Consider the following 71155-nt stretch of genomic DNA (forward strand, 5'->3'; position numbering starts at 1 on the left):
CGATTGGTGTAATTTTAAAATTCTGGTGAGGGACGAGCCTAGGTCCGAGTGTGAAAACACCTCCCATCCCTGGGCAGGACACCGGCCCAGAGGGCTCTGCTGTACCCTTGTCGTGCTGACCTTGTGTTTCCGTATTCAGTTGCGTTCCCTGCAAGCTGTTGGTTCTACACTTCCAAACAATTCTCCAGGAACCTTCCTGTCCATCTCAAAAACTTATTACAAGTGGCCTCTTCCTCCCCTTGCCCTTCAGAGGCCAGCAACCAGTCACCCCGAATCATCCAGGGATCACCTGGTTCCAGCCCCATCCCTCGCAGTGAGGGGCATCTGTGGTCCCTAGGCCTTTGGACACCTGCATTCCCCCACTGTTCCTTGTCACCTGATTTGTTTTCTTCCTGTGTCCTCTCTCGGTATCCAGTTGACCCTGTGTTCCCCTCTCCTGTGTTCTTAGACCCGCTCCCTCATCCTCCCTGCTGTCCATGGAGTGGACAGCTCACAGCAGATGCTGAGATGCCCCGGGATGTGTGGGATCCTGCACCATCTCTCATCCCGCTGTCTCTCTGACTCCTGATCTGACTCTCAGAGCCCCTCGCCGTGAGTTCCCCTCCTCTAGCCACAAGCTCTCCAGGCCTTTGGTCTTTGGTCTCTCAGAAGGTCCTTTGTGCACACATCACTCACACAAGTCAATGTTTTAATTGTTCTATACTTTAACTCAAATACAGTCTTGCATGCCCACATATAATTATCTATAAGCTCACTGGGCACATGGAAGGTTAAGTATCACACAGACATACACACACACACACATACACACATTCACACACACACACACACACAGTACTCTGAAATCCACCTCCAAGGACAATGCATTAGTGTATAATTAGTTTATATTCCCAGAAGCCCCAAGTGTCACTGTCTCAGACTCATTCACACAGAATGTTTTCAAACTTCTGCCTCAGCCAAGGGACACGAGGGTCCCCCATGGTTTTCCATCTCATCTCTTCAGAGAGAAACCAATTTTCCTTTTCTCTGGTGTGAACCATCCTTCCACTCTTCAGTTACTAATCTGAGAGCTAGTCTTCTATAGTAAGCAAGTGACTTTTGTGTCTAGCAAACAGATCACAATCATTTCCCCCAGCTTTGCTTCTCTCCCAGTGTCCTCAGTCTTTTCAAAGTTTTTAGGGCTTGCAGCTTCCATGTATTGGAGAAGTCACCCACATTGGTATATGTGCTTTGAATCTTCAAGAAAGTGTCCCATCACCCTTCATTCCCATGTAGAAGTGACCCGGCCCTTGTTCTATGAGATTTGTTAACACACAGCCTTCTCCACTCCCATCCAGGGTCCATTTTTCCTCAGAACACACAGGTCTAGAGTCCCCACACATCCAAAGATGCTCTCATTGCTTCCATTGAAGTAGCCCACCTCCAAGCTAGGATCTGACACATCTTTCAGGGAAACTCCCTTCCCATCTCTTAGTCTCCCAGCTGTCAAGGTTGGTCAGAAGCCCAGACACCCTCCTGCAACTCCATCCCAAACTACTGGTCCTATCCTGTCCCTCCTCAATGTTTCTGAGTCCAGTCCACCTGATCCTGTTGGGTTGAAGGCAAGGGGTGTATGCCATAAATGTTTATCAACACACAATGTGTGTTGTGATGGGTGGCATTGCCAACTGACAGAATCTAGAATAGCCTGGAATATAGACTTGGGGCAGTTATGATGACATCAACCGATACAGAAAGGACCCATTGTAACTGTAGGCAGGATCTAGGCTTAATAACCGGGGAAAGCAAGCTGAGCATAGGCCTGTAACATCTGCTTAGGGATGCCATGTGACCAGCTCATCCGCCCTCCTGCCATGGTGACTTCCTTGCCTGGATGAACTGTCATTGGGACTTCTAGCCTGAAACAAATGCCTTCTCTCTTAGGCTGCTTTTCTCGACGTGTTTTATTATCCCAGCAACACTGAGAGCAGCAACACAGCCTTTTGTGAAGACTGCCTTGGTTTTCATTATTACAACTTGCAAAACACATCGCATGTAACCACACAACACTACCCCTTGGCCCTGCTGTGCCGACGGTGTGTGGGGGGTTGCTGAGTTTCTGAGCAGAACACTAAGTCTGAAATAAGACTTGCCCAAGAATCCCCTTCTCCAGAGGTGGAGCAACTGAGGAAAACGCCAGCTTGAAATGAAATACAGACAGACTTAAGGATCGCTTCCCTAAGTCTCTTGAATTGAGGAATAGCATCTTTCCCGAGGGCCTCTTCTAAGGAACAGAAAGTCACAGCAGAAATACACGCAACCAAGACCCCCAAAGGCATTTACTTTCTGATGGATCTCAACCAGAGCAGGTAGACAGGTGAAGGTGATTGTCTGTAGTGGGTCACACACGTGATCACAGAGAGGGAGTGACCAGAGATCGTAATCCTAAAATGTGTGGCTGCAGGCTAGTACCATTCCTCGCTAGGAAATACCCTGCTGGGTTTATTAGTGAGCGTATCAGAAGAGGGGCAAAGGTGAGGAATGCAGGGGAGAAAGGCTGCTTCTACACAGCGTGCAAGGAGCAACACGGGGCAGGTCTGGCCAGGCATAGGGCAGTCTTCTCCCTTTGTTAAAACAGGAGCACGTGGGTGGGAGTGTTTACGTGTTTACTGGTGTTCTCTGATGTTTCCATAAGCTTCCTGCCATCTGGGGGATGGATCAGGTGGACAGCTTCACTCTGTGCTAGAAGCAGCTGTCACGAGATTCCAGGAATGGGCGATGTTCTTGTCACCTTCAAGGTCACTGTGGCACATCAGTAGGCCCCTCGTCCCTTCAGGTGAGAAGATGGCAGATCCACATGGCGAGATGTCTGGCAAAAGCAACACGAACTTTCTTCAGGTCTGAAAGGCAGAGAAAGTTCAGTTGCTTTCCTTGGTCCCTGCTCAGAGGAACAAAGGGCACATGTGCAGGGACCTCTGTGATGTTATCCACAACCCACAGAACAGTGACATCGGAGAACTGACCGCCCTCTCCTTGGACAATGGCAGATATGAGAGGTCACACTGGGTTTCCAGCCTGGGATCCTAGTGTGGTGCCACCCCACCCCATCACTGTGATCCATCTTTGTACCTCTAGGGACCATTTGCTGCTGGCTGTTTCTCTTAGTTTTCTATTGAGAGATCAATGTCGTGCATCCCGTGACAGGGTGGATGCCTCGGGCACAGCTGCCCGTGGACAGTTATGACTGACAGCTCCTTCAAGCCATGGTCTACTGAGGGCTGACCCACATGGCTGCTCTAGGCATCAGGAAATCATAGGGCAACACCACAACATAGATATTATGATTTCAAATACTTAGATTAGTCTTGTGACCACAAAGAATGGGGACTTTCTGGTGGTGGTCGGGTGCATGTGTGTGTACACTCTTTTTAAGACTTTATTGTTTTATTTAATTGTGTGTGTGAGTACACGTGCACACATATGCACAGGCATGCATGTGAACATATATGAATTGAGTCCAAGTGCCTACAGAAGCCCAAAAGTAGAGTTAAATACTCCTAGAACTAGACTTATAGGGGGGTCATGATCTTCCCAACTTGGGTACTGAGAATCAAACTGGGGTCAATTTCTTAACTTCTGAGACAGCTCTCCAACCCCACATGTGACGCTTGATATTACCAATGTGAAATTTAACTCCAAAGGCTCCCCATGCAGAGACTCTTCGGGTTGCTCTGGTTCCAGTGACATTCAGAAAGCAGACCTGCAGCACAAGAGAAGGTGGGGGTTGGAGCCATGCCAGGCAGGCTCCACGGGCCTCTCTCTCTCTCTCTTTCTGGCCAGCAGTATGTCTCAAGTTACACTGTTGGGTGGCTGGAATTTCAATGTCGCTGCCCTATGTCAGGATGAACTCTGCTGATAATAAAGTGGAAGATGAAAAAACAAAACAAAAACAAATAAACAAGCAAAGAAAACTAGTCAGTTGTTGAAGAGCTGGACACCTGACAGAAAGGTCCAAAGCAGACCTGCAAGCTGGGGGCCCAAGGTGGGTTGGCCGGAGCTGAGCTGTTCTGTTAACTCTGTGAGTTCTCCCTCTGCGGGAACAGCGATGTTAGCAAAGGTTGGGCAGGGGACCATAAGCCTCGGGGATGCTGGGGATGCTGTCACTTCCTTGACTCTCCAGAGAGTACCCTCCTCTCTCCCAGCTGGGGCCTCTGCTCACTTCCCCAGCTCAGCTTCTGTGAGCACACCCCCTTACTATATGTCCTGCTCCAGAAGGGCATACATGATGTGACTGGCATGTGCCTTCCCTGAAACCCTTAATTCTTGAGGAAAGAGATGGAGTCTTCCACACCATAATTTGGGGGCATTTGGGGAAGAAACGGGGGTGCACCTGTGACCCCAGCACTGGAGACATGCCAACAAGGGCATCAGGAGCTCAAAGTCCTCTTTGCCCATCTACTGAGTTGGAGGCCTGCCTCGGCTGTATAAAACCCTGTCTCAAAACCCCCAAAACAACAACAGAGGCATTGGTGAGGAACACACCCTTGTGGTTTGTTCTGAGGAGCGGGGGCACTGGGAACTCCACCCCCACAACCTTTGTTCCTGCCTCACAGGAAACAGCTGGCACTCAGAACAGTGCCTTCCCACTTTGGGATCTCATTCCGGAATAGCCAGCTTTCCTGTATTCTCTTGAACAACTCTTTTCCTCATAGACATATTTTTGAAAAAGCTTCCTGCACCTTTGAGTTATTGATATGGGTGTCCTTTGAGTATCAGAAGGAACTGACTTTCACAGACTGACTTGCATACAATCTATTATACCCTTGAAGCCATGGGGTACACCTAATAGAAATTTAATAGTAATAGGAGTTTTTATCTCCTGCCACATGTCTTAAAATCTTATGACCTACTAAAGGCTGATATATTAATTTTTCTAAACTAGAGTTAATCCAGTCAATTGGTTTCTACTGTGATCTCATGACTTCACTAAAATATGTTTGTACATATGCATACAAAATAAAAAGGAAAAAATACTTTTTATAGACTTTCTATAAAATATACAGTCTACAAAATATAAAATATAGACTGTCCTAGTCGTTAGGGACAGCTATGGTTGAAAATGTCTAACAGCAGGAAAGAAAGCTGGCCGCAAGTCAGTTTGAACTATTTTAGAATTTACACTACATTGAGACCCCAAATGGGATAAAAGCGAGTGATGGGCTTAACTGGGCGGAAGTAGGAATAGGGGTGTTCCTGCGCTGCGTTTCTCTGAATTGGTGTCTTTTCCTAGGCAAAGAGCAATTGCTTTTTTTCTGGGAGGAAGCCACCCTCATCAAGTTTTTCCCCCATCCTTGACTCTCCAGAGTGTGGGAGCCTTTGATGCAAGAGACCAGAAGATTCCTGCCTGTTCCTCTTTGGGGCTGGAGCCATCTCCACCATCGTGACTGTGGAGAAGGAAGCTGGGCAGGGATGGCTCAGATCTTGAATAAAGTGGTTTGGTACTCCTGAGAACAAGGTGGGTGTTGGCACCAGAAGATAGGACAAGTCTTTAAGGGAAGGCGCATGGACTGTCGAGGAGAGGGTAGCCCACTGAGATTTCTCTGCAGGACATTGGATCCCCTGGAGTTAGAGTTATGGGTGGTTGTGAACCATCCTAGGTCTTGGAAACCACCTCCAGTCCTCTAGAAGAGCAGCAAGTGCTCTTAACCATTGAGCAATCTCTCCAGCAGCACAACATAAAACAGAATCTTTGTGTGTGTGTGTGCGTGTGTGTGTGTGTGTGTGTGTGTGATGTGTGTGATGTGCGTGAGAGAGGCAGGGGAAGGGAGGAGAGAACACGGGTGGACACGTGCTACATGTATATGGAAGGGTTTTAGTCCCTGTCTTCTACTTTGTCTGAAGCAGGGTCTCTTGCTTAATGGACCCGCAGCTCCCTATGGCTTCTCGCATCTCTACCTTCCGTCTTACCCTGGAGCGCTGGGATTACAGATGCATGCTACCAAGTATGGCTTTTATGTGGCTCCTTGGGGATCTGAACTCCTTGATTCTAAACTATATTTTTAAATAAATGTATTAATTTATATGTGCAAAATGTAAGTACTCCAGTGGGGCACATGGGGAGAGGTTTTGAGATGGCTACAGACCCATCACATTGCCCAAGAGTACTTCAGAGCAGTGGGCCACTAAAGGCTTACCTTTAGCCAGGAGTCTCCTGGGAATGGTGCTGGAACACAAGGTCCTGTCACACAGATTTCTGTCTTCCTGGTTCCGCTGCTTACACAGCAGTCTGCGGACAGGGACATGCTTCACAGATGGAGGCACAACTACACTCCCGTGGGATGGTGACGACTGCCTGGATTGTGAACTGGGTGAGTGTCTACGAGGGGTTGGTGTTTTCAGGCAGAAGGGACAGCCTGTGAGTTTCCTGTCCCAGCAGTGGTAAGGCTAGAGGGACAGATGGCAAAGGTGAGTGTGTCTTAGGAAGGCTGACGCTGCTGAGGGGGCAGCAGATACAGGGAAACTGGGTTCCTACTGTGGAACTCTGCTCAGGGGACAATAGATGGGAAACTGGGATTCCCCCCCTGTGGAGCTCTGCTTAGGGGGCAGTAGATGCGGGAAGCTGTGTTCCCTTCTGTGGAACTCTGCTCAGGGGGCAGTAGATGCGGCAAGTTGGGTTCCCTCCTGTGGAACTCTGCTTAGGGGGCAGTAGATGCGGGAAGCTGGGTTCCCTCCTGTGGAACTCTGCTCAAGGGGCAGTAGATACAGGAAAACTCTGCTGGGAACCTCTTTCTCTCCCTTTTGGTTGTCACTCCTGGCTCCTGCCAGGCTCTCAGCCCATGAGATTAACTCTGGCTTTCACTTTCTTGTTCTCTCCACCCCTGAGTCCTTCCAGGAAACCCATAGAGTAGCTGCTTATCTCCTCCTACACTTCCAATGCCACTACATGGATAATCTTGACAGACAGGCGGAAGCCATGAGCCAGGAGGGCCCAGATGTAGCGAAGGCAGCCTGGTGCTTATCCTCAGTCAGTCCATGGGGGAAACAAATATAGGAGGCAGCTGGCTCTGCGCAGGGAGGAAGACACAGTGTATCCCCATGGCTACCCTTCACCCGTTGGCAGTCTTGACCCCTCCTCCCTCAAGTTCATCATCTTTCTGGGCTAAATGGTTAGTCTTTAGGGGAAGTCAGGCAACAGAATCACCTCATTTGTAAACCTTTGAATCTATATATGCTCCATAATGTCAAAACTACTCCATAATTTGAGGGAGGAAATTATAAATATGGCTTTAAAAAATGTTTGACTATAGCATAGCATATTTTTGCCACTGACTTTGAAAGTTGGTACATAGAATTTTGGTTAAGGGTTGGTGAGATGGCTCGTGCCCACAAGCCCAATAACATGTCCTAGAGTCCACAGGAGAAGGAGACCTCCCAAAAGATGTCCTGTGGCCTCCATGTCAATGCTGTAGGGTCTCTCTCTCTCTCTCTCTCTCTCTCTCTCTCTCTCTCTCTCTCTCTCTGTGTGTGTGTGTGTGTCCACACACATACATCTCTGTGTTTGTGTACCTTCACTCTTGCATGTGTACACACACACACACACACACACACACACACACATGAATAAATGAACAAATGAACAAATAACATTTTGAAAAAGAAATATGGTCAAAGTTCTGATGTCTTGCAAAGCTAATGAACACATATAAATTTGAAAGAAAAGTTTGAAACATTGTTTCTAATGTTGATGAAACAGCCATTAAAGCTAGCCTCAACAAGGGGCAAGTGGGACCTTTGAAAACCGAAAGCCATGGGAGGTCGAGGGCTTGTCTCTGTTGTTTGTTCAGTAATAACTTCCAGGAGAAGGTTTTGCTGTAATCAGAGGCCCATCCCCCCCCCCCCCCCGTGACCCTATGGCCCATCCCCTCTGACCCCATGGCTCACCCCCTTGGTGACTTCCCTTTCTGACTTCCTGGAGATTAATATTTCCCTATTGATTTAGCACAGTGTGTGTGTGTGGAGGGGGGGGGAGTGTTTAGAATCCAAAATATCCCAAAGAGTTATCACAAATATTGTCATGTGATCTAGGCACCATGCCAAATTTTTAATATTATTACCAACATCAGAGAGGTAATTTTTTAACATGACATTTATCCAGGATTCTCTTAAAAACCCAACTCTGGAACCATCTGGAATAAACTGTGGTAGGCTTTGTCAACAGGAGTGGACACAACCCTGATGACAATGTGGGGAAAGAATGGATTTAAATTAAAGCCTCAAGAATCTGGGTAAAAAATACCCTTAGGTGGTTAGACACCAGAGCTGTTTCCAATTCATCAGTGAGCAGGGAAACCAAGTCGCAGGAAGAAGCGCGTGGCATCGCATGCATCTGTGTTCAAAAGGCAGAAAAGGCAGAGTGCAGAGCATTCGCCTGGTCATGCTCTGCCCGGGAGGTGATGGTGACTGCTGATCTGGTGATTCTACAGAATGCTGCCTGCACTGCTCCACCGCACAGTGGCTCTTCCTCTTCCCGCTGAACTTCGTGGATGCTTCCGGGGTACTCATCTAAACTCTTCCCTTCATGTCCCAACTGACCTGAGCACAGACAGCCTGGCATTATCAGTGAGTAAATTGTGCAAGGCAGAGTGTCTCTTCTACCCCAGGGGCACAGAGAAAGTGAAGTCTAGGATTGGCATTTGTGGCTAGCCACATGCCTCCTTGGATGAATTCCTGTTTCCATCAGAAACAAGAAAATCTTGTGGAGAGATAACAACTGTTGAGATCCTTGAGTGTCTGATGGGAATATCTTTAAAATTCTAGAAAATCTAGGGCCAGCGAGATGGTCCGGTGAGCAAAGGCACTTGCAACCAAACCTGATGACCTGAGTTTGTTGTCTGAACCCACACAGTGTCAGGAGAGAACTGACTTGTGCAAGTGTCCTCTGACCTTCACACCCAATGAATGAATTTACGAATGAATGAATGAATGAGTGTAAAAATAAAGAAAATCTTACAAAGTCTCATAGTCCAGCTTTGAGGTCTGCTGCATAGCTGCATAGACAGCTGCATGGTCGCCTAGCTACATGGCTGCAAAGACACATCAGGTGTTCACCAACTACATCCTGGCTGACTGTTCATGGCTTCAGTGTTGCTCTAATTAGAACAGGGATTGGCTGGGCTAGAACATCATTCTAAATTATGACAGCATTATGTCAACAGGAAATGGCCAATTAACATCATGCTGACCTTATCTGCCTCCTTATCTGCCTTCTAATCTTTGTTAGATTAGAACATGGACTCCCACATCTGGGAGCGCCTAACGACAATGATGTCATCCACCGCATCTCTCCTTCTCCCTTAACACCTCTTCCTGCACATCACTGGGAATCTCAGGGAGAAGACACCCGGTATCCCCACGACTCCCTTCACCGTCCAGGAGGACAACACTGTCTGTGTGGCCTACAGAAAAGATTCCTTCATGGATGCACAAGGTAAATGACCACACCCACGTGGGACAGAGGCAGGAGGATCCTGACAGCATCCTGTTCCATCCCATCTCAGCCAACAGACTGACCAGGCTGGGGCGGGACTTGGGAGAGCATCCTGAGGGTGACAGTGCTGAAAGGAGCGCCAAACAGAAGCTAGGCCATGTGACTCTCCTGGCATTCCTGTTGTCCTGTAGCACAAGGGAAACCGGGGAAAGAGAACGGGAGATCTATCCAGACCATGGCCGCAGCCTTCTCTCAATCTGTAACTATAGCTGAATGAAAGAGGAAAAATCCCTGGAACGTTGGTCTTAACTGACCTTTCACTGGTGGCTCAGCACTGCAGTGTAGAGGACCAATCAGTGTGGGCCAAGCTCAAAGTGACTCAGGCTTCCAAGGTTTTTGCATCTCCACGTTCTTCACATCCATATCCATATGTGTCTGACACACGTTTTAAGACAAATTTTAGAAAGAAGCAAAGAAAAATGGATTACCTTGGAGGAGGAATTTCCAGGCTTCAACTTGCAAATCATGTTCTTCCATGTTCTTTCTGGTACCACACAGTCCCTCCACCGACCACAGGTCTGGGCAGCCGACACGCTGAGCCTTCAGTGCAGGGTGGACAGCAGCAGTTGGGGATCTTCCTCCATGGGTTTGTTTGGATCATAAGAGGAAATCTGGGTACTTTTCCCTCCAGGAGACCAAAGGGCAGGGCGGGCACTGCAGCCAGAGCAACAATCGGGGGCAATGGAAAATCCCAGCTCCCAGACTATGAGTGACTGACTTCCCAGAGCGGCTCCTTTGCTCCTGGTCCCCTTTGTTTACGCAGTCATGTGCATTAGAAGACTTTTAGGCTTGTGGCACGGGACTCACGGTGGAGTTTTCCCCTCTGAGGTATGCAAGTCTACCTTCGAAACAATGGAGCTGAATTAAAATATCTCCTACGGCCAGAGTCGCTGCTTTCTCGACAATGCTAGCAAAGCCGATGCTGCATCTCATTGTACCGCCCGCTTCTCCAGTGACTGCCACAGCTGCTCCTCAAAATGAAGGTCCTTTCTTCAAGGAAATTGCAGAACAATATTTTATAATTATCCAACGCTGACTTCAAATGAACTGCATTGTAACTTTCCCAAGGAATTCGAGACCGTTGTTATGAAGGCATCGAAAAGAAGGGGAAGTGGTGAAGACCGGCCTTTGAAGTCCTTTGGGATTTAATTGCCCATCAGGCCACGGAGAGTCTTGGCACATGACCGTTTAATAATAGGAAACTCAGTCTTGCGACAGGAAGGAAGGTGTAATTCATCAGCGCTACCCACCATTTACATGGCCGTCCACCCAGATTTCTGGGGAAAAGTGCAGAACGCGCACTTTTAAGTAATTTATGAGCCTTTGAGTGGTGTTAAAGCGACCGAGTCCTGGCAGTAAGAGAGATGTTTGTGGACAAGTGTGCTTAATACTTTTAAAAACTTGAGCCATAACTATGTTTGCCTGCTACCCAATTATTAGAGTCACTGGGGTGATTTCCGTTTCCTTTTTTTTCTTTAAAGAAAAATTAGGAATTCTGATAAGTGGAGGAATACCTTAAAGTGTTTAATAACAAGAATACTGCTTTATATCCAAACAAAACCAATTTTCTGACAGGTCTCATTTGATCCCCACGAGACTCAATTTAAACATATCAATGAATTGTCACACTTTCCCACGGGCCTTGAGGCACGCTTGCCATAAAGAAATACAGTCACCATCTTTTTCTCAAAGTTTGATCTAAACAGATCAGGCTCTGGGGCCTTGGGGTTTGTGGAAAGAGGGGACCCTGGACTGAGCCCTTCTCCCCCTCCTTTGAGTCCCCTAGAGTTTATGGGGACCCTGTAGCTGGCTGGTGCCCGTGTCCCCTCTGATGACCTCTAAAGCCAAGAGCATCACTCCCGTCTGGACAGAGGTTTCCAGGTGTGGGATGCCGAAACAAAACAGGAGAACGACGGTGTTCAACCTTCAAACACATTAGGACCATGTCGCTAACATCCAAGTCCGCAGACTTGTGCACACAGGGGGCCCTCCCTCATTCTCCATCACATGTCATATGTGCTATATGCATGCCTAGGTGCACACACAGAGCATCAAGACCCTTGTCTTGTGACTGTGCTGTGTAATAGTCACCCTCAAACTCCAAAAACCTCAGCATGCGAGCATAAGACATTCATTTGGTGCTGTGCCAGTTATACAACTGACATCGTAAACACACATTATCAGCTTACCATTTTAACGGATGGAGAGATGAGCTACAATGCAACAGGTCAGTAATTCCCTCAAGGTCATGGCGTTGGGAAATGTGAGCCTACTGAACTCTGATGATCCTTGCAATCCCCGAATTCCCGCACGCGGAGCACAGGTCAGACCCTGCTGGAACAGCCTGTAACAAGCTTCCGCGCTGAACTGACACTGAGCAAAGTCCTCCTCACCGAGTACACACATCATCAGATGCAAAGAACATAACCCTGCTCCGTTGGTTGCTTCCTGAGCAGGTATTCATTCGGTTACTTGCAGAGCTCCATTTGAATACGTGCAAGCAGGCAACTTCCTAGGGAGGAGAGTATGTTGGTTGATAGAGTCCTTCTGTTCTGATTTGATACGACTTTTGTGATGGCCTTACAAGATAAGAAATGCTGAGACAATAGCTCAGTGGGACAAGTGGTTGCCACACAAGTCTGAGAACCTGAGTTCGGATACCCAGGACACACATAAAAAGCTGGGTGCACTAAGCAATAGAGAGGGTGCCTGAACTGGCCTTGCCCTGGAGTCACACTGATGATTATCTTAAATATCGCCATAGAACCTTCGTCCAATCCCAGATGGGAACAGAGGCAGAGACCCACATCGGAGCACTGGACTGAGCTCCCAAGGTCCAGTTGAAGAGTGGAAGGAGTGAGAGTATGAGCAAGGAAGCCAATGAGGGGCTCACCCACTGAGACAGTGTGCCTGATCTAATGGGAGCTCACCAACTCCAACTGGACTGGAAATGAACGAGCATGGGATCAAACTAGTCCCTCTGAATGTGGTTGACAGTTGGGGCAGACTGAGGGGCCACTGACAATGGCACTGGGATTTGTCTCTACTGCATGTACTGGCTTTTGGGGATCCTATTCTCTTTGGATGTATATCTTGCTCAACATGGTTGTAGTGAGGAGGGCCTTAGACTTCCCACAGGGCAGGGTGTCTTGCCCTCTCTTAAGACTGGAGAGGGGTGTGTGGAGGGAGTGGGAGGCAAGTGGGAGGAGGGGATGAAGTGGGAATTTGGATTGGTATTTTTTAAAGTAATAAAATAAAATAAGCTGGGTGCAGAGCTCCATACCTGTAATTCCAGGTCTGGAAGGTGCAGACAGGAAGATTGTGAGCCTTATCTGCTGCATAGTCTAGCTGCTCAGTGAGCTCTAGGCTTATCGAGAGAATCTATCTCAAAAATAAATTTTAAAAAAGAGTAAGTGGAGGACAATTGAGGAAGATACTCAATGCTTATCTCTGGAACATTTGTGTATGATTGTGTATGAGCACATGTGTGTGTATGCATGCGTGGCAGTGTATTTTTGGAGAAGCTTGCCCGAGGTAAACAAAACAAAATGGTGGCTTTAAGTTACCTTTGCTAGACACACTGTATTATTTGCCAGACTGTAGAGATGGCTATCACAGAGGAGCCTTCGAGATAAGCAATGATTGAGTCTAGGTGTGAGCACAATTATTCAACAATAAATTTCCCATTGGAGTCTAATGCCCATCTACGTTGTCCTTCAATGTCACTGGGAAAGTATAATTTAATTGTTAACATAATTTAGCATCTATGCAGGAGTTTCAGCATCTCTGATAGAAGGATCTACTTGCTGTGATAAACACTGCACAGCCAACCATACGGGGCTGTGCCTGCATCGAGCAGTTTGCTGAGGGAGTCGTAAGCGCAGCCTGCCCCATGCATTCAAGTCACTTACTTTATGCAGGTTTGTGCCAGGCAGCTGGCTGCACCTCAGGAAATCTGTTCCATCTGATCCCAGATTTCAGGGTCGGTCTGGGGACACAACTGTCTGTGCAAATCAGTCAAATACATGCTTTTCTCGTTGCATTCTCAAGTGACAAGCTGCCTATATGCAACATATTTGCAAAGTTGCATCTACCATAATGCAAGAGTAGGAAGGCATACTCCTGCTTGGGTTAGGATCCCGGCAACTAAGAGTGAGTGACATCATCTCCAATGTAGCCCTTCAATGCATTCATATAAAACCTGTTATTAGAGCGTCTGCCACATAGAAGGGTGTTGAAAGAAGGGACTAGTCCTAATATTTTAAGCCCCATCCTTTATTCGTCTGAATCCATTTACTCCAAATGGCCTACAAGAGATAGCAATTTCCCTGCAGGAACCCACTTGCTCTGGCAATGCTTTAGTGGGATGTGACTTTGCAAAAGCTCATTGTTATCTGTTTTCTATGTCCTGCTTCCTGTTGGAATTGGTGCTCATCAGTACCCGCCCAAAATGTGTATAGGTTTCGGAGCTGCAGGGATATTCCTAATGTTTTTGCCGAGCTTAAAAAAAATAATCGATGCTTCCAGAGAGTCTGCTGTGAAGTGTGACTGTCTGACTTGTCCCTAGAGGTAACCGAGAGGCACACACACACCACACTGACTTCAAAGCAAACAATGGCCTTTTAACAATAATTATTAATTAATTAATAGATAACAACCTTTGAAAGGGTGCCAAGCAAACTTTTCAGCAGCATTTTCCACATTAAAAAAAAAATCTATAAACCTTTCTTATTTTGACAAAAATAGCCACCTCCAGCTTGACCCTCATAACATTTGCTTCAGATTAATTTCTTTTTTTAACTCAAATGTTTTGTTGCTAAATCCCATTTATGGCTGAGTACCTCATTTTGAATAAAAATAGAGCTCCATCTTTTTGGGGGGGGGCATAGCCTCCAAAATACTTGGCAGATTCAGAAAATGTGTTTGGAAGTCACGGAAACAAGCCACTCCCATTCATTCTTATTGATTGTCCCGTATGTGCTAGAGTGTGCACCCTCCCCACTCTGTTCTTCTTCTTGCCCATCTGTTTATAGCATGGCCATTCCCGAGACCCGACGAGGCTAAGGCATGCTTGCACATGGCAGTAACCCCATCTTCTCTCTATGGCTGGATGCAAAGGTCCAGTTCTTCCAGCAAGGTCACATGTGCCACTGTGCACACACGAGCTGGTTTGTCATCTTTTGCGACTGCAATTTTTATTACATGGGCTTTTGGACAGTGTCACACACTTGCATAGGGAGGGTGACCTGGTAACTCTCCCCACACCCTTTCTTACCTGGTTACCTATACTGTTTCTCACATTTGTGCCTTCGTTTTGCTTTGCTTTGGGACCCGTTCATTTTAACATTGGCCACCTGTGTGATCGACTGCAACTCTGGGCATGCGACTGAAGACAGTAACCAGTCCCCTTCCCCAGGGCCAACAGTAGCCAGTGCCTAATGCCTTTATCTGAAGGTTCCTCTGGGATTGCAAAGTTCATCCTAATTAATTTAGTTTATTAGTTCTATTAATTTAGTTACAATATCTGGAGAGCAACTTTTCTCCTCATCAAATATTCTGGCATGTCCCATGACTGAGGCAGAACAAACACTGTACCCTGTTCTGTCCTCTGATCGCCATTCCAGAGAGGTGGCCAGGTGGTTACAGGCGCCCCCTCCAGCCACTAATGCTTAGGCTATGGTAAAGATCCTGCCAAACTGCCAAGGAAGGCTGATATGCACCCCAGTTGTCTGGATCAGCTCGAGAAGTGGTTCCTGGGATGCCTTCCCTGCAAGCATGAGCTTCACATTTCCGGCGACCTGCCCAGACAGCCGTGCTGAGTGACATTACACCGGCCCAAGGCTGGTTTGGCCACTAAAGGAAAGTGGTCTTCCTGGGCCTACTCACAGTCAGGAGTGAGTGTACAGGCCTCCCCCTGGGAGAGCAGCCTGCCCAGGGCCAACCTAGCACATTTACACGGTCACCCTCCATTAAAGCATTGGGGGATCTGGAGGGGGCTAGATTCTGGGCACCCCTGGGGGTTGCAGCTGCTGCTGTGTTGGCATCGATAGAAGTCATCCTCCAACACGGAGAATACATTCCGAACCCTAGAACCTCACCAGACACCTTCAAGAAGCAGAGGGCTGAGCATGTCCTCAGGCCGATGACTTCCTTCTGTGTCTCCACGGGGTAGGAAGAGGGAGAGGATATTACTACACCCCCAGTGACCCATGTGGCTGTTCCTATAGTGTCTGCTTCCCTGCCAGCTTCCTAAGGGCAGACACTGAGGACCTGCATTGCCTTCCCATGCCCAATGCATGGCTCTGTGCATGGCACAGAAATGATAGCACACAGCTCAGCTTCCACCTCTGGCTCAGCAAATTACAGCAGGTAGAAAAGCAAGCCACGGGGAACTCTTCCCACCTGGTCGGCGTTGGGCTTCATGAGTTCCGAGCTTCCCCGATGCCACGTGTGACGTGGGGCTCCCAGAGAACACTTCAGAATGTGGCCTGAAGAGCCACCTGTATGGCAAGAATCACCTCCATGTCCTTTAGATAATGACTCTGCATGAAGAGGCCAGATCTTGGGTCTCTTAGCCAAGATCCCTATGGGTAGTTTATGTTTAACAAATACAGAGCGAACAGAGCAGTTGTGCTCCTCAATCCCGGTGCCAGCCTGCACCTTCCAGCACCTGCTGGGTCCATAGCGTGGACACGCTGACTTCCAGGACTGGCATCTGTCACTGCCGTTGTAATGCAGCTCCTCCTTTCTTCCGTTGAGAGGAGGCTGCACCTCCCTGAACACGAGGCGCCCTGGTCATCAGTCTTCTAGTAGATGTGATGTACCCTGTGCCACATGCAGCTCTGGTAGCCTCCTGTGCCACCTCCCGACTAGGAAACAAAGAGGCAGAGCTCCCGCTAGTCTGTAGTACAGGAGCTTGACTAGGGAGATCGGACCCCTTTGATCTGGGTTTCCATTCTTGTCGGAAATAGAATTTATTGATTGACACAGCAGATCAGCAGCAAGCTTAGCATTTATTGAGAAGAAGAAATTTTGTGAAAACCAATACCTACCCATTAGGGGGCAGTTTGGAGTGCTTCACCAGGAGGACCATACTGGGGTGCTTCAGATACTGGTGTGGGGTGTTGAGTGAGCAACCTGCAGCAAAAGATATTTCCTAATTGTATCTTTATGCAGGGCTGGAACTCCACGTGACTCAGGGCTTAGACCAGAGTCAATAGTGCAGAGCCATGCTGACAGCCTCCAAGGGGAGTGGGGTAAGAGAGGAGGGTTCTTCAGGGTGCTGAGAGAGGATGAAAAGGAGAGGGGAGGGGACCTGGAGGGCCAGACACACACATCCTCTGGTCCGACACTCCTGCCTCGCCCCAGCCGTGGTTTATGGAGTACTCACAGCTCTGTCTGACTCCATTAAGCACTTCCATTTCCCTAAAAGACAAATTAATCTATTTTACTAGGCTGATAATTGGAGAGTATTAAACCTAAACACCACCTTAAAAGTCACGGAGAGACTTCCAGCTGTTTCTCTCAGGAAGTGCAGTCTGCTGGCTGTCCTGGAGTCACGGGCCATCCGAGGACACTGCGCTACCCAGGCTGGGGCTCGTCAGCCTTGACCCAGTGGCCAACTCTAACTCTATGTTAGAGCTCATGGCCCAGCAGAAAGGTCCAGCAGTGACCTTGGTGCCTGAGGGCCCTGACCAGGGAACTCTGTCTCGGTGACCTCCTTGTGTTCTCGGCTCTACTGTCCCCTCTCCCATTTACCCTCAGAGGTTGCTCTCTACCTGCAAAACATGCCACTGGACCTAGGAGACCACAGAAATTCCCTGCCATGTCCTCCTCAGGAATGCCACCTTCCTGGGGAGCCCCACCTCCCCCACTGTCTCTGGTCAGGTCACAGGTCATTCATCCATTACCCAGGTCTACAGGTCTATGGAAGAGGGTGCTCAAACAGGCTGAGGTAAGAAGCTGGTGCTCACGTGGATCCTCTCTCTCTAGAACACTGCAGACCGTGGCCATTCTGAGTCCTTGCCACCAGAGCCAGCGTTGAGTTTATGAGCTGCTTTTCTCAGGGGTGTGACAGGAAGCCTGGGAAAGCAACTTAAAGACAACAGAGTTAGTTCTGGCTTACAGTCTGAAGGGGTACAGTCCATCATGGTGGAAGGAGTCAGAAGGCAGAAGGAGTCAGAGGCAGCTGGTTACATTGTGTCTACAATTGGGAAGGAGACAGGTGAAAGCTGGTCCTGAGTCTGTTTTCCACTGTTTTTCCTTATTTCTTTAAGGAATGGTGCCCATGTTGGTTTCTGTTGCTGCACAAGGCTCTACTCTCCAAAGTATCCTAGTTATTACCTTGTTTGATCCAGAGTTAGCTCAGTTCCAGTTCCTGATACTATTAAAATATCTGATAGCCCCATGCACTTGCAAACAGCACTAAATGAACCCAGTGGGTATTACTATTTTTTTTAAAGAGAGAAAACACATGAGGTTGGAAGGGAAAAGTGTGTGAGGGTATATGGCAGGAATAGGAAGGGAAGAACTCCAAACACAATATATCCATGGGAATATTAAATAAAATACATTTTAAATAGCTGAAGCAACATTCCTAAAAGTAACTTTTTTCACTTTTTTCCTTTTGTTGAAACTAAATTCTTTTCTCATACTGATATCTCATACTCATTCCTGACCAGAATTTCCCTTTTCCCTCTCCCCACCAGTTCCTCCCACCCTCCTCCAGATCTACTCCCTTTCTGTCTCTCATTGGAAAATAAAATACTTCTTTTTAAAATTTATTTATTCTTATTTCACGTGCACTGGTGTTTTGCCTGCATGTATGTGTGAGGGTGCTGGAATTACAGACAGTTAATGAGCTGCCATATGGGTGCTGGGAATTGAACCCTGGCTCTCTGAAAGAGAAGTTAGTACTCTTAACCACTGAGTCATCTCTCTAGCCCCAAGAACAGGCTTCCAAGATACAACAATTAAGCATGAAATACAATCAAATATGGTAAGATGAAGCAAAAACTATCATACTGAAGCTGGATATGGCGACCCAACGGGAGGAAAAGAGTCCCAAGAGCAGGACCCAGAGACATAGACCCACTCATTGAACGTAACTTCCAAATGGGTAAACTATAACCACCTGGGGCTGGAGAGATGGCTTAGTAATTAAGAGCACTGACTGTTCTTCCAGAAGACCCAGGTTCGAGTCCCAGCACCCACATGGCAGCTCACAGCTATCTGTAACTCCAAGATCTGACACCCTCTCACAGAAATACATGCAGGCAAAACACCAATGCAAATAAAAATAAATAAATAAATTTTAAAAAGGTAAAAAAAAATAAGTAAATAACCACTTGCTGGCGCTGGGTACTTCCACAGCTCCACAAGAAAATGGCAATAATATGAAAATGGCATATATGAAAAGTTCATTGTGTGCACTCAAAAACAGCAGAAATAATATGACCAGTGAGGAAAAGATAGAGGATCAAATATTAGGTGTTGGTATTTAATATAAATATAATGTGAATAGACAGCTTAGATTTTATATCAATTACTAAAATAAGAGACTCAAAGAATAAAACAGTAAGTTATAGAAAAACATATGTGATCCTATGTCTGAGTGCGTAAAAAGTCTCAAAGTATGCAGGACACTGGACAAATGCTAAAGGAAAATAGAGAACAATTTTCACATTCACTGGGAAATTTCAAATTTCTTAGGTTAAGACATGAAATGAACAAAATTGTAATTCATGTAAATTCAGAAACACATAGAAAATAAGGTAATAATAGAGGTATAGTAATAAATTTATGGTAATAAAGGTGTGAAAGAAGCTTAGGTAGCCCAGAAAAGACTGTAAAACTGCAAGGATTGGACCGAAGAGACACAGAGTGGTTAAAGGCGCACACTGTTCTTGCAGAGAACCTAAGTTGGATTCTTGACACCCACACTGAGGCTCACGACTGTGTGCAACTCCAGTTCCAGTGTGCTCAGCACCCTCTTCAGGCCTCCATGGGCACCTGCATGCACAGAGTGCACACACACACACACACACACACACACACACACACACAGGCACACACATGTACACAAAAGTAAACCTTTGTTTTTTAATCTAAAGGGATAGGTGGAGAATCGAGAAGATGTATATGCTTCCTCACCCAAGAACACTTGGCTTTGTCAGCAACTAGAGAAAAGAATGTATGTCACAACACACAACTGTGACATCTGGAGCCTTTCATGGGAGGAGTGGAGAGGGGGTCATTCTCACACACAGTTGGGACAGATCTTTTTAGAAGCCATTCAGCAGTGTATGGGACACTCTGCTGCTTGGGACCTGGGGATCATCATTTCTGCGGGCCAAAATCCGTCCTTGGGAAATGATGCGAATTTAAACAAAATGTATAGAACCCATCCACTTAGATACTGTTTCTAACTCCAAAACAATTCCTAAAGGCAGTGATACCTAACTTCAGGAAAATAAAGAAACACAGGTGTCCTGTCCATATGCAGGATAGGACACAGCCATTAGGTGAAGTCCCTATAGAGGTTGGAGCAGCATCCCTCACAGGCAGATAGATTCAGGATGGCAGGTGACAAGCAGAACCCCAATCTGTCTGCCTTGCTCAGAAAGCTCCCACAGTTAAGTGGGTGCAATGTGGGTGCAGATATTCAACTCCTGGAGAGCGTCTGACCCCTTGAACTGTGTTCCCTAAACACCAAGGCTGAAGAAGCATTTCTGTGTTCAGGACCTTGGAGAACTCCAGTAGGGTGGCGAGAAAGATGACAGCCACAGGCTGACGTCACTGCCTCACAGAGGATGCTTGCTGTGGGATCGCTGCTGCTGAGTCAAGCAGGTGGTAGCTGGAGAAAGCCATGACAGCAGCCTCTAGAGAGGACAGGGTCACAGCCATGGATGCACATATATACAAGAACTTGGCCTTCTTCCTGAGCAGGCAGGTGAAGCTGAGTGAGATGGAGTGTTTACAGATCCTGTCTTTAACCTGGTGTGGCACTGAGTTCAGGCAAAGCTTCAGGTCCCAGAAAAGAGAATAAAAGTGAAGCAGAATGATGTCACCTCACTCAGGTATAGGCTAAAGGGACAGAGCAGAGGGAACTCAGAATGAGCATGTCACTTGGTGGCTGTCCTAGGCTTTGGGCAGTGTGTTCTGTTGACTCTGTTATGCAACCTAAGTTTGCAAGGACTTGAGAGAGTCCTAAGAGTCAACAAAGCTGCAGTAACCCGTAGGCACTCAATGCTGTGCCCTGTGCTGACCCCATTCATGGGGTAACTTCCTGCACGTTGTCCTGTTTGTCCATGCTGGGAACCTCATCTTGATTCCGTGTAGTGAGTCTGTAGTGAGTCACTGAGTATGCCTCCTGGGGAGAGGGCAGCCTCACAGAGAGATCTGGGAAATGCATTCCAGGGCAACACTTTTTGGGGTACCTTGCAGCTGGTATGGATTCCTGTGGCAGCCCAGACCACACAGAAGTAAGGGTAGTCTAAGAAAGTCCTCAAAATCAGGCTCTGCCATTGCCCTCCAGGAAGTCACATGACTTTGATATGTACATATCAAAAGGAAGGAAGGACGATTTACACGGAATTTGTTTTGCAAATAACCATCTGTTCATATACAATGTGTTGAAAAAATGATTTGCCCCTTTAAGGTTCTTCCTTTGTTTCTTTTAAGTAACTTGGTTAAGGGGGCTGGAGAGATGGCTCAGAGGTTAAGAGCATTGCCTACTCTTCCAAAGGTCCTGAGTTCAATTCCCAGCAACCACATGGTGGCTCACAACCATCTGTAATGAGGCCTAGTGCCCTCTTCTGGACTGAAGAAAGAATACTGTATACATAATGAGCAAATAAATAAATATTAAAAAAAAAGTAACTTGGCTAAATACATTTTATTTAACGTTGCTACCTATTAGTGTACCTTAGCACTAGCATCAAATTCTATGTAAAGGACACACATAAAATATCATGTTACTTCCTAAGTAAAAGGGAACCGCCAATAAACGCTTGCCCAGATTGACAGACTGAATTCTAATACTTGAAGCTAGGTAGGATGACTGGGGAAGTGATTGCCTTGTAACTATGAGGCCCTGAGTCTTGCTGGCAAGCCAACCTTTTCTAAACAGTGAATCCCAAGCCAACTGGAGAGATCTTCAAACAAAACAAAAGCTACAACATGGATGGCACCTGAGAAAGACACCCATGCCTATCCTCTGGCCTCCATACATACCTGCACACACACACAAATATTAGAAAGTCTCTGGTTGTTCTTCTCTTCTGGAAAATGTATCAACTACGTTCTATAAAATATTGGCTATCGCATGCCATAAGGTATAAAAGAAGGTGACAAGGTCATATTTTCAGTTTCAGAAGGACTAAAGCTTCTGTGTGGCCAGGAACTATAGGAGTCGGGCTCAGAGAAAAGACCAACACTAGGCCCACCTGCCCTTTGGAGGGTGAGGGAGACTACTTAAAGGTCAAGGCACACAGAATGACAGCGGCAGATGGATGCCAATCCCCACACAGGCACAGAGAAGATCTGAGGAATACCAGATGAGGGGTTCTCACCTTGTGACCGGGTCTGACTCTTGAACTATGGACCCGACAATTAAAGAAGAACCAAATTAGGTTTATTGTAACATGTAAATTTCAGTGAATATTTTTTAAAGTTGATATAAGCTTTTATATTCTTTTAGTTTAAGGTTACTAGTCTATTTGGGTGGAAGAATTTTTATTTAAAATGAACCTAACAAAATCTTAGAACAAATATTTTACCAAATCACAGAATGTAAACGTCTCCTTTCAAAAGGAACAGAGAGGGGCAGGGGAGAGGTGGCTGAGCCAGAATTTGCCACAGAAACATGAGGTCTTGAAGTCAGACTCTCAGAACCATGTAAAAAGCCAGGAGAAGCAACATGATCCTATCACCCCAGCACTGGAGACTTGGAGACGGGAGAATCCCTCCACGTCACTGAAAAGCCACACTAGCCAAAACCACCAGAGAGCCAGGCTAGCCGAACCCATGAGAGAGCCAGGCTTGCTGAACCTGTGAGCTCCAGGTTCAGTGAGAGACTCTGTCTCAAAAAGTAAGGTGGAAAGAAATGAAGAATGACATGCAACATTGGACATGGACTCCTTGCCTATATTCACACACACACACACACACACACACACACACACACACACACCTGAATTGTGTACCTTACATACCTGTGCACACGCAGGCATATACACGCAAGAAGTAGATTAAAAGAAGACACTGCCCTTGAACAAACGTTAGTGGTTCTAGTGGGGCATCCTGGAAGGCCCTTTAAGGGTGGGCCTGAATAGTGGGGAGCAAACCAAAGGTCTAGGCCGCTTTCCTGTTTGAGACTTTCTTGTGCCTGTTGGCTCAGTAGGGGTCTTGGATGCTTTGGATCTCATTATTATTTGAAGTTGATCTTAAGGTACTGCACACTTCTGAAATTAGTATTTCATCCTAGACATCAGCATCTGATGGAGGAGGGTCATCTGTCTATGTTACTTTCGTTGGTTAATAAAGAGACTGCCTTGGCCTTTGATAGGACAGAAAATTAGGTAGGCGGAGTAAACAGAACAGAATGTTGGGAGGAAGAAGATAGTGAAGCAGTCGCCATGATTCTCCTCTTTGAGACAGCCGCAGGTTAGGATCTTTCCTGGTAAGCCACCACCTCGTGGTGTTACACAGATTATTAGAGATGGGTTAATCAAGATGTGAGAATTAGCCAATAAGAGGTTGAAACTAATAGGCCAGGCAGAGTTTAAAAAAATACAGCTTCCGTGTAATTATTTTGGGTAAAGCTAGCCGCAAGCTGGGCAGTGGGAACGCAGCCGCTGTTCCTTCTACAAGCGTCAATTCCTTTCCCATTAGTTTTCCCCTCTTTCCCCCATGGAATTCTGTTTTAAAGGGTCAAATAATGATATGTCTTTGTCTTCTCCCCTAAGTTGCATGGTTGCATGTTTTAACACATGGCTCACTTTGTTCATTTGTTGCCTCTGAGAAGGAAGATGGGGACCCACCTTCAAAGGGTCTTCAGTAGGTCTCTGGATGATGCTGACCACACCAGCAGAAGGTCTCGCGTTAACCTTCGATGCAGTGACATGCCAGCTTTCCCACTCAGCACTTTCTAGACTTGTCTCCCCATCCTGAAGGCGTGCTCTATGTCACCCTCTAGATTCTCCACTTCCTAGCGACACTAGTGGGGTCTGAAATGCCATTCCACCCTCTTTACAGGGAACTGAACGGCCCATTTCCGGAACTTCCACGATGTCATAAAACACCAGCTACTTGAACCAGAAAGCTCAGAGGCAAAAAGAAGCTTGACTTTCCTGGGCATCTATTGCTCCAAAAAAGACAGCAATATGCAGGGGCTGATTGTTGCTACCCATGGAGAGAGGTACCTCAGGGGATAACCTGTGGTGGGTGGGAAATTAGCAAGACTGGTCTTCACCCTGAGAAGGACTTCATCAGGCAGTGTGATTTACTGTCCATACTACCCTGGCAATGACTGAAGGAAGGGTGTCAGTCTCTTGTGTGCCTCTGCTTTACCCAGGAGACAAGTGAGCTCTAAGAGACCAGGGAGACCAAGAGGCCTGGGACAACAAAGATACCTGGGGGACCAAAAGGTGTGGGGGACCAAGAGGCCTGGGGAATCAAAAAGCTAGGGGACCAAGAGACCTGGGGGGACCAAAAGGCCTGGGGGACCAAGAAACCTGGGACCAACATACATGATGGGACCAAGAGACCTTGGAGGACTCAGACACCTGGAAGCACTAAGGCACCTGAAGAATCTCAGAGACCTGGTCAGTGAGAGGGGCAAGACATCTAAGGGGACCAAGAGACCTGGAGGGAATCAAGACATCCAAAAGATCCAAGAGACCTGGGAACCGAGAGACCCAGAAAGACCAAGAGAAGCAAAAAGCCTGGAAGACCAAGATATGTGATGGGACCAAGAGACCTGGGCGGACTAAGACCTGGGAGACCAAAGGGCCTGGGGGGCTCTAAATCCCTGGGATCTTGGGATAGCACCTCCAGGCACAGCTGTCAGTGGGGAGAGGTTGACTGTGGGACCACCGAGCACACTTGGGGCTGATAAGCTGGAAATGATTCATTTTGTACTTAGGTCTGTGCAACTTCATCGCCAGACCTCGTAACTCACGTCAAGTGCGACCCAGAGTTATGCGGGCAGTTCCTGGTACTGTAGTCCAAGGGAATCAACCAGACGCTAAACACAACCGTTACTCGCCTTTGATTTAGTGACATTTACAGACTGCGCCACAGTCTCCCTTTCCTGTGACAGGGTCAGCTCCTAACCTTGGCATAGAGGACCTGGGTTTCATTTAGGCTGCACTCTCTGCAGAATGGGTGCTCTCAGTTCTCATAGTAATTGCGTTAACTCTCACAACTGTGTCTAAAACTGTAATCCACCAGGGCTTAAGAGAAAGGAGTTCCCTTCCTGAGAGAGTCACTTGGGATGGCAGATATCATTTCAGATGGGAAGTGCAAACTTATTTCAAACTTCAAGAAGGAACTGATCACGAGGCAGGTGGCTGGTGAATCGGTCATATTTAAGAAGCCCCTGGACAGAAAGGGCCGGGAGGGTGATGCCAGTTACACACACAGAGCTGAGTTGTCCATCCCTTGCTGTTCACTCCTGGAAGGTTCCCCACAGCACGGGCAGATGGTTACAAACTCCTCTTTGAAGCTGCAGTACTGGAGACAGGACCAGTCAGCTTCCAAACCAGTTTAAACATTACGTGTTCAGAGACTGACATTGACGCTATCAAATAAAAAGTTGGGAGAAAACAAGATTTGTCTTAAAGTTGCCATAATTTTCTTCCCACTTGGCTGTGTTTATTTCTTTTATTATGCACACATAATTTTCTTCAAAAGGCAAATCTATTTAACTAGGATGGAGGCTAGCCTCCTTCCCTCCCTCTCTCCCCTTTCTCTTTCTTTATCTTTCTTTTTTTTGTGTGTGTGTGTGTGTCTTTGTGTTCTGAAAATGTACTGTGGTGTGTAGCCCAAGATAGTCTCAAACTTTTGCAGGTTCTCCTGCCTCTGCTGGTCACGTGCTGGGACCTCCAGCTCAGCCCAGCTCACCACAGACTGGTTTCATCATTATGACTTTGTATCATCTTTTCCCAGAATCTTCCCGAGGGTGGAGACTCTAAGGTGAAGTCTGACAACGAAACTCCCTCAGCTCAAAGATTAAAACCCTATCAACCCATTCTTTCGCTGTGTTTTTAATAAGTGTACATAAAGTATGGTCTTAAGAGAAAAATGGGATAAAAGACAGAAACCACTTTCTCTGCAAGTTGACACGGGTGGGCTAAAACAGCAATACCAGGAATTACAACTACAATTAAGAGAAATACCAGACGATGTTGTAATAACATGTGACAATTTCTGTTTTCAAATTCTATGTCACAACCAAAGACGCTTAGAAAAACCCGAGTCCTAACCACACAAAGAAGTGGGCCTTATGGAGGCAGAAGGGCACGGAGGCAAAGACCTACAGCCTGGATCTGTGCAAAGGACGATGCTCCAAAAATACCCGCAGCATGCTCAGTCACTTAGTGTGTGCTGACTTTCGTGGTCTGAGTTGGAGACACACTAATGGCCTGTACACCAGTCCATTTTAACACACAGTGCAGGATGGGAATATCATCCTGAACCCTCTACTGTCTGTGAAGTTTTGAAATGCAGCACACATTTACCCAGATAAATGTCAGATATTGGTACATCTTAGCTTTTTTGTTTTCTTTTTTAACTTAAGTGCATGATGGGGTTTTAAAAGTTCAAATTCAGAACCTTGAAGATGGGCACTATTCCATCCCCCAGGGAACAGCATTGTAAGACAGGAATCACACATAGCCCCTTTGGTTTTTTGTTTGTCTTTGTTTTGTCCCGGAAGCATTGGTATGGCCTCTGAAACACCCAGAAAGAAGCAGCCAGTGCTGGAAGGCCGCTGCTATTGACTTCCCAGTAGCGACTGTTGGAGTTGTTTGTCTGCAGGGGCAGCCTCCAGTCTTCAGCTTCTCGGTTGCAGGGGACGTGGCTTGCAAGGTCCTGCCTGCACCTCACAAGCTGCTGTGGTCACTTTGCTTTTGGGAAATTGGGAATGCTTGTACTTCTCAGTTACTTTGGTATGGTTACTCTTATTTGTGTTAGAGAGGTGTTAAACAAGGCAAAAGTGTAGGACAGGTGGGAAGAGGTAAATGGCTTTGGTTTTTGGTTGTAGCCTAGAATCTAATCCAGGGTTTTACCCATGCTGGGTCAGAGCTCCACCACTGAGTTACATCCTTAGTCCTAATTCTTCTATGTAACCTTTTATGAATCTGTGGACTCATAGGACAGGTGGTGGAAACTCCCTAACCAGAAGGTAAAAGACTTCAGCTCAATATCCCCGACAAAGAATCATATACTTATGACATCTGCATTTGGAAGGATGAAATTTTAAATGTCCCCCACATACTGCTAAGAGCCACATGACATTATTTATTGCTTACTATTGCTGATACATTTTTTGAGATTTATTTTATATACATATTTTACATGTATGTGTGAGTGTCTACACATATGTATTGCATTACATGCCTAAATTGTACCCATGGAGGTCAGAAGAAGGTGTTGGACTCCCTGGAGTTACAGGTAGTTATTCGCTTTCATGTGGGTGCAGGGTATTGAATTCAAGTCCTCTGCAAGTGTAGAAAGTGTTCTTAACCACTGAACAGTCTCTCCAGCCCTGGTATTTAATTTTTTAATATTTATTTTATTTGTGTACGTCTGAGTGAATGTCACATGTATTTGTGTGCCCTCAGAGGTCAGAAGGAGGAATAAGAGTCCCTAGGGCTTTGTAGACAGTTGTGAACCATCTGTCACGGTCTTCTGGAAGAGCAGTAAGTACTTTTAACCACTGACCCATCTCTCCAGGCCCAATTACTGCTATTGATACTGTACACCAGATTTTGTATTAAGTGTAGCATCCTAAGGATGTGATTGGCAGTACACACATCAATCAAGCCTCCGGGTAAATAACCACTCTCTCTGAAAACTGCCATTATCTACAGCAAAAAATAAAATACAGCATCACCTACAATAAGACCAAGCAATTCCAAAAAAAAAAAAGAAAGAAAAGAAAGAAAAGAAACGTTTGCATATTAGAATGAACTAAGGAGTGGTACACAGTTCTAATTACCTTACTCAGAAACATCAGCATGGTGAAGACTTCGGAACTGACACTTGCCATTGACAGTCTTGAGGGTTTGTTTTCCTTCCCACTCATATTTTTCAAAAAATCATTTTGAGATGATTTTGTGACTTTGGCTTATTCTAAAGAGTCTGAGGTTGAATGGTCAAGGTGAAAGCATATTTTGATTTTAACTCAGGTTTGATCTAGTAAGCATACAATAACTCTGAGTTTAGATAGTTGATTTATTGTGTAGCTGGTGTGGGATTCCCCTCTGTATGCTGTGAATATGTTTTATTACCATTGGTTAATTAAACAACAACAACAACAACAAAAAAGCTGTTTGGGCCAATAGCTTAGAGGGTAAGGCCAGGCAGGAAATCAGAACAGAGATAAGGAGAGTAGGCGGAGTCAAAGAGATGCCATATAGGTACCGAAGGAGACAGACACCAGATTCTTATCAATAAGCCACAGCTTCATACTGATAAATAGATTAACAAAAATGGGTTAATTCAAGATGTAAGAGGTAGCTAGGAATATGCCTGAATCATTGACCAAACAGTGGTGTAATGAATAGTTTCTTTGAAACAAAGGAGCGGTCTCTGACTACACGCAGCTTTGTTTGTTTTCTGAAACTTTAATTCAACACTGATAAATATTTTCCATCCTGTCGTGTGGAAATGTGCGTGGACTGGTTCTGAAGCGACCGGTCTGTTTACAAGAACTCCTTGCTCACGCCCCTACTCACCTGTTCTTGCTCTGGGTCACTCAGAATCAGTGTTTCTCTGTTATATCTTAAATCACTTTTACTATCTTTCTTCAGGATCCCAGCGAAGTGGATATGTTGTGATAAACAGGTTCATATAAATAAAACCCTCCAGCCACCAATCGAGGTATAGCTGTGCTCACTGGATGCCTTGGGGAGCAACGTCGCCAGTGGGTGGCAGTGTGGGTAAGAGCCAGCCACATTTCCTTCGGCTGCTTCCAACACCTTAGAATTCAGACTTTAGAAGCAGCCTGCTAATGGCTGTAGGGACATGGCAGGTTTCAGAAGGGACACAGTTCCACCAAACATGGGGCACCCGGCAGGAGGCAGCTGGCTGTGTCTAGTACCTCGGGAGGAACTTGCAAACCCAGGCCAACTGCTTGCTCCTGACCAGCACAGGGCACCAAAGAGCACAGGTTGACTTGGCTCTCCCGAGGCACGGGGACTGGCAGAAGGTCACTCCCAGCTGTCTCTACTCGGCATCCAGAAAATATAGCTGTGTCATGTTGGAGACATTCTTAATGTCACCAGCATCGCTCTGGGGACCCAGGGACAGACAGTGCTCACTTAAAAAGTTACGGTGATTTTAGCATTCAATAAGCTTTTATTTATTAAAAATAAATATTTTTAATGAGCAGAATGAATACTAAAGTGGAACACCATTACACTGTCCAAGGAATTAATATAATCAATTTATACAAATTCCTTTCTTTTCTTTTCTTTTCCTTCCTTCCCTCCCTTCTTCCCTCCCTCCGTCCCTCCCTTCCTCCCCCGTCCCTTCTCCCTTCTTTTTGTTTGTCTGTTTTTCTTCATTTTTGAGACAAGTTCTCAATAAGCAGCCCTGACAGGACGGGAGCTCACTATAAGTAAGCTAGGCTAGCCTTGAACTGGAGATCCACCTGTTTCTGCCTGCCAAGTCTTTGCAAATGCTGATTGTTTAACTGTGCTTCTAGGTACTAAGTAGAGCAAACAACAGTTAACATTCTTGCAGGGAAGTTATCCTGTTGCAAACACAGAGTTCACATGTTACAAAATTCTTGTGCAATTTCAGTTGAAACATACTAGCAAAGAGATGGGGGGGGGCGACTCATATAATGCCGCAAGTCCTCCTAGAAATCCTGGATGGGCAAATGTCTGTGCAGGGTTCATTTATCGGAAATGCAAATGTTTTGAATAAGTTTGTGAACCAAGTTACTGAGCGCAGTGCAACAGGGGAAACGATGCCGTCCTTTCTAAAGAGTAAAAAGATCCGCCAACATGAGCTAGTGTCCGGCTTCCTGGGACAGACTTTAAGAGAGGGGTGGCACACCGGCTGTGTAGCTTTCCACTTACCAATCCATTCAGTCATTTTCAGAGCTGACCTAGACAGAAAAGCCTGCCAGACACCTAATGCACAAAGAATTCAGGAATAAAACTAAAAACTATGTACTTTCCTCCCATTTTAGCCTCTCTACATGAACAAAAGTCTATGATCCTCTTGGTAACAGTATTTATATCATGGATTTTTTAAAGACATTTTACCCATTTATACAATTAATAACTTAATGAAAATACTTAAATTATTGAAGGAAGATTTTTTTAATTTAGTAAAAGAAGCATAATTGCATGAACTTATGTTTAGAAAATCCCAAATCTTCCTTGATAAAAAGCTATGGTGGCACATGCCTTTAGTCCTAGCGCTCAGGGGGCAGAGGCAGGCAGATCTCTGATTTAGAGGCCAGCCTGGTCTACAGTCTGAGTTCCAAAGAGAAACCCTGTCTCAGAAAACCGAGACCCAACTAAATAAAACCCTGACAAACGGCCATTTGTCAGGTGTGAAAGCAAAAGGAGAATTCTAAGGAAAGATCCTAAACCAGGATGAAAACCTGCAGCAGCCAGGCTGTTGGCTGGCAACAGGCCAGGTGAGCGGCACCCAGGCATGTGAGCCCAGCCCGTTGACAGATGTTTAGGAGACAACTTGCACTGAGAAAATACGGGGGAACAGTTGGAAAATCACAAGAAACCCGACCAGCTACCAGTAAATAAGCAGCTTCTCCGGCAGCAGGAAGGAGAGATGGCAAGGGGCTCTGGGGTTGGAGACTCTCAGCTGGAGAGGGTAACTCCTGCTTTTGCACTAGGAAACCCCTGGGCTTCAGAATGACAAACACCTTGCTGTAAAGAGCCCTGTCACCTCTGTCTTAAGTGGTGGTGCCTTTTCCTGGCCTCTTGGCAACCTAGGCAGCACACAGAACAGGTCACTGGCCAATGAGGAGCCTCTGACTCCTGGTTCTTAACATTAACACAGCCCCAAGGAAAACAAAGTTGGTACTGGCCAAGCTCCAGCGGCCACAGAACGTCATCACTCAACGCATTCCTAAAAATCTAATTTTGTATTAAGAGTCAAAATAAAAAAGAAAACAAAATGGTTACCAAAGATACTTTCTCCAAGGGAAGCCTAGGACGCTGACATAGTGGCCCCTTGTCCTTAGCTATTTCAGGATACAGAACACACAGGCCCATTTATGTGCCTCATAAAGTGTAACGTAAATTATCACAATCAATAAAATCGAGCCACATTTTCTTCAAGCTCTAAGATAAAAACCCTGTCATGTTGTCGTGTTTCTTCTGGGTGGAGATAACGCTTGGTGATAGAAGAGGAAAAGCCGGCTCCCAGAAGACAGGGTGTTCGCCACATGCATGGGTGTGCGTGCATGAGTGTGCAGTCACACATATTTGCACAATACAGGAGTGAACATTTACAACTGCCTTCATGGCTCTCTTACTTTTAAAGGGCGTAGTTTAAATTCAACACACCCTTCTGAGGTTAATTTTATGACGATATTTACTACATTGATGATTTTTCGCAAACTTTTGCTGTTCATCAATAATTCCAATCCTAACCATATACATGCTAAGAACAGGACAGGTCCAATATTATGGACCTTGGGTTATTATCTTGGCACATTTTATACTAAGGTTAAAACATCCATGGTCTTCAAAATCACAATGTGCAATTGTTTTTCTTAATGTCATTGTATTTGCGATGACTTTTGTAAATTATGCAGGGCATTCCAAGGCGAACTTCCAGGATTCAGTACAAAATAACCAAGGTTATACTGCAAGATAAACGCCTTGTCACGAATTGTTTCATTTAGATCCTCTCACCGCCCCCCCCCCCCGCCCCGTGCCCCATGGTTTGTTTTGTTTACCCACCTCGATCAGGATTCCTAGCCTGCCCTCTGTGAACTCGGATCACTGCCCTTTCTAGCGGCCCTCATTCTGTTAGGAGACCGACGTGCGGGTGCTTATTTGCCCTCGACTTTGAAAGTCACAAAGGCCACGTAGATAGAGAAATTCAAAGCAGTAGTTCAAGGGCATCTTTGGCTTGGCCCTGTGCCCGCGGCCGCGCTCCTAGGTACGGCGACGCCCGCCGGTATCCCGGGTGTGGGGTGAGCAGGACTTGGGGTGCGGGCTGGGTGCGGTAAGGGCGCGGGGCGCGGGAAGGACGCCCGCCAGCACCCGCTCCCAGCTCCCCGCTCCCCGCTCCCGCCCAGGCCCGCCCTTTCCCGGCACTATGGAAACCGCATTTTCCTACGCCAACACGCCCTCCTCCTCTCTCCTATTACATCCAGAACAGGCGACTTCCACTTCCCGGGAACCTGACAAGTGAATGGCTCTGATGACGCCCCGGAAAGAGCCCACGACCGGGGGCGGGGGCGGGCGCCCGCGGAGGGTGGGGCGGTTCCGGGGCGCCCCTTGCACGGCTCGCCGCCGGCAAAAACAAAAAAAACAAAAAAACAAAAAACCAAAAACAAAAAAAAAAAACAAAACACGGAGCTGCCATCGACCCATAGCTCAAAGGCAGCGATGTTCGTAAACAAGCCGGGCCGCGCGCCTGCCACCCACGGCGGGCACCGCCCTGCGCTGCGCGCCCACCCCGACTGCTGGGGTCCGATCGCCGCCCCGCATCGGCTCCGACCTCCCGCCTCCGTTCCCCCTCGCCGGCGGAAGCCTGGGGCCAGTTAGCAGGGCGCGAGGCAGGAGCCCAAACCCCGCACCCGCCTCCTCCGTAGCCAGCTTCCCGCGCTGGGTGGCATCGCCCCCGCCCGCATCCACAACGAGCCCCTGATTAATGAGCCCGGTCGGGCCTCGGCAGGAGGGGGAGGGGACGGCGGGAAACGCGGCCCCGGTGTCGGCCCGCCCCCCCCCGCGCCTCACGCCCATTGGCCAGGCTCTACGTCCGTCGGGGGATGCGGCGCCAATGCGGGGTGGTGGGGCGGGGCGTCCGCGCGAGTGTGCCTGCGTAACGCAGAGTCACGTGTTGTTTTGCTCTTAGTTCAGTCACTCGGTGCGCGATGTGTTACTCACTGTGCGGCGGGGACCGCGACAAGCCCGGGTCGTCGTTGTCGGCGGTAGCAGCAGCAGCAGCAGAAGCAACGGCCTCAGTGGCGGCGTGGGCCCCGAGTGTCCGGACGCAGCCCGGCGTCGCTCAGCGCAGAACGGCGGCAGCAGGCCGGCCGCGCGCGTCCTAAGCTCGGCCCCGCGAATCGGGGACCCCGACTCTCGGCCCAGCCAGCCAGTCCCCGGGCGCCGCCCGAGAGCCCGGGAGGCAGCCGCCGCAGACAGTCGGAGCGAGGGGCGGCGACCGCCGGCGCCGAGCATCCTTCGGAGCGGCGGAGGGCCCTGCGCCACCGAGCCGCGCGCGCCTCCTAGCCCACCGCTTGGGCCCGGGGGACGCGCGCGCGTGGCCAGGCGGCCGGGCGACGGGTGGCGGGGAGCCGCCCCCGCCCGCGCCCCTCGGCCCTCGCCATCCCCTCAGCGCCTAGCCGGGAGGGGCGGCCTGAACCGGCTGCGATGGCTAGCGCTCCCCTACCCGGGTCCCCCGCGCCGGCGGGCGGGGACGGCCCGAATCTCAATAACAACAACAACAACAACAACCACAGCGTGCGCAAGTGCGGCTACCTGCGCAAGCAGAAGCACGGCCACAAGCGCTTCTTCGTGCTGCGCGGCCCCGGCACGGGCGGCGACGATGCAGCCGCGGCCGGGGGGTCGCCGCCGCTGCCACCGAGGCTGGAGTACTACGAGAGCGAGAAGAAGTGGAGGAGCAAGGCGGGCGCGCCGAAGCGAGTGATCGCTCTCGACTGCTGCCTGAACATCAACAAGCGCGCGGACGCCAAGCACAAGTACCTGATCGCCCTCTACACCAAGGACGAGTACTTCGCCGTGGCGGCGGAGAACGAGCAGGAGCAAGAGGGCTGGTACCGCGCGCTCACCGATTTGGTCAGCGAGGGTCGCTCAGGCGATGGGGGCTCGGGCACCGCGGCCACCGGCGGGTCCTGCAGCGCCTCTCTCCCGGGCGTCCTGGGCGGCTCGGCGGGCGCCTCTGGCTCCGATGACAACTACGGGCTCGTGACGCCCGCCACGGCAGTCTACCGCGAGGTGTGGCAGGTGAACCTGAAGCCCAAGGGCCTGGGTCAGAGCAAAAACCTGACGGGTGTATACCGTCTATGTCTGTCTGCGCGCACCATCGGCTTCGTGAAGCTCAATTGCGAACAGCCGTCGGTGACGCTTCAGCTTATGAACATTCGCCGTTGCGGCCACTCAGACAGCTTCTTCTTCATCGAAGTGGGCCGCTCGGCCGTCACCGGCCCCGGCGAGCTGTGGATGCAAGCCGACGACTCGGTGGTGGCGCAGAACATCCACGAGACCATCCTGGAGGCCATGAAGGCGCTCAAGGAGCTCTTTGAGTTCCGGCCTCGCAGCAAGAGTCAGTCGTCCGGGTCGTCGGCCACGCACCCCATCAGCGTGCCGGGTGCGCGCCGCCACCACCACCTGGTCAACCTGCCCCCTAGCCAGACCGGCCTGGTGCGCCGCTCACGCACCGACAGCCTAGCGGCCACCCCGCCAGCAGCCAAGTGCACCTCGTGTCGGGTCCGTACGGCCAGCGAGGGCGACGGCGGCGCGGCAGCCGGGGCCGGGACAGCGGGAGGCAGGCCGATGTCGGTGGCCGGGAGCCCCCTGAGTCCTGGGCCGGTGCGCGCGCCCCTGAGCCGCTCGCACACCCTGAGCGGCGGCTGCGGAGGCCGCCCGAGCAAAGTGACGCTGGCGCCGGCAGGGGGCGCCCTGCAACACAGCCGTTCCATGTCCATGCCCGTGGCGCACTCACCGCCCGCTGCCACCAGCCCTGGCAGCCTATCCTCCAGCAGTGGGCACGGCTCGGGCTCCTACCCGCTGCCTCCAGGCCCCCACCCGCACCTGCCTCATCCGCTACACCACCCCCAAGGCCAGCGTCCGTCCAGCGGCAGTGCCTCTGCCTCCGGCTCCCCCAGTGACCCGGGTTTCATGTCCCTTGATGAGTATGGCTCCAGCCCTGGCGACCTGAGAGCCTTCAGTAGCCACAGGAGCAACACACCCGAGTCAATCGCGGAGACCCCGCCAGCCAGGGACGGCAGCGGGGCCGAGCTCTATGGGTACATGAGCATGGATAGACCACTGAGCCACTGTGGCCGCCCTTACCGTAGGGTCTCTGGGGATGGGGCCCAGGACCTGGACAGAGGGCTGAGGAAGAGGACTTATTCCTTGACCACACCTGCTCGACAGCGGCCAGTACCCCAGCCTTCCTCTGCCTCCCTTGATGAGTATACTCTCATGCGGGCCACCTTCTCTGGCAGTTCAGGTCGCCTCTGCCCATCCTTCCCCGTGTCTTCTCCCAAAGTGGCCTATCACCCTTACCCAGAGGACTATGGAGACATTGAGATTGGCTCCCACAAGAGTTCCAGCAGTAACCTGGGGGCAGATGATGGTTACATGCCCATGACCCCTGGGGCTGCCCTCAGGAGTGTTGGCCCCACTAGCTGCAAGAGTGACGACTACATGCCCATGAGCCCCACCAGCGTGTCTGCCCCCAAGCAGATCCTGCAGCCGAGATCAGCGGCAGCAGCCTTGCCACCCTCGGGAGCTGCAGTGCCAGCACCCCCTTCAGGGGCAGGCAGGACCTTCCCCGTGAACGGAGGCAGCTACAAAGCCAGCTCCCCAGCTGAGAGCTCTCCGGAGGATAGCGGGTACATGCGAATGTGGTGTGGCTCCAAGCTGTCCATGGAGAACACAGACCCAAAGCTGCTCCCCAATGGGGACTACCTCAACATGTCCCCTAGCGAGGCTGGGACCGCGGGCACACCACCCGACTTCTTCTCAGCAGCTTTGCGTGGTGGAGGAGAGGGGCTCAAAGGTGTCCCTGGACACTGCTACAGCTCTCTGCCCCGCTCTTACAAGGCCCCCTATTGCAGTGGGGACAGTGACCAGTATGTGCTCATGAGCTCCCCTGTGGGGCGAATCTTGGAAGAGGAGAGGCTGGAACCCCAGGCCACCTCTGGAACCTCCCAGTTGGCTGGCACCTTTGGGGCAGCTGGGGGTGGCCATACCCAGCCTCATCACTCAGCAGTGCCTTCCTCCATGAGGCCGAGTGGCGGCAGTGGCCGCCCTGAGGGCTTTCTGGGCCAGCGCTGTCGGGCAGTGCGACCCACGCGCTTGTCGCTGGAAGGACTGCAGACCCTTCCCAGCATGCAAGAGTACCCTTTACCCTCAGAGCCCAAGAGCCCTGGCGAGTATATCAACATTGACTTTGGTGAGGCGGGTACCCGTCTGTCCCCGCCTGCCCCCCCACTGCTGGCATCAGCGGCATCATCCTCTTCGTTGCTTTCAGCCAGTAGTCCTGCTTCATCCCTGGGTTCAGGTACCCCAGGCACCAGCAGTGACAGCCGGCAGCGCTCCCCGCTCTCTGACTATATGAACTTGGACTTCAGTTCTCCCAAGTCCCCTAAACCTGTTGCCCATAGTGGGGACACAGTAGGCTCCATGGATGGCCTTCTCTCCCCAGAGGTCTCCTCTCCCTACCCACCTCTGCCCCCACGTCCTTCTGCCTCCCCCTCTTCCCTGCAGCAGCCTCTGCCACCTGCCCCAGGAGAGCTATACCGCCTGCCTCCAGCATCAGTTGCCACTTCCCAGGGCCCCACTGCTGGCCCCTCAACATCCTCAGAGCCTGGGGATAATGGTGACTATACCGAGATGGCCTTTGGTGTGGCTGCTACCCCGCCACAACCTATCGCAGCACCCCCAAAGCCAGAAGGTGCCCGAGTGACCAGTCCCACATCGGGCTTGAAGCGCCTAAGTCTCATGGATCAGGTGTCAGGGGTGGAGGCCTTTCTTCAAGTCAGCCAGCCTCCTGATCCCCACCGGGGTGCAAAGGTCATCCGTGCAGACCCACAGGGGGGGCGACGTCGTCACAGTTCAGAGACCTTCTCCTCTACCACCACCGTCACCCCAGTGTCCCCCTCCTTCGCCCACAACTCTAAGCGCCACAATTCGGCCTCTGTGGAAAACGTCTCTCTCAGGAAAAGCAGTGAAGGTGGCTGCGTCCTGGGAGGAAGTGATGAGCCACCCACGTCCCCAGGACAGGCACAGCCATCCCCGGCTGTGCCACCAGCGCCACAGGCTAGGCCATGGAACCCAGGTCAACCTGGAGCTTTGATTGGCTGTCCTGGAGGCGGCAGTTCTCCCATGCGCAGAGAGACCTCTGTGGGTTTCCAGAACGGCCTCAACTACATCGCCATTGACGTGAGGGATGAGCAGGGGTCCCTGTCGCAATCTCAGCAGCAGCATCCACAGCCTGGAGACAAGAGCTCCTGGGGCCGGACCCGTAGCCTTGGGGGACTTCTCAGCACCGTGGGAAGCACTGGCACCGGCGGGGTATGTGGGGGGCCAGGCCCCGGAGCCTTGCCCTCTACCAGCACCTACGCAAGCATTGACTTCTTGTCCCACCACTTGAAGGAAGCCACAGTCGTGAAAGGTGAGGTCCTCTGACCTTGAGGCCGGGAAGGAGGGAGGGGAGTGTTGGGTGGCGTTGGATGTCACACTACCCTAGTGGTTCCTTGGCTGCCATGTCATTGTCTCTCCAAAGAACTTGTCATGAGCGTTGGCTTGGCTTGTGAGTAGGGTTAATACCTTCCCCGTGGGCGGGAGACTTTGACCTTGTTTTTTGTTCCAACCATCTCCTGCCTGGGCCCTTGTGGTCCTGCCCTTCCCATCTGCAGACTGGGGAAGTTGTTTAGATCATCACAGTTGAGGATGCTGAAAGACACTAGCTCTGTGTCCTAGGTCACCTCCGCCCAGCTATATAGTTTGTTGACCCTCGGGAAATGAGCATGAGTCTTGGTGCCTGCTCATAGGAGCAACTCCTGTCAGTCCCAGTTCGTTGACTGACAGGCCTATCCGTCAGAGGCTCCATAGTTCCCATAAGGGAAATGGTAGTAGTGTGGCTTGGCCTGCATTGCCTGATGGCAGCTGTTCTCACCTGAGCGGAACTGGGGTTTCCTGGAGGGTTTCCTGTCTGTGGGTACCAGGCAAGTCAACCTCCCAGGATTCCTGGTGCTGCAGGTCCAGGACCCGACAAAATGGCATTGTTAATAAGTTCCCAGGTAATGCTGGAGCTGTTGATGTAAATCCCTGGGGTGGTGTGGGAGCTCGGGAGCCACTGGAAGGCCCTCGTGGGCTGGGTGGAACAAGGAGTCGGGGTTGGCATAGGAACGGGATGGGCTGGGCTTCCCAGAGCACCCAGGCAATAGCACTCAGCCATGTTTCAGAATCAGGGTTTGAAGCGCGGTTCTTTTCCAGGAACAGTGGGACTGGAGGGCAGCTTGGGCTGTCTCCTCCCCAATTATCACATACCCACCGGCATGGAGAAGGGCTTGCTGTGCACCGAGCAAAGCCTTCTGTGTCTCAGAAATGACTGGGGTGTAAGAGGAGTCGGGGCTGGAGTGCCGAGTTCTGCGGTTCTTCCGTCTTGTCAGTGTTTCTGTATGGGGTTGCCAGCAGGACAGACTGGGTGCCACGGTGGAGCCCGTGATGAGATGTGGAAGCCATGTGGTTGGTGGTCTGTGTTTCACGGAACCTGTACAGTTTTGGTTCTTAAGCAGAGCAGTTGAGTGCTATCTACAGTTAGAATGTGTGGTCTAGTGTATTTGGGACTGTTAATTCATAGGCTTCAGGCTTCTAGCTTGGGGCATATACTGTTTTTCTAGGGTAATAGTTGAAAACCTGATTCTTTTGTTATTATAATTAAAACAGGAGTGGAGAAAGAGGAGCCTCCAGGAACTATCAAGAGTACCACAGTACCTCAGCATCTAATTAAGTCAACTAGAAGTTGGCCAAGCAGAGTCTCCTCCATGTTCAGTATTGCAAATGAAGGTCATTTTTGTCAAAGTTTTACACAGTAGAAAATTTCTAATACTAGGGAGTTGAGAATAGCTAAGCCACAGGTCATCCAAACACAGCAGGATGTGACACCCCCCCCCCCCCCGGGGGAAACTCTGCTTGCCCCCGTTCCCCACAGGCCACACATTGACACAGCAACTTCCATGTCCTTGGTGGTAGAGGGGTGGGTAAACAGGCAGAGTTGGGCTGTGTGGGTGGTCTCCTTCTTTGGAAACCCCAGATTGAAGTCATCCACACTTTGAAGTCTGAGGCCCTTGGTACAGTCACTACATCAGAAAGAGGATTCACTGGCAGATTAGAAAGAATGCTGACCCACAGGGGGTAAGTTTGTTTAGACACCTGGTTTATCTAGTCCTGCTTAAGGTTTCCCACCAGGATAAAATTCCTGTCAGCCTGCATGATTTCACACGTGTGAAATCCAAACAGTTCTTCCTACAAGCTGACAGGGAGGCATCTTGGTTACAGTTATTCTGAGTTCTGTGGATATTATGCTAAACTCCTTTCTAAAAGGGGGTATTTTTAAAGGAAAAACCGATAACTACAACTGTTCTGTTGTGCCAGAGCCCCATGTTCAAAGGGAGGCACACGTGCCAAATTAGATTTCTAGCAAATTGACTTCAGCAGAGAGCAGCATCAGAGTGGGGGAGGAGAAAGTGCAGTCTTTGCTCACAGAGCTGCCTGGGCCCCTTGGTGTCTGGAGGCACAAAGGACCACTGAGAACCCTAGGATGGACCTCTTTGTGTGCAGCTCACATCCAGGTAGAAATTGGTGGCGTGCCCAGATGCGGTCTCTGTAGAGCCGCGTGCTCCGAGAGGGTGGTTTGTCGAAGCCAGGCTAGAAGCGTGAGTTTGAGGCTGAAATGCAGAATGTCCTCTCCACTTCGCAAGTTCTGCCCAGGCTCCTAGCAGTGCCCTGTGCTGCCTTCCCAAGCTGCTCATTCGTATTCTCCTGGACTCTCATCCGTTACACAGACTCGTCATAATTTAGCTCGGCCTGGGTAGTGTGTAGTACATAAAGTAATACAGACACAGAGTCCTGGCAGTGTCTCATAGCCGACTGCAGTTGAATTGGGAATGGGGGTGGGTTTCTTACACACAAGGTGTGTGTGTGTAGTCTGATTAATATGTCGGAATTGCTGTCTTGTTTGGGAACCGGAAATTAACTCGATTAAGTGTGTTTTAAAACTGCTTCTATCAATTATGCACATTATTGACGACAGGATTGTTGATTGGTGTGCTCCCTAAAGTGTTGGTTTTCGCCATAGAGGGATTTTCCTTCTGTTGCTGATGTTGAAGAGGCTAACGGGAGAGAGGCTGTGGAGGGCATCTATGTTTAGTTCTGTTTGACCAGAAGACTTTCTGCACACCCTTCTCTTAACCAGTTTGTGAGGTGTTTCCAAAGGACCTGGTGGGTCTTGGTTTAGTCTAGAAAGTTCTGTCTTTGGGAGTGCTTGGTCCCTGGAGCCAGCACAGCAGCTTTGCAAGCCTCAGAGGGCGCCATTTAAGCTTGGTGCCTGGGGATGAGACAGTGCCATGCAGGGCGGCTCTCACCTCCTAAGGAAGAGGCAGCTGAGGTGCTAAGGAAAACACTCTGGTTTTGGTGAATGAAAGTCACGTGGCCAGTTCTGCTTCCTTTATTGAAAGAAAAGCCTTTACTGAAGTGTCTCTGAGAAGGAAGGAGGGCGGGGCGAGGAAGCCAGGGTTCTGGTTGCTAATCTCCTCCGGAGAGCCACCTACCCTGCTTCTGGCTGTGTTGTCTGCAGAGCGGTTGATTCCAATCCTTCCCCTGCTGGGCCACAGAGATGAAATTAGAGTGCCCTAAGCCCTTGCTTAGGTACTTTTGGAAATGAGTATGCTTAAATTAAAAATTAATAAATGAAAAGCCAAAGTCGCAATAGTCTGGGAATGGAGACAATGCCTTCTTAAAGCTTGCCTTTCCTGACCCTTTGTCGGTTGTGCTTGGTGTTCTAAGAAATCCACCCCACTGCCTCCTTTAAGAATTCCCTAAAGCCAGGTGGTAGCTCAGCCTTAGAGCAATGCGAGAGGAGAGCAGCAAAACAAAACAAGATTTGTTCCAGAAGGGGGAAAAAACGAAAGTAACAATGTAGAGATTCAAATTACATAGTAGCAGAACAATTAAGAAAAACAGGCCTGCTGTCTGCCCTGGCTTCAAAGCAGGCCTTGCATTCCCGGCTGTGATGTGCTCAGGTATTAAGAGCTGTTGACAGGATGAGGATGTGTAATTAGAATATACATTTTTAAAATTGACTCTTAATGCTGCCAGCTCTAACTAACAGTCAAACCCCGTTCAGAGGTTTAATTAGCCAGGATTCCACAGGGTTTCGGTTCTGTTTGTTTACTTAACTTGGGGGTCACTCCTCAAGTTTTGATCTCAGTACTGTGCTGTCTGTCTGTAGAGTAGGAACATGCTGGATTCTTTGCTCTTCGGCCCCGAAAAAGCAATTTTCATGGCAGCAGCTGGGCATAAAGGCGTTCTGTTAGATTCCTACTAACACCTTTTCTCTGGAAGCATGTTCTAAGAGCTAGGTAACTTTGCCATCAGATTTGGCAAACAGGCCAACCTTTTATTTTGGGAGGGGGCATTGGATAGTACAGAACTGAATGTTTTCCGTTCACCTTGGAAACTTAAGGGGAAATGTAACTTTATTCTCGTGTCTACCTTGCCAATTAGTGTGGGGCCACTTTGACTCAGAGTGGAGCAGAGCCCCAGATTCGGCCTCTTTGCCTAGAGAACTGTGATAGGGGTGGAGTTTGTTTAGTCTCTCTAGACCAGCACAAAAAGAGTGTATGTTTTCATGCAAGATGTGCCAAGCATTTTAATGTTGCCATTTTAGTACACATTTTCTGCCTCTCCACATTGACCTGCTAAAGGTTTTGCTGCTTATCCGGCTACTGAGGGTTGGGTTGTGTGGCAACAATGCTTTCCAAATCTAAACAGAACACTTGATATTTATTTTCGTTTGTCTGAATGTATCATTCAAGACTGCAAGGGGAAGGGGCGTAGCTGATGACCCAGGGAAGGTAGATGCAGGTTTCTGGAGGGAGCTGGTAGGGAAATGCTGGGGTCATGGTGGCCACTGGCCTTTTGAGTGTCTTTTGTGGGTAGTTTCCTAGGCTTATATTGAGGGTGCCCTGAAGTAACACCTGCAGTTGGAATAGACCAGAGAGCAAGCTGCACACCAGGAGCTGCTTGCTGGGTGCAGAATGTGCCAGACACTCTGGGCTTGGCGCTCTTCATTGAACTCATTGTGATGAGTGCTGAAATAGAGCTGGGTTGGAATGTACAGGCTGTGTGTGGGTGATAAAGCAGTTCATTTAATAATTGCAATTTCTTTTTCTGCTAGAGCAGAAAAAAATACTGAGTTTTACACAGACATAGTTATTTGTCCAAATGATCTACATGCTGTTCCAATTTCTTTTGTGTGGTATTTATGCAATGACATTTGCAAACTATTTCTTACTTCTTGTGCATTTACTGAAATTGGGTCAAACGTTTGTATCCACGATATATCTTAAAGATAAACCTTTACGTGAACTCTTAAGTACCAAGTCTTTTAATATTTATTTTAAAAAGTATCAGGTTTTCCAGAAACACATGTTTAGAACTGGTGTTTGTGTTCCCATACTGGTTTTTTTTCTTTCCAAAACCCATGTTTTTGTTTTTGTTTTTTTCTTCCTAATTGAGACTTGAATGGTAATGTATTTTGTGAAGACATTCAAATCTTTATCCAATCACCTCAAGAATATTGATCCTCTATCCTTTTCATCTATAGAGAGTTGATACAATTCTCAGTGATTTATTGTGCATGGTATTTAAGCTTTGGTTTTTTTCCCCCAAATCATAGACGTCCATCCTAGAATGCAGTTTTCATTATTGCTTCAAAAGCCAAATGTTGACATTGGGGTGTCTCTGCTTTTTTTGCGTGGTCACAGTGCAGTGTTTTAATGTTTATTACTATGACATGAGATTTCTCTACTTGGTCTATGGACTTAACTCAGGCCATCTTCAGGGACCAAAGTGTGTTGTTAATAATCCAGAAATGTGGCAAACACAATATGATTCTGAATGAATTCTTCTTGGGTGAAATGAAAAAGAAACATTCTGAGCAATACTGAAAGGCAACTTCACAGGGCACAACTGGGCGAAATTCAAGCCTTTGTAGTGTTTTATTTCTGTAAGTATAATGGCATGTGACATTCAGACATCCTGTAATGTAGCAGAATCAGCTTTTGTGTGTCTGGATGGGTGTTTTGCCTGTATTTATGACTGTGCACTTCCAGAAGAGGGTGTCAGATCCCATGGAACTGGAGTTCCAGAGGTTGTGAGCTGCTGTGTGGGTGCTGGGAATCCAGCGCAGGACCTCTGGAGGAGCAGCCAGTTCTGTTAAAGCTGAGCCATCTCTCCAGCCCCATGTTCAGCTTTTGTCGGAATTACAGAATCTGCTTGGTCAGAGGGTCGGGTGGTCTGTAAAGTCATTAGGACAGAAGGAGGGAGAGTTGGACTCTTGGGTTTTTGTGTTGGGCTCAGGCTGTTTATGTAGGGTTATCAGCTTGAAAAGCACATGACCACTCTGCCTGAGAACTTCCCAGATGACCCACTGTTTCCTCTTTCTGTTGTGTGGCAATGAGTTAATTTCCCCTTTCCCTCTCATTTTCCTCCTCACAATTTCAGAGTAAAATGGGAACAGTTAAGGAAGTAAAGAGGAAGAATGGCCATTGTGGGAAAGCCCTCTCGTGTGTGTGTGTGTGTGTGTGTGTGTATGCCAGTTTCCATCTGTCAGTTTGAAGAACTTCGTTGTGTTAATTTCCACCACCGCCACCCCCCTTTTTCAAAGCCCTCTTTTGCCCATGGATTTGTGAGTTTAACTCCTGGTGGTAACTTCTTGTGGTCCAGCTTCCTAGACCTCGCCTGAGTGAGGAAACATTTCTACTCCTCTAGCAGTTTCTACGTTTTCCTAAAGAACACAGGACACAGACACAGTACTTAATATAAAATTTAGCACCCAAGTACGTCAAGCCTCTTCAGCTAGTGTGGGAGCAGCAGGGGGTGTGGGTCAGGTTCCAGAGTGTACCTGAGGACACAGAGCCACGGTGGGGACCACTCCCTCAACACCGATTAAAGGTCAGATGTAACTATGGTAAAATAGTTGTTAAATACCACCAGGAGAGCATTGGGGGAGGTGGCCCAGAGGTCAGCACGCCCTGGGTGGACATCTCCTGGGGTCCGTCTGCTCCTGTGGGGTGACCGAGCAGCTGAGCGCACGCAGCAGGCCCCACCAGCCCTCCTGCTGTTGCATCTAGTTTAGGGGACCGCTGGGTGCAGATGGAAGGAAGCATTTGAGGTAGAAAAGCAAAGTGTCCAGTGAGAAGACGGCTCTCTCAGCAGGCAGAGGCAGTGGGGAATGTCGCTAAGAAGAAATCATTTCCAGGCTAGTTCATGAACCCTGAAGGCCTTCGCTCTTCAGGACAGAACCAGCCCTGCTGCTGACCCGTGATGCAGGCTGAGTTAATACCTTCAGCCTCTGCATTTGTGTCCTGTGTGTGTAGTATCGTACACCCCTCACAGCCCGTTAGCAGCTTCCAAAGAGATGAGTCATTAACTCAGTTAATGATGAGTAGATTTGGAAACACCGATTTAGAATTAGCCTCAGGACCAGTTAGTAGCTAATCATCTGTTGCTGCGTGGTTATCTTCTCAGGTCCAAGTGTCCCGTGGAGTCTTAATGTTCTTAAGGTCCTTAAATAAGTTGTGGGGAGAATCATTTAGCTGGCTTTTTTCACATGACGACAGATGAGTTTCGTTCAAATTGAATTGGACATGAGCTGCCCCCTTTGGAGGTGGTGTGACTGTAAAAGAATTCTTAGGAAGATACACCAAGAATTCATTGAGTCCCCATAGGTAAAACCTGTAGCAGAGCATCAGAAGGCCCTGGGCCCTAGGTAACTGTCTCCTTCATGTTGACGGCATCATGGAAGAGGACTCGGTCTCTCTGGCAGATGGCACCTCTGAGCCAGGAGCCCTCTGTGATGAGCAGCAGGTGCCCAGAGTGGGCTGATGGAAGGAGACTTCCACAGGGCAAACAAACCAGGACCACTAAAATTTTCTATCTTTCCCATCATGGGTCTGTCGGGTATTTTCTAGACACAGAGTTTTTAGGACAAAAGAATGGACTCTGGCTGCCCTAACAGATCAGTCTCGGCCACCATCTCTGTAAATCAATCGAAGAGGCAAACAGAGGAGACGTACTCAGTATAGGAAGAATGGCTGCATACGTCTTGTGATCCCGGGTTCATCTTGGGGCACCGACTTGTGTGTTGGGTTTCAATAGAGGAAGAAGTAGGCCTGGGTCCGGGGTTTTGTGTAACTAGGTAGTCCCTGTTGAGGTGTGGTCCGGTCTTTCTTATCTCAGTTCTGGTTCTTCAAGATGGTCCAAAGAAGCACTTCTCGCTTGAAGGGACAGCTGGCTCCTGTAGGATGGGTGCCCTGTGTTCATAGGTGATTGCCCTTGTGGGGGTGGGGGGGCTGCCTTGGGAGTCCCTGCTGTTCCTGGAATCAGAAGGGACTATGTCGAGAACAGCAGCTTATCTCTGTTCCTTCAGCTTCAAGGGGGGGGGGGGGGGGGATGGGATAGATTAGGCAGAAGGAAGCCCTGTTTTTAGTTACTTTGTGGGCTCATATGAGAAGGCAACACTTTTTTTTTCTAAAGTTGCTTCTTTAATTTAATTATGAAGTCAGTTGTAAAAGCTAGGAACCCCACTTTCCATCTTCTGGCGAGCCGTGAAAAGCTTCTTGCTATCACAAACATAGAAGACTTTTCCAAGTATGGTGTGTGTGGATTCCCTGAGTGAGGCCCTGTGTCTCTCTGTAATTGAACACATGCCCGGGAAGAGGCCACCTGTCACTGCTATGACCCTGTTGTCCTAGCCTTCTTGGTTGGCAGAGAGAAGCCACGGGGATCCTCTCTTCTCCTTTCCCCTGAGTGAGGACACCCTGGGCCACTGCCAAGCCCTCAGCCCTGTTCATGATCCTGGCAGGTGGGGAAGTGGGGTGAGAAATCTTGGAAGTAGGCTGAGATGACAGTACTAGATTTTGAAAGTACACCAACACCAACAACGGTCTGGAGCCCGCGAGCTCTTTGCGGGATTCAGCGTTGTGTGGGTTAGAGAGAACCACCGAGAGGCTGGGTTTTGTGTGGCGAGGTCAGAAACAGAACTGCTTAGGACCGCGGAGCATGGCAAGCTCTAGTGGTCACGCTGGATTCTATTCTGGATGCGGAGCTCTGGCTCCCCTTTCCCCTGAGTATGCAGCTGAGGACGGCCTGTGTGAGCACACAGGAGCTTGGAGTTCTTCCGGGCTGTCGGTGTGCAGAACATACAAATCGGATGTCTCCGGCCGACAGCATTCGTGGTTTTAAAAACTTGCTGGCGGTTTGGGACCAGTTCAGCCTCACTTTGCTAAATGGCATTTTAACAGGTTCCTGCTGTAGAGGCCGCGCCTTAGAGCACCGTCCGAATCGACAAGCTAGGAATGAGGCGATCCCTCTTTCAGGTTCTCCTCCATGGCTTGTCCTTCTGGAAGCCAGAATACAGCCTGCTGCTTCCCAAGGGAAATCGAGGGGGAAAAAATGGTTTCCTCGACTCATGGAGACTGAATTTCACAATGTATCCACATAGAAAGTTTTTCATAAGCAGGTCAAGCTGGTGTCCCCCAGGGCACGCTCCTGAAAGAGGCCTTCTGCCTCCACCCCTCCTCCAACCTCACCCTCTGACCCTGAGATGGGGACCATCTCCCTGCAGACCTTCCTTCTGAGGGGCTATGCCTGGATGCTGCTGGGTTGCCTTTCTTGAGCTGCCTCTTGCAGCTGCTGCAGAGGGCTTGGGAGAAGACGGTTCCTAGGATATCCGCCCTGACCTGGACTGGTCTGCTGGTTGACATCTGACCCCGGGCCTGAGTGACAGAAGCAGATAGCATGTCCTTGTTTGGGGTCCAGCCATCCAGGAGGGTTGACTCTGTGTACACCTGCAGCCCAGCTTCTCATCCTGTCACCAGGAGTCTTGGCCCTGTCTCGAACCCAGGCATCCTGGACCTTACTTAGTGCCCTAGTTAGTGTGGGTGGCTAGTAGGAGACTCTGCCAGGGCTGACGGTGTCTTTCTGGAAGTGTGGTTGCTACATAGGACTTGAGGGCTTGGGACACCTTATAAGCACCCTGACTTTTGGCTACAAGAGCATGTGCGCCACCTGAGCCCCTGTGGGACGTGGGACAGGGGAGGGCCGCTGCTGTGGTAGCTGGGTGTTGAACCGCATGGTGGGTACAGCATTGTTTGGCTCCATTCTGTCCTGTCATGGTTCGAGTACAACAGAGAGGCATGGACACCCTGGTCTTCTGAGAGCTCTTAGCTTTCAATGGCCTGGAGTTCCCTTCAATCTGAGTTCTCTTTCCCCGCTGCTCTCCTTCCCCGCTGCATTCACCCAGTCAGCTGGGTTGGTTCTCCTTTTGCTAGGTCCTGCCTGCCTGCATAGTTTCCTGTGCCTTCCCGAGGTCCCTGGGCTGTTGTTGTTTGCATTGCTCCTGGAGGCGTCCTAGGAGGCGGGTGGGGCTGCGACAGCAAGTCCCCTTTGACCTACTGCCGCGACTCCCCAACAGCCAGCAGAGCCAGCCTTCCTCAGCAGCTCAGGGCCTCCGGGTCTGAAGAAGCCTTTGTAGTTCAAAACATGGCATGTGGCTGCATGCCTGCATGACTGAAGTAAGAGTCTGACCACGGAGTTGTGAGTCATGCCAGAAGCATGTGCTCCTTGATGTAGAAAATCAATATTCATGTATATTTTGTTAGTCGTCATTACGGCTTCTATCTAGAATCTCCCTTGGTGGTTTCACTGTGACACTGAGGGGACGGGGTGAGGTCAGGGAGAGAGCGGCCCTGTCTTCAGGGGTGGGTGGGATTGATTGCCTTAGCTGAGAAATCAGCTGGTTGATGGTGGCCACCCCTGGGTCCACCCTGGGTCTGACTCTGGCCATTGTAACCTCACGCCTCCCACACATACACCCCCTTGGACCGTGGAAAGCTGTGTGGGTTTCAGGGTGCAGGAACCGCAGCAACGAATGGCTCCTGTGCCCCCCAGGGAGTGGCGGTGTGTGAGATGTGGCTCACAGGGGTGCAAGCTGGGGCAGAGGCCCTGCTGAGCGCTTGCTCTTGGATCCTTTTCTTGTTGCTATGACAGAACACCTGATAAAAGGCACTCGGTAGGGCTTGCTTTGACTCCAAGCCTTCATGGCGGGAAGGCTTGGCTGCAGGAGCCGGAGACAGCTGGCCACAGGGCAGCTTCCATCAGGAAACAGGAGATGAACTGTGGTGCTCGGCTGTTTTCCTGTTTTACTCAGGCCAAGGTGATAGCCCATAGATGGCGGCACCCATGACGCGTGAGTGGGTTTTTCCAGTTAACCCAATCTGGAAATCCCTTCTTAGACATGCCTCAGAGTTGTGCCCCTGGGCCATTGATTACAGATCCCATCAATCCCGACCATCAGTATGACCCATCATAGTTCCCCAGCGAATTGGCTACAGGTGAAGGAAAGCAACGAGTCTGCTCTGAATATTTATTCTACTTATCCGTAATCTGACAGGAAAAAGATGGAAGGCTTTATGACTCCAGTCGTAAGCATTTTTATAGTGTACATAAAGCATAGTTTTTGCATCAGTGTGAGCTATCATACAAAAATGTGCTACATCTGAGAGAAGAGCGGAGCTTCTCAGAAGGCACTCGTGATTTTACTGCTGGTTCATGTCCTGGCTATGATAGGGGAGCCCTGGAGATCACGTTTTCAGGGGACCCGAGAAAGAGCTGGTTGTGAGTTGCAGCTGTGGTAGGTGTCAGTTTTTCTGCTAAGCTGAGTATCAAGAAGGCTTGCCTTTGGTGGCCAGATGGATTCTGTGCTGGGAAGAAGAAGCCAGAGTGGACCGTTGGACAGAGTGCTGGCTTCACACCTGGTCTTGTGACTCGCAGGGTCTGTAAGAGGATCGCGTGGCCTCTCGCAGGCGGTGTTGTGTTTCCGAAGCACGCAGGCTTGCAGATAATTTCCAGGGGCATCGGCCTCAGGTGGAGCCCACAGGTGGAAAATGTGTCTTCTCTTTGGGTTCCGTGTTAAATGTTGGTGGGTACATGTGCCTTGAAGGGTTGGCCACCTAGGTTCTGTGATGGATTGGACAGTGGAGGCTCATGGTGGGTTGTCATAGCTACCCAGCTGTGCTAGGTGAGTGACACACAGAAGAGCTATGGTCGGCCCCTGCTGTGCACCATCACCATTTGTGAAATGGATGGTATTCTTCCTGGGTATCCGACCGACCACCTTCAGGTTTTGTTTTCCTTTTGGAGGTTGCGTGTTTATCTTTTCTGCTCTGAGAAGTGGCATAAGCTATTAGGGTTGTTTTTGGTTTGGGTTTTGTTAGTTGAACTTAGCTTGACTAAGGAAAATTGTCCTGAGTGCAGAGGACGTGAAGATGCGAGGGCCATAAGCACACGGTCACATGCAGTCTAGCAAGCAAGCTGGTTTCCCAAGGCATTTGTCCATCACCTCGTCTTACTCATTAAATAGGATCAGATGCTAGTGTGATATTTAATGTCCTTTGAAGGGAGTTCTATTAAAAAGTCAGTGAAAAAAATTGTATGATCTCATACATAGAATCTTAAAAAAACATCCGGGTTAAATGTCCAGAGAGCTCAACAGAGCTGGTTGTCATGGGGCTGGGTAAAGTGTGGAGAGAGGGGGCAAACACAAAGGAGTACACAGGGCAAGTGTCTCTTTGGAAGTCTACAGCGAATGCCAATTAGGGGTTATTGCTTTTGTTTTAAAAGCAAGTAACTTTTAACTGCTCTTGCTACCAAAATGCAGCTAGAAAGGCGACAGCAGGGAACTGGTTAATCCACTCTGGTGACCTTTCTCCTGTGTCAGTGTGCCTCACAGCATCGTGCTGCAACCCTCAAATGCACACAGCAGCGTTTCCTACAACAAAACATGACAATGACTCTAAGCAGAAGAGGAGACTGGGCTCAAGTGAACTCTCGTGATCCCACTGGGCCCCAAACATCTGTCCTCGAGCCAGAGGGAGCCTCCTATTGGACAGCACTGGGGAGAAGTTGATACCCCCCCCCCCCAACTCCTCACCGTGGTACCACTTGAGAGGCCCTCATCATTCTGGCTTCTTCCTCTGGTTTTAACCTGGGATTAGAGTGTCCTGGTTTGAGAGAAAGGGTGCCCTAGGATGTAGAAGACGCTGGGCTCCCTGGGCCTGGAGTGTGCACAGAGCTTGCTTCTCTAGTGCGGGGATCTGCACCTGCACACAGCTGGGGGTTCTTTTTAGGGAGGAGCTCGCTAGATGCCCACATTAAGAAACAGCCATTGAAACCTTGACTTGTAAATGCCGCCTAGTCAGAGCTGGCAAGTTCCCAAGGGCGAAGCTTTGGATGTGTAGAGAAAGTTTGAAGTGGGGTGCTTCACAGACTGGGAGGCCTCTGAGCACACCGTGGCTGGGCCATTAAGAGACTGTCTTCCTTGAAGGGTTAAGCTGAGTAAAAGGGTAGTTGGTTCCAGCCTTGAGAAAGCCGCCGCATCATCTCATCCCCTGGCTGGGATTGATTGTGTCATTAACAAGTTACAACTCGAAGACAGGGAGTTTAGTCCCAAGCATCCGAAGTGAGAGGGCTCTAATTGTCAGCGGCTCTGCGAGCTCACAGGGAAGAAGGACTCTCTCAAGCAGGTCGTCACAGGGAGCTTAATCATACATGTTTTCCTTTTAAATGATTTTTTTTCCAATTTAGATGAAAGGTTAAGTAACCGTTTTTCTTAGAATCTCTGGTGACTTTGTTATCACCCCCAACCTGACCTTTTTTTTTTTTTAATATTCTTAGCAAAGTAAAAAGATACTAAATTATCAGGAGTATTTTTCTAGGAATTTCTCTTCCAACTGAATAGCCTGTTTTCCCAGCTAGTTCTGTGTTCAGATGAAAAGCCTAAACTGGGCATTGAAATGGGCTTGAAGGATGCGGGAACTCACCAAAGGGCTCAGTTCTTCCTTAATTTGATTTGCTACTAGAAATGTAAACTCCGTAGCCTCCGTTTTTCTTTTGGCATGCAAATCAATATTCATCTAAACAGCACTAGGAATTCAGAGCCCTGAATATGTTACAGAGTTCACACCTGCTCTTCTCTGTGCTGCACAGAACCTTGCTGGGGCTCCATGTGAGGGTCTGTGTGGAGCTTGTGTGGGGGAGAAGCTTGCAGAGATCTAGGGACAGAGCCTGAGCTTCCCGGGGCAGAGCTGTCTTGACTAAGTGTATGCCTGGGCTCTGGCACACTGTCGTGTGAAAGAGCCTGGCGTCAAACACGCGCAAACCCGGAGTCTCATGAGAATCCCTCCTTCTCCTGTCCTCTCTCCTTCCTCCTCCCCTCTCCTCTTTCCCTGAGGTCTGAGCATAGCTTTGGAGGTGGGGCCACTATAGTCATTGAATTCCTTCTGTCCTGGGAAAAGGTGACCTGCAGGTTCATCCTCGAGGACTTAGGAATCCTGATCGTGGGACTGTATCCCATGTGGGGCATATCAATGACATATGTCATCAGTGATGACTGAACAAGGGTGAAGCATGACCGGACTCTGTGTCTGTCTTACGGACGAAAGTTTCTTTGCTAATGGTTTTTGTTGTTGCTGCCTGTCTGCTTTTCATGGCTCCAGGCCTTAAAACCTTACTGATTTGAAGAGTTCATCTCTGATCTTAGGGATTTGGGTGTAGAATTGCAAAAAAAATTCAAATCCCATGAGTCTGGTCTCAGTACAAGCTACTGCCAGGCACAGGACAGGGGCAGGTCTGTGGGTCTCTCCTATGTGCAGTGCAGGGTCTTCCACAGTTTTACCACTATGACTGGACAGCTCAGAGTCTCCCTTCTGAAGGCACATGCAGAGCAGAGTGGCCATAAATAAATCATCCTTGTGTTGCCTCTAGTGGATATGACATAGGTAGTTAGTAAATAAATGTATACTGGCGTCTCATCCTTAGGACCTGTAAGTATTTAAGGTTGGGGATGTCAGATTAGCCGTGTTAGAAAACATTTTACTACTTCATATTCTACATGAACTAGCCCAATAAAAGTAAACAGAAAGGCATAGATAGGGCACAGGCATCCTGGTGCACAGACATAGGGCACACATCTAGTTTATATCCAGGTCAGACCCCGGCTCCATTTCCTGTCCTGATGGACTGGAAAGGGTCGGAGCTTTGATGAGGGCAGGGGCCTGATCTTGTGTCTGACCCCCAAAGCCTAGGCCAGCCTCCTGTGTGGCCCTCCTCAGGTATACATTATCCTGGCTGTGGTTGGCCAGGGCTCTGGCCAGCATGTGCAATTTTTGCCTCCCGTTCACATTGGAGAAAGGTGTTTTGGACGTTGGTATAAAGATAGCCAGTTTCAGTCTTAGGGCTTCTTTTCCTAAGGATGGAAAAAAACGGGAACTACTAAGGCAATTCCTTTCTCTTACTTACCTTCTCGTAGTGCATCCCAGTTTTAGGGCTTCATGGAGTCGGTGTGGCAGGCTTTCTTTTGGAGCCACCAACCAGCCTTCCAAATTAAGACACAGAGACTTCTTATTAGTTATGAATGCTTGGCCTTATCTTAACTCTTATTTCTTTTTTCTTTTTTGTTCTTTATTGTTTTTATTGAGCTATTTATTTTTTCTGCCCTCCTCCCCTTCTCTCCCCTCCCCTTCTACCCTCTCCATGATCCCCACGCTCCCAGTTTACCTAGGAGATCTTGACTTTTTCTACTTCCCATGTATATTAGATCCATGTATGTCTCTCTTAGGGTCCTCTTTGTTGTCTAGGTTCTCTGGAATTGTGAACTGTAGGCTGGTTTTTCTTTGCTTTATGTTTATAAGCTACTTATGAGTGAGTACATGTTATATTTGTCTTTCTGGGTCTGGGTAACTTCACTCAATGTGATGTTTTCTAGTTCCATCCTTTTGCTCACAAATTTGAAGATGTCATTATCTTTTTTCCACTGTGTAGTACTCCATTGTGTAAATGTACCGCATCTTCTTTATCTGTTCTTTGGTTGAAGGGCATTTAGGTTGTTTCCAGGTTCTGGCTGTGACAAATAACGCTGCTATGAACACAGTTGAGCACATTTCCTTGTGGCATGATTGGGCATTCTTTGGGTATATACCTAAAAAGCGGTATAGCTGGGTCTTGAGGAGGTAGGTTGTTTCCTCATTTTCTGAGAAATTGCCACACTGACATCCAAAGGGGCTGTACCAGTTTGCACTCCCACCAGCAATGCAGGAGTGTTCCCTTTACCCCACATCCTCTCCAGCATGAATTGTCATCAGAGTTTTTGATCTTGGCCATTCTTACAGGTGTAAGATGGACTTATCAGAGTTGTTTTGATTTGTGTTTCTCTGATGACTAATTGCTGTAGCTCTTATTTCTTGCTAGCTCTTATAACTTAAATTACCCTGTTTCTCTTCATCTACATTTTGCCTCAGGGATTTCACCTTCCTTTCATTCTGTCTAGCTTACTTTCACTACTTCTCCATGGCTGGTTGGTGGCTGCCTGGCTTTTGGTCCTAGGTGTGTCGTTCTCTTTCTCCCTCATTCTCTCCTCCTTCCACCCCTCTCCTTCAAGATTCCTCCTCCTTATTTTCTCTGCATGCTAGCCGGGCCTATCCCTCTCCTGCCTAGCTATTGGCAGTTCAGCTTTTTCTTAGACCAATCAGGTGCCTTAGATAGGGAAGGTGAAACAAATGTAGCAGCCCTTACCTCATTAAACAAACGCAGCACAAACACATCTTTACATAGTTAAAGTAATTTCCACAACCTCTGGGTCCAGTGAGACTACAAGAGTTTCCTTGGCTCCCTGTTTCTGCAGGCCCCCACCCCCACCCATCAGACCACTGCTGATGGCTTCCTGCTGTATCGTATAAGAGGTTCCCCAGGTCTCCCACACTGTCTCTGTCAGTGCTGGGGCCACCTCAAGTGCATGTCCTAAGGAACTATTGGCGTCTGCGGTTCTGTTAGTATGTAGACACTAAAGTTTAAGTCCCGTGATCCCAAAGGGGATCTGAGGTCTCCATAGACTGGTCATCTGTAGACTGCAGGAGTCTTTGACCTCACAGCAGACAAGTTCCATCTTATCACCCTGGTGCATGTGCACGTGTATGAGTGTGTGTGTGTGTGTGTGTGTGTGTGTGTGTGTGTGAGAGAGAGAGAGAGAGAGAGAGAGAGAGAGAGAGAGAGAGAGAATGAGATGGGGAGAGGGAGGGAGGGAAGGAGGGAGAGAGAGAAAATGTGGGATGTGCCCATCCTGAGCACACAGGTCTCAGAGTTGGTGTGGTGCTGTCTGATCTCCCTGCCCCCTATTGTCCATGTGCTGGGCACCCATTCATCTTCCCATAAGAATGTTGTTTTTAGATGAAGAGAACCCTACCTGAGAATAGAGCTCGAAAAGAACCTTCCTGAAAGGCCCATGCCTGGCGACTGGCCTTCTTCCTACTTCTCAGCTTGTTTTGTTCTTAAGCACACAGCAGCAAGTTCCACTTGATGCTGCTCCCAATGACTTGATGCTTGCAGTTGGATGTCTCGGCCATATGGCATCCCTAAGGAAGTGCAGACCTTACCCCACTGACCCTTGAACACACTTGTATTGTAGTGGAGAAACTGAAGGAAGCCCAGAGCTCCTTCCAAGATCATGAGTTCAGCTTCATCTCCCTGAGTGTTGTGCAGACATAGGTTAACTTGGCGGGTGTTCTCCTGAAGGAGAGTCACTGGCTTAGACTCACCTGAGTGACAAGATACTGTTGCTTTACTGTGGAACTTGGGCCCTGCTTGTTAAGGTTGTCAGGAGTCAGGTGCCACTTTATCCTGGAGTCTCTTGGGATGGATAAACCATGGTGATCAATGGTCCAGACAGGACCTAGATGGGAGACATTTCCTTAGGAAGACATACTGAATTCAGTGTCTGTTGACTTTGTTTGCAACTGTTTATCTCTTAATTGTTTAAAGAATGCAAAGCAAACAAAATCCATGAAGTTGCACAGCCTCCAAGTGTCACATTGTCAGGGGAGGTAGAAGAGCTGGGGTGTTTGCCCTGCACCTGACAGGCTCTGTCTGCACAGATCTGTGCTCTGTTGGAGAGTGGCCACACATTCTTATTTGTGGCAGGATGTCTTAGGGACACACTGCAAACTTCTCTCTTACTGAGTCAGCCCTGTGAACTCAAGGAAAGAACACACACACAGACACACACACACACTCATTTTCTCTCTCTCTCAGAAAAGAATGAGGCTCAAGAGTCAAAAGTCAGAATTCCAGTCAGTGTTAGAGGTATGCTGGTTTTATGATGATGGTAATATTAAACCTAAGAGAGAAGAGGTCGGAGCAGTTTAAGACCCAGTGTGGCCTTGTAGCTGTCATCATGGGGAGTGATGTAAAGTCATGTGCCATTTTGTTTTAAAAGCCAAGGAACTTTGAAGATAAAAGGACAGGGTCAGTTTTCCCTGCCGTGCTATTTGGTGATGAAATGGGTAAGAGTGTACACACGCACACACAAACAAAGGTACACGGGGACTTTACACACTAGGAATGGAGACCTGGTGCTGAAGGCCATGCTGTCCCTCCATGGAAGGGACAGACAGGTACAGCTGGTCACATGACCACATGCTGGTCCTCCATCCACTCAGCTCGGCAGGAGGGTTGGTAGCCTTGTACTTGAGGAGATGTGTACACTCTTAAGAGGTGATGAGAGCCGGCTGACAGTAGATGTGTGGCTGAGGGAACTTTTAAGTTTGGGGGGGGGGGCAGGGGTTGAGACAGGGTCTTACCTGGTAGCCCTGGCTGGCCTGGAGTTCACTAGTATACCAGACTGACCTTGTACCCACAGAGACCCATCTTCCTCTGCCTCCCAGGTGCCGGGATTAAAGGCGTGAGGTTCCCATACTACTATTATGGTCATATAGGAGTGTTTGACCTCACAGCAAACATGTTCCTTTCGTACTTTATTGCCCTGCCTAAATCTGTGTGTTTTTAAGAAGAGGGAGAATGACGGGCAGGTTCCTGGGGTAGAAGAGTGGACCCAGGCAGCCCTTCTTCCTTTGAGGAGTCAGAGGTTGACAGCAGTGGTGTAGCCCCTTGGCAGGCGTATGGTGTTGTCATTCATCCCCAGGGCCTGGTCCCTCCAGCACAGATGTTTGTCCTCAAGGCGAGAAACCTGCCCATCCCTATGGAGTGCTTGGCAAAGTGTATGGGGGACAGCATTTCTCACCTGTGTGCAGACAGATTGGAGTGCACCCTGCTGCCCCATCTCTAGGATAGCCGTCTTGAGTTTGCGTCTCCCAAGTGCCTCATTTGAAGGGAAAGGCCCAAATCCCGAATGTAGGTTCATGGTTTTGGGGGAGCTCCCTGGGTTCCTATGGTCCCGGGAACATGACTCACCAGTTATCTGATCTTTATTTCAGAGTGAAGTGCTACAGGCTCCGTCGCCACCACATCGAACTCCGAATCCATGCAAAGGAGATGCTCAGCCTATCTGCAACCAACGCTGCTCACTTTCCTTTCAATGGGAGTAATTCTGCATTGTGAGACTTCTGGGAACTGTGTTAGATAAGGAGCCAAGAGGCAAGGCCACCTCTTCTCGCTGTCGCCACCGCTCTGTTTGTGTTGCATTTTGTTTTGTTTGTAAACTAAATGAGTTGATGCAGTACACTCCTGGAAATTGGGCATTTCCATTAGTCTTCATAAAGCAGGCCATCGCTCTCATTTCTTCGTTACTTTCATTCTGGCAAGACGGATTAATCCCTCAGCATGCAAGGAGATGCTACAGACATCCATGAAAGTGGTTAAATCTGGTATTAACTGGCTTACAGTCAAAACTATCACAGTCCTACCTCAGTTCAAGGTGAAGCTGGACAGCTGGCAGGGTACAGGGCAGCGTTGCCCCCGTGGGTCACATGCTGACCTCCGTCTCACCTAAGCGGATGTGGATTTCAGTCCAGGTACCTGCGATGTTTACTGACGTACAGAGCCCAATGTGGGACTGACAACTCTCCTTGAGATTGGACTTGAAGACGGATTAATCCTAATGATTCCTAAACGTGACCAGAGCAGCCTCCTTTTGGAAGTCATCAGCTGTGTTTGGGGGTGGGAGTGGGGAAGGATAGTTCTCTCTTTGTACCTTTAACGGACTTCTTGACGCCCTCTCTGTAGATGTTTGTGTCAGTACTTCGGATGGCAAAGCCTTTTCTCCTGTCCACGAGCCTCCTTTCTGAACCCTAGCTCGCATTCCCTGAACCAAAAACTCAATGTAGGCATGCTCGCAGCTCAGACTGGTTTGGGTGTGGCGATTTTGTTTTTTGTTTTTGTTTTTTTAAATATATTATCTCTGACATGATGTCATGCTGTTGGTCAACAAGGCTGCCCTAAAGAGGAGAGGAGGCCTTCCGGCCGTCACACTCTTGACAGCAGAAGAGGAAAAGCCACCTCTGTCCCTGCATACGCTTGTCAACAGTTCTTGACAAAGACTACCCTGGTTCTGTTTTCAGTGTTCTGAAAATGTCAGTGTTGTGGAATTGTCTCCTGTGTCACCTAGAAGGGCTGAGCTTGCCAGCAGAATATCAGTCACCTTGCTGCTCCATCCCAGGGCTGGAGGCCCCGCCTCCCTCACCCTCCCCCCACCCCACTCCCCAGTGCCTGTCTCCTCCATAGTCTTGTAGAGACTACACTAATTCTTGGAAATGTGAGTTGCTGGTTTATTTTTTTTTATGTCATTTTGTTTTTGTTTGGGAGAATATATATATATATAAGTATATAGATATATATCACTATAGAATAATGCATTGATAAGAAGAGGCTTTTTAGAGGATGACCAAAAAATTCCATGTCTTAAAAATCTATTTAATGGCAATGCAGCTGTCCTCCTGCCTCCGCGCCGAGCTCGTAGAAGAGGGCTGTATTGCAAGACAAAGTTGAATGTAAATTGACCCGCACCCTGCAATTCTCAAGGTTTACTTTACCCTCCCGCAGTTACACATCGCAGCGGTGCACGGGCACACAGCACTAGCGTGGAAGTTCATTTTGGTGTGCACCACGCTTTGTGGAGACAAGCGTTTGAGAATCCCCTGAGATGTTAACTAGTGTTGGGACTAGGAGCCTGCGCTGTGTTTGCTTTGTAACTAAATCCCCCAGGGGCAGTAGAACTGAGCTGCTGGCGACGCTGACGGCACACACTTAGGCAGATGTGATGCACCCTCCGTGTTCAGAGAGGTCGCCACAGGACGCAGATGGTACGTGTCCCAGTGCAGCTGAAAGGAGCAGAGCAAGGCATCAAGAGTACACTAAGTTCCCCCATCCTGTACATTTCAAGAAGAGCAGGCATATGCAATATTTACATCCTTCAATTTAGTTTACAGAATGGAACCAAAATGTGGGAGTGTTATGTTTGCCGCACTTCAAGCTGTATATTGGGTCTTTGTACATTTTGCCTGACACTTAATCTTAAATTTAAACTATTTTTTGCTATATAAACTTTAACAGTTATTAAACAGTGTTTTCTTTGGGTACATGTTGTTTCAGGATATCAAGATGTTAAATATATTTCTCGCTATTGTATTTCGACAAGAGACTCCCCTCCCTGTTGTCTTCCGCTGTACATGCTGTATATAGGGGTCATGGTACAATGCTGAAGACAAGAATAAACTGGAGTAGATTAGTATGCTGTATTTAGTCTGTATTGACCACGAATGCCCTCCTTAATAGCCATATGCAATAAAATAAAATGCATTATTTATGAAATGAACACAGATTGGAGGATGTTTTTCTGCATAGATAACCAGTTTTAACTTGAAGCCAGTCTCGTCCTGCGTGTCTGGCATTAGCAAGTGGTGTGTGCATGTGGTTTTGTTTTTTGTGTTCATTTGTTTTCGAGACAGTGTTTCTCTCTGCTAGGCTGCCTGTCTGTCCAGGAACTTACTCCGCAGACGATGACTTTGCCTCTCAGTTGCCGGGATTAAAGCATACAGCACAACCCCACACCCAGGCCCACTTGGGTGCCTTTTGATTTTTAAAACTTTTATTTGAAATTGTCACTTTTGTCATGAACCCCAGTTTCTGACAAAAAGCAACTTAAGGGCGAAAGTGTTTTTCTCTCACAGTGTGTGGGTTCAGTCTGCCAGACAGGAAGGTCCAAGTAGGCAGCGTGAAGCGCCTGCTCACATGACAGGGGCAGCTCAGCTCACTTCCTCTTTTTGTTTTAAACTGTATGTGTGTTGTGTGTTTGCCATGGACAGCTTTTGGGACTCAGGTTCTCTCCTCCCACCGAGTAGGTCCCAGGGATAGAACTCAGTCTGCCAGGCTTGCCAGTGGGTGCCTTTACCCACTGAGCCATCTTGTAAGCCCCACTTTCTCCTATTGATACAGTCCAGGATACCAGCCATGGGATGGCACCACCCACAGTGGACAGTTCTTCCCACCATTAACCTAATCGAGATAAACCCACAGACATTCTCAGAGGCCCATCTCCCAGGTGCTTCTATTAAGAGAGAAAATACTAGGTCCTTGTGGTGGGCTGGGTGCTGTTCTGAGTGTTTATTTCTAAGTGTATTTATTGCTTTCTGGCTCACCATGGCCTCACAATGTAATGTCTTTCTGTTTTATGGATGAAGAGAAAGGGGGGGGAGAGGGAAAGAGAGTGTGTGTGCGTGCGTGTGTGCGTGCGTGCGTGCGTGTGTGTGTGTGTGTGTGTGTGTGTGTATGCAGTGCTTCACATAAGACAGGGTACTCGGGACAGGAATCATTTGCCACAGAAGTCTACCCCTCAGGCCAGTGTGCTCCCTTGTACATCCATCCCCTATGCACTACTTGCCACTCAGAGGTAGTTACTAAAACCTAAATAACCCTTACCTCAGGAAACCTCTGTTGGCTGAATTCACTCAGAGACTAGACACGAATCAGATTCTGTGAGACTTGTGCTCTGTCACCAAGAACTTTCCAGGCATTGTTCCATTGCTTTCCTGCACTGAACGCTGCTAAGAAAATAGCTCATAACCTTAAAGTATTTTCTCCTTTCTGTTTTGAGCAGTGGTTCCCAGCCTTCCTAATGCTGCTACCCTATTACAGTTCCTCATGTTGTGGTGACCCCCAATTGTAATTTTTAATTTTTACTGCTACTTCATAACTATTTTCATAACTCTATTTGCTACTGTTATGAATTAGAAATTTCTGATGTGCCAGATATTTGATACTTGACCACTAACTGTCTCCCAAGGAAGTTTAGTTTAAATGCGTTAAAAATTCTACCTTTGCTTTTTTTTTGTTTTGTCTGGAGGTAGGGTTCTCCTGCCTCAGCCTACCCAGTGCTGGGGTGCCGGGCATGTACACCACACAGCTTTCTGCCTTTGCTTTTGGGGCTCACCTGGCATGAATCTCAATACTGAGCACGTCGTATCCATTCTGGAAAACTTGAACTGTGTAGCTCTGGATTTTCCTCATTTGAGGGAGCATTCTTTTATCTTTGAGCTTTGTTTGTTTTCAAATGTTTTGGGTTCCCTGCCTGAGGGACCATTTCCCTTATTTCTGCAGGTTTTATCTTAATACATTCATCTGTCCACATCCGTGTGTGTTCTCTGGAGCCCCTAAACTTTCCTGTTTTGGCGGTGCCTGCGTCATCCAGGCCGGCCCTGGCTTGCTGTTGCCAGTGTATCTAGAAATGCCACAGAATGCCCGTGCCCATCTTAGCTTTAACTGTCAGCTTGACACAGCTCCGAGTCACCCGAGAAGGGAGTCTTCCCTGCAAAGGTTGCCCAGATCCCATCGGCCTGTGAGCATGTCTGTGGGGGATAGTATTGATTTTTATCTGCCATAGGAGGGCCTAACCTACCTGCCTTCCTGGGGAGGTGGTCAGTATAGGAAAGCAAGCTGAGGCCGAGCCTGCAAACTCCATAGTTTCTGCTTTAGGCTCCTTCAGAGGTGGACTGTGACCTGGAAGTGTGAGTCACACACGGCCTTATCTCCCCTCAGGTGCTTTGTCAGAGTGTTTGATGCCAGCAACAAAGGGAAACCAGGACAGTGGGGTTTCCTACTTCATTACCTTTAGAACCGTTTCCCTTCTTTATATGTAATTATTGATGCTTTAACTAGTTCAACTCAAGCGCCTTTTATTTTTGATAGTACTGGAATTTCTACACGGGACCTTGCACGTGCTGGCTGAGGTTTCCACCGTCAGCCACATCTCCGCCCTGATTTTATATTGATTGACGTGATCGGGTTAAACTGATACAGGCCAACCTCTCCCTTTCCCGTCTCTTCAGATTCAACCTTTGCCTCCTACCCCAGGGCCCAGTGGTGGTAAAGTGGCTCTTTATTTTAATGTCACCAAATTTGAATCTCTTTATAACTCTGCTTTGCATAAAAATCATTTTACAACCATACGCTGCCCGAGTGTGTTGACAACTTCTGGATCCGCAGAACTGCTCACTCAGGCCCGTGAGTCAGAACAGACCGGCAAGGCTACCGCAGCGTGCAACTCCCTGATCCCAGAAGCTTAACACGAAACGGCACACCCAATGGTTGCTGGCCACAGCAAAGGGCTCTGCTTCACAGTGTTCTAGAATCCTGGGTGGGAGGGAGACGGCCTCTTTAGCTCCGTGATCCCTGTCGTGAATGGGAATCGTAAGTGGGCTGTCACGCCCTGTGGTTTCCACTCGAAGGGCCTCCTGTAATATCTGCTGTTTTCATTGGCTGATGTTGAGCCCACAGGGGCAGCTTCAAAAGCAGTAGGAAGAAGCCCTCCTTTGCACCCGGAGGAGGAAAACAAGGCTGTGCGGCAGCAGATGATTTCAGTGTCCACACTCTTCATTGACTTTCAGTTCAGAGCTGGTAATGCACTGTCTGGTTCCGAAGTGCCCATCTCCATCTTTGCGTTTTGTGTGTGAGCGCCCTTGGCGGAGAAGGAACCGTGCAGACACAACAGCTGCTCGCACTGTGTCCCTGTCACTTTGCCGCTGTGCAGAAGACAGTGCCACCCACTCCCGTCTCATATTTGAAAAGCTCTAACAAAAAACCAAGGCGAAGAGGGGCTCGACCGGTCCAAATGTTCTGCTAGTGAGCCTGGGGCTTGGAACTTAGAGCAATCACATCTCTTTCAGGCTGCCATCCTAGATAAGGCAGAGTCTGTGACCCACAGTGGATTTCACTCGGCTACTTTGTATCCTAGATAGAGCAGAGTCTGTGACCCACAGTGGGTTTTCACTTGGCTACTTTGTATCCTGCTGTAGCACTCACACTCAGCCCCTCCCCCCTCTAATTTTGAGACAGGGTCTCCTGGAGCCCCGACTAGCGTCAGACTCACGTCAGGTTTGTGTGGTACTGAGATCGGAACCTAGACTTTCTTCATACCTGCTACGAGCCCTCTACCACCTGAGTGAGCTCCGTCTCCACACATGCTTGCATAAGCATTTATCTCATCTTGTTGGCTTTGGGGAAGCATGACCTCACCGGGGAATAAAGCTCTGAGTTGTCCTAAATAAACACCACCGAGTCCTAGTGACCCATTAGTGTCTTACATGCGTGGGAATCACGGTTGACATACAACAGAAGAGACACAATAATAATGACCCTGGCACAGTTAACTGCTGGATAGGAAACTCAGGAGGTTTGGCTTGTTAAAACCGCATGGTCTTACACTATGGGACATCTCTCTTTTTCCGTGAGAGGGCACAAATTTTGTGCAGCCACTTTGGTTCTGGTAGGAAATTACTAGCTTGGTGCCCTGTGCAGATGCCTGGGGTTAGTGGAGCAACTGACTAATGAAAATTCACAAGAATCTGAAAGGCTTCCCCGGCTCTCCCACTGAAGACACACAAGGAAAAGAAGTGTGTCGTGGGCTCCTGGCTGCAAATGGTGGCTGTCTTTAGACGCAGACAGGGTGAGACAGGTTGCTTGGTGCGAAGCTGAGAGGCCCCTCCTCCTCTTCCTCGTCCTTCTTTTCCTGGTGCTGCACTGGAGAGGGAGTGGCAGAGCTAGGGTCTAGCATCCTGGGCCTTCTGCCAGGGGAAGCAGACCAGGCTTGAGTGGAGGACGGGGAGAGCATGGGATGCTCGCTTGGTCTGTTGTGCGTGTGAGAGGATGGGAAAGATTCATCGAGCGGTCCAGGAAGTGCCAAGGCCCCCGAGGCGGGGAAGGGACAAGCTCAACAAATCAAAGAGGCAAGAAGGGGGTCAGGAACCAAGTTTCTGCTCTACCACACCGTTCTTCACAGCTATCCAATCAGAGCCTCCATGTTCCGGTGAGCAGCAATTACAGACGTAATTGATCACAGTTTGCCCTCTGTGTGGCCAGCGCTCTCTCCTTTGTACCTCAGTGTGGGGTGTTAGAGGTGGAAGGTCAGCCTTAAGCAGAGGGCAGGAGCCATTTCCTGTGAGGGTTCTCTTTGGAGGTGGTCTGTTTTACGGCTGAGGGACTGGTCTTTGAGTAGACGGTGTTTTCCAAAGCAAAACACACATGTGATACCTAAATCCCATATGCAGGTTAAAAGCCAGGCCTCAGTGAATTCCTGGGGACCAACTTTCTCTGCTCTGCTGCTTGATAAGGGGCTTGGTTACCTTGGTGACTCAACACTGCTACAAAGACTGTAGGAGACAGGACCCCCGGGCCTCTCCTCCTTGCATGTCCGAGAACACTGTGTAGGAATGCTGGCCTTGCCGGTCCTCCCAGGTATGGTGTGCTGAGCTTCAACCCTGGTGTCCCATGAACTGTGCATGGCTGGGTGGGTTCCTGTTACAGGATGCCATGTGTGTACCTGTCACTGCTGATATCTTGGAAGGTTTCTGCTGACCCTGGGAGTAGAAGAACTGGCCTGCATGCTTTCAATGTTCAAATTACCAGGCTACATTTTCCGTATCTACTGATGTAAATGTTACCAGTTCCATCATCTGTCACATTTCTGGAAAGTTCCATAATGCTCAAAGAAGGAGAACCCAGTGATGGCTCCTGATCTCAGTACTGAATGCTGAACACATATTTGTCCAAGTCAGGAGAAAGTGGCCTCCTTTGGTCAGAAGAACCAAAGCAAAGGCTGAAGTCAGAACTCAGCTCAGCTCTACCACCCACTGCCATGTTTGCTTGGTGCTACAAGGCTGAGACCTGCCCCAGAGCCATGGCACTGGCAGTGGGTAAGCAGCTTCTCGAGACGAGGTGGTGGCTCTTGCCACTGCCCAGTCTTCATGAACTTCTTGTATGTCTAGGAACAAACCTGCTTAACCCCTTTGCTCCTGAGGCAGGAGGAGAGAATTCTTCAGAAGTCTGCTTTTTCTTTTCTTTTCTTTTCTTTTCTTTTCTTTTCTTTCTTTTCTTTTCTTTTTCTTCTCCTCAAGCACAGATCCTTGGGTCAGTTTTTCCCAAGCCGTTTCTCACTGGCTCTGTCCCCTGCCCTGCCCTTCCAGCCAGGCCTGGGCAGAATGCTGGACTCACTGGCATCTCACAGACAGGAGCAGGCTCGCTGTCACTGCTTCTCCAGACCCATGGAGAAGGCCACATGGATGCTCTCGGGCTTTCTAGGATCGTCTCAGAGTTGTCCAGTCCGTGTCTGCGGCGGCTCCCTGGCCAGCGGCCAGGCTTTTGTTTACTGCTCTCAGACAGACATTCTCCTTCCTCCCGCCTGGGCCATTTTCTGAAGACATTAAGATCTTGGCTCAGTGTCCTCGCCTCCTGCTTCCGGCTGCGCTGCCTGGCACAACCACGTCCAGTCAAGTGGCCGAGCCAGCTCTGAGTTTCTCTGTCCTCCCAGCATAGTGGGTCCTCAGCAAGGCCAGCTTTGGGTCCTCTGGCCAATGCTTTCTCTCTTTCTATTACTTTCTTCCTGTGAGTTATTACAGTCGGTACAGTTCCCAAGGCTTTGAAGACAGGGTGGGCACATGTAGTTCCTCCCCGGCCGTCTAAGGCTTGTATAATACCTTCGGTGTGAGTCAAGTGTGCCTCCAAACTTGTCTGAGTGACAACAGCTGCCTGGGTTTACCTCCCTCCGCTATCTAAATCCCAGCCTTCCTCTGGAATTGAACTTGTCTCCTGGCATCCCCGGCAGACCAGTGGAAGGCAGGAGGCAGCTGGCGGGAACTCATAGCCAGTAATTGCTGTCTGCTCTACCCTGTTGACCACAATTGCCCCCCATCTGTCCCTAGGGCACCAGTTACATTAGAAACTGCAAACGCTACCTCCTTGCATGACTCTCTCCAAGGACAGCATCAGGATGCAAAGCCACCAGGCTCAGGATAGTGACCCAGTCCTCCTGCTTCCACATCCCATTGCTCCATAGAAAGTTACCCGGAGGCACCCAGGCATGGTTGACAACCCGCTCAAGTCTGAGTCAGTAGCCACACCTGAGGCAGCAAGTCCTCAGGAAGGCAGCCTTCAGCCAGCTCCCTCGCTGCACTTCCACTCAGGAAGGACTGTTTGGTGACTCAGGACGCAGGGCCAGATGGTTAGCTTCACTGCTTAGGGAGAGCTCCCACCCGATAGGGGCCTCACGCTGCCGCTTCCATTGCGGAGCTCCAGCCTTTTGTTAAGTGCCTTATCCAGCGCTCTTGGAGAAGGAAAGGAAATGAATTGTTTCCTTTGTGTTCAAAAACAGGTAGATAAGTGAGGCTTTTAGTTGCCCCATGGTGCATACTACAAGTTACTGTGGGATGCATGGGAAGAAGTCTCTCTGCCTTCTGTCTCTCTGTCTCTGTCTCTCTCTCTCTGTATTTCTCTGTGTGTGCATGTAGAGGTCCTGCTAACCATCTTGTTTTTTGAGACAGGATCTTTTAAGAAAAGTAGGGGCTCACAGTTCAGCTAGGCTGGTTAGTGATTCAGTCCCAAGGATCTGTCCATCTCTGCTTTCCTCATGGTGGGGTGGCTGACAATACGACTGTACCTGATTTTTATGTGGGTGCTGTGGGTTCATACTTTCATGACTTCACTTCGTGAGCCATCTCCCTAAGCCCCTCTGTGTCATTTTCTAGACCATAAGAATGCCCTGTTTTTATTCGCAAAATCCCATCTTGTATATGGAGGAAGCTAAGAAGAGCCATCTATGTGGCGCTCAAAACTAGTGGCCCGTGAGGAACAGAGCATGTTGCTTTTAATCGTGGGGATGTGATGCTCCAGGGACTGAAGGACAGACAACCAGGCTGGTGAGTCTTTGGGCAGAAACTTGTGTCCCTCGATTCCCAGGCTCTGGGAATGGTCAGTAGGCAGAGGAATGAGGTCCCTCGGCCTGTTTGCGTGTCCAGGATGATGTCCTCAAAGATCAGACTGCAGCGCCTCATCCACAATCTGCCTCATTTTTCTTTGGTCTCTTTGCTCCTCCCAGTGCTAGGGTTTAGCCCAGGGCCTCCCAGAAGTTAGGCAAGTGTTCCACCACTACGTCATCTGGACAGAGCCTCGCTGCATCGACCAGGCTGGTCTTGAACTCATCATTCCCTGCCTCAGCCTCCAGAATAGCTGGGATTCCTTTCCTTTTTACCACTCGCCAGAAAGCCGAAAGAGTGAGATGAAGGTAAGAGGGACAAAATCGAACAAGGTCCCTTTGTGTGGCAAACGGGCACGATTTTACCTCTCTTCGACATAAGCCATCTCCCAAGGAATGAAACTAGATTTCTGACAGACGTCTTCCGTGATCACTGTCTACATTACGTAGAGGCCTTCTGTAGAAGTCATTGATTTTATGATAAGTGACAAGCTTCCAATAATCCTGTAAAGGAAACCCTGAAAGCCCTTCACAGATTCACCAAGTGACATGCTCTGTGACACGTGACAGAGTCAAACAGCAGCCGGGAGCATGTGGGAGTTTTAGCATGAGCTGGAAGTGAAAGTTCCCTAAACCCCAAATCTAGGGGTCTCCCAACCCCATCGCTTCGCACTGTTCCCTGGTCTGATACCCTCCTTCAGCTCCAAGCAGGTTAGTTGCAGAGAACAGTTCTGCTTCTTCTTCTCCTGGTCCTGCCACGACTCCACCCACAGCAGTGCCGCTGCTGTCTCTAAGTAGCCCCTCGGGGAAGCTATGACATGCACACCCCTTCCAGCGGCCTCACAACCTGCTGAGGCCCACAGGATATGGAGAAGGTGAGATGAACTAATGACAGCTTCGGTGTACCCACAAATCCATCTCCCTTCTTCCGTGTGCCCCACGCTGGGGTCCTGCCTCCCCTCCTCACTGCCTTCAGCAGCAGTGGCCAACAGGCCAGATGTGACAGTCAGCTGTGACCTGAGGACTGTCCTAATTCATCCCAGCTTGTCCCCTGATCGTGCCTCCACCAGCCCTGCTGTCTTCATGACTACCAATAGCCACCTCTCGTGATCTCCATCCTTGGTCTGCCTGCTTCACTGTTTGCCCCATCCTAGGGATGACCTTCTGCCTGCAAGGCTGTGCTCTGTGGCTTGCTGTTAGGGGCCAGCATGCTACAGAGCCGGACCTACTTTCTCCATCCCCTATTAGCCTACTTGAGACTCCTCAGCAAGGTGAAGATTCCCCTGCTCCCGGACTGACTCCCTCAAGCACCCTCCATCCCTCCGGAGAGGTCTCCTTTCGGTCTCTCCTTCCCAGTTACTTCAAGGAATCTGCTCCCACGTCACTCAATAGGATTACTGCAGGTAACGCCGAGATGGCTCTCTCTGAAGAGAGCCTCATAACTCATTAAGAGTGGAAATTCCAGCCACTGTCTCTGTTTCAGAGACTCTTTTTCCTGTTTTCTTTCTGTTGAGCATCTGTCACTTGCTAATGTCCTGGATGTTTGCCTGGCTAGCTTTCGTGTCTCGTTCCTATCAGAATTTGACCCGAGCGATTGGGTGAACTTGGTTCACTTCTGCCTGTTCACACAGTAGGCACTCGTTGAATAATTGCTAGTTTCATGTTGCAAAAAAGTGGGGCAATTCTTTCCATCAGCGTTGTGGTGGGTAGTCTTGGGCTTGGGCGGGTCCCACACATTCTGCAGTACAGAATCCTGAGAAGGCACTCCAGACACATGATCCACTTTTCCTTCCAACCTTTAGCTGTTCTGTAGGTGGGGATTTGCTCTTCCGTAGAGCCAACCCCTCTGTTAGAGGAGTCAGTTAACTCAGTTCATGATTTTTTTTTTTTCTAGGATGACTTAATCCTGCTCTGTCCTTAACTTTGCATCCAAGCAGGCAGGCAGGCGGGCAGCTCACTTGTTGAGGGAGGTGCTGTGCTGGACATCCTGTTGTTCTTTGGGGCCCCAGTGATGGGGCGGGGTATACTGGGGCCCAGGGAAGGGTTTCATGGCCTGCCTGGGAGGTCTTCTGCATTCTGGCTGTAGTGCATCCTTCAGAGCTTGACTGCTGCCAGCAGTCAGTTTGTCTGGGGGAGTGGGGGTGGGAGATGATATGCATGTGTGTGTGTGTGTGTGTGTGTGTGTGTGTGTGTTACAGGAAGGGCCAGTCAGAGGATGAAGCTCAGGCTGTGTGTAGATGCGTGGGAGTCGGATCTCTCAACTCCTCCATACATTGCAAGCTGCACTCTGGGCTTCCCTATGAAGACCGTCACATGTTCTCACTAATAGAGAAGTCTGAAAAGGCCATTAGGATAGCACACAGGTCAGGGACATGTAGCAGACACATTTCCCAGGGCAGGCTGGTATGTAGTAAGCAGGAGGCCTCCTTTCCCCACACTCCTGTCCTCTCATGTGGGGGTGGGGTGGGGGGGTGTTAGGTTGTAATTAACCCTTTTGTGAATGATGCAGGAGGAAAACAACCGTTTCAGTTTACTTCCAGTAAACGTAGGATTTAATTCTGTTGAACATGGGTCACTCCTAATGACAAAGCCGTTTGCCTGGCTAGCTTTGTTGTCTCTTTCCTATCAGAATTTGACCTGACTGGTTGGGTAGGCTGTTTTCACTCTTGTTTTGTGCACACAGTCGGTACTTGTTTTAGGCACGCAGTGGGTGTTCACTGAATACTTTGCCAGCCTCACGCGATGAAGAAGCTGGGCATTTCGTTGCCAACAGGTGTGACGGTCTGCAGTCTTTGGGCTGGAGACTTCAGTGTGAGTGTGAGTCCTTCGCACACAGCTCCACAGACGTGTTCCCACATGTCGCAGCTCTGTTGTTTACATTTTAGACGAATCTACTCTCAGGCATTCACATCAGTTTGCTTCTGCTGTAGATCGCCAGTCAGATGCTATAGTAGTGAAGTAGGGCATTTTATACTTCAAACTCAGGTTTGGTTTCTTTTTTTAAAAAAAACTAGCTTTTATTCTTTAGCTCAGGCTAACCTAGAACTTACCATATAGCTTCAACTCATGGTGATCCTCCTGCCTTAGCCTCCCAAGAGCTGGGGTTTTAGGTATAAACCATTACTGGCTTATAACTCTCCATTTTTTAGAGAATGGGATCCCTATAGTCCTAAATAAATGGCTATTTAAGATATCTGAAGGGGACCATGACATGGTCCAAATCATGACCCCAACACCTGAGATCATCACGATGACTTGATACTACTTCCTTAGGTCACAGATGCACTTACTGTGTGAGCCTCAAAGGAAGGGTTTCTGCGGGAGGTGGGCTTCCATCCTTATCCCCACAGCAAACCTCCCATTACCAAAATATAAGCTGAGTTTCAACCTGGGACATAATCTGATGGTTGCTCAGAGAGGCACAGAGACTGCACACATCCGTTGGCCAGATCTTTTGTGCTCTTCAAGAAGGAAGCCACCGTGACGACCTCAGAAATCAGGAAACAAAACAAGCCCACCCACGTATCCCCGCACCGTGAGTCCTATACCCACCTCCCCCAAGCACAACTGAAGAAAATGAGAAAAAGGGAAAAAAAAAAAAACTAGAAAGAACTAAACTTAACAATGAGAAAAGTGGGGCTGGAGCCGTTCCTTGTGGGGAGGGGATCATGTCCCCCCCACACACACCCGTGCACATGCGCCCCCCACACACACACCCGTGCCCCCACACACATACCTGTGCACACGCGCCCCCCACACACACACCCGTGCCCCCACACACACACCCGTGCCCCCCACACCCGTGCACACGTGCCCCCCCCACACCCGTGCACACGCGCTCAGCTCTCTGTATGTTGCATCCCTGGGAGAGAGGCCATAGTTAAGCCTAAAACAGTTCGCGGGGTAAGGTATCTGGGCTGATGGGGCTCTCAGAGGGAGCTGCACACATGCGTGCTTGAAAGCCTCAGAAAACTAGTGTTTGTGCAGAATCCAGGCAGCCTGCAGGCAGTCCCGAAGAAAACACTTTAATTAATATGTAAAACAGCAGTGGGAAGAAAAGCCAGGTTAATTTCCAAACCACATCAGTAAGGGCACATTCGGGTTAGGAAACCTTGGAGACTCGCAGGCAGGCCCTCTTGTTTGAAGCCACAGAGGTGCTTTTGTGTAAGAGCGGTCCCCAAAGGCCCTTTCATCTGCCCCCCACAGAGCATTCCTTTCTCCAGCTTAAAGACAGCCCCTTGACCGGCCGGCTGTTGTCTTTCATTTGCAATGTGCCCTTTGTTTAGTTGGGGACTCGAGGGCCAGGGAAATTTCTCATCTCCCGTCTTGCTGCTTGCCCCATCTCTAGGCCTGTCATCTTTGGCCTTGGTGCCCAGGGGCTCCTTTTGGCTTCTCCCAAAACTCTTCTGCCCACATCTAGGCTAAGCCTTCCGCTTACCTATTGGGCTACGGGCATGACATGATCCGAGGGCATGAAATACATATAGTGCCAAAGGCCAACATCTTTCGGAAATCCTGGAATGTTCAAATTTGGATGGAGGGCCCAGAGGGACAAGGCTTTCTTCCCCTGGTCAGATGACCTCTGCCTTGTGCCGGAAGCGAGCACTGTGAAAGCAAGCCTGCTGCTTACTGTGTGTGTGTTTCCTGACTCCCCGGGGTAGCATGTTTGAGATCCTGAAATTCAGAATAGCCTGTGCCCACCTAACCCCTTAATTACCAGTAAATCCCCAACCTACCAGCTCACCGGCCCTAAGAGACTCTAAGATGGGCAGGAAACTGCCCTGGCTCACTCTCTCCTTGGGGAATCAAACTTCCTAGGGAGTTTCTGTGGCAGAGGAGTGCTAGCCTGGCATGCTCATGGCCTTGTGTTTCCGTGGGGGAGCACTAGCCCGTTCAAGGCCTTGTGTTTGATCCCCAGCACAGCAAACAATCTGATAAATATGCAAACTTCTTCATGCTTTTTCAGAGGTTCCTACTCAGGACTGTCTGTCCCTTAGTTCCATTTTCTCTGGCTTCTTGTTTGCCACTGGTTCTGGTCCACAGAGTCGCCAGCTCCCAGTCACTAGCTGTTGTCTATCCTGTTGGCCAGCATTGTCCCCTGTCTACCCCTAAGGCACAAGCTACATT

The 71155-nt window shown here is 49.0% G+C and overlaps 1 protein-coding gene and 1 long non-coding RNA gene across 8 annotated transcripts; one reads left to right on the top strand and one right to left on the bottom strand.

Annotated features, from left to right (window-relative positions):
* Positions 1-2290: 2290 nt before the first annotated feature.
* LOC125414410 (uncharacterized) lies at positions 2291-32020 on the bottom strand. Of its 7 annotated transcripts, none has more exons than XR_015736197.1 (6): positions 17500-23284; positions 16917-16951; positions 11716-16663; positions 9955-10875; positions 3658-3739; positions 2291-2879 (listed from the first exon to the last, which is right to left on the bottom strand). It is a non-coding gene; the product is annotated as an uncharacterized LOC125414410 (long non-coding RNA). The 7 variants fall into 7 exon arrangements; XR_015736196.1 differs by having other exon boundaries at positions 9955-10999; XR_015736199.1 differs by adding an exon at positions 6174-6423 and having other exon boundaries at positions 9955-16663.
* An 805-nt stretch (positions 32021-32825) lies between these two features.
* Irs2 (insulin receptor substrate 2) lies at positions 32826-58603 on the top strand. The gene is made up of 2 exons (XM_048456120.3): positions 32826-37330; positions 56268-58603. Exons 1-2 carry the CDS (start codon positions 33340-33342, stop codon positions 56270-56272), a joined length of 3996 nt encoding a protein of 1331 aa, XP_048312077.3. The 5' UTR covers positions 32826-33339; the 3' UTR covers positions 56273-58603.
* Positions 58604-71155: the final 12552 nt, after the last annotated feature.

This window comes from Myodes glareolus, chromosome 23 (assembly GCF_982192425.1).
Source record: "Myodes glareolus chromosome 23, mMyoGla1.1, whole genome shotgun sequence".
NCBI classification, from domain to species: domain Eukaryota; kingdom Metazoa; phylum Chordata; class Mammalia; order Rodentia; family Cricetidae; genus Myodes; species Myodes glareolus.

Coding starts and splice junctions, on each gene's coding strand:
- Irs2 (XM_048456120.3), top strand. CDS start 33,340: ATGGCTAGCGCTCCCCTACCCGGGTCCCCCGCGCCGGCGGGCGGGGAC.